At 39.8% G+C, this 72,089-nt stretch overlaps 2 protein-coding genes across 2 annotated transcripts; both read right to left on the reverse strand.

Moving 5' to 3' along the window:
• Positions 1–22,303: 22,303 nt before the first annotated feature.
• Positions 22,304–22,690, reverse strand: LOC145394763 (protein FAM200C-like). Its single transcript, XM_080268540.1, has one exon. The coding sequence runs from the start codon at positions 22,688–22,690 to the stop codon at positions 22,304–22,306; it is 387 nt and encodes a 128-aa protein (XP_080124666.1).
• A 71-nt stretch (positions 22,691–22,761) lies between these two features.
• LOC145394764 (protein FAM200C-like) lies at positions 22,762–23,520 on the reverse strand. The gene has a single exon (XM_080268542.1). The coding sequence runs from the start codon at positions 23,518–23,520 to the stop codon at positions 22,762–22,764; it is 759 nt and encodes a 252-aa protein (XP_080124668.1).
• Positions 23,521–72,089: the final 48,569 nt, after the last annotated feature.

A 72,089-nucleotide genomic window follows, 5' to 3' on the forward strand; every position in this document is an offset into this window, starting at 1 on the left:
TTACAACTCATCTTACTCACTCGTCTTCACTCAAGTTACTCATCGCTACTCATTCACTCACCACAGCTACCAGTGTGGGAAGTTGAGGTCATCATGCGTGCTTGCTGAACAGACGCCACGTCAGTCAACACACCACCTGCACCACCACTCACACCATTCCCACCACGGTAAAATTAGTGAGTTACATAGTTACTTCATTTATACAATACACAGTGATAGACAATAAGCTTCTGCACAAACATATAAAACGTGCTGTATAGTTACAGCTTAAATACACATACTTACTTCAGTTATCTGCATAACTCAATCACTAAATAATCACCAACAATAAATATTCTACACTGTATATATTCATTCATTTATTATAACATTTATTTACTACCAACGAGTGTTACCATTTATACCTACGTAAAATACGTGTTTCATACATACAACTATACATTAATTATATCTACAAAGTAATAAAGAAAATATACAATCACAGTTACTCAGTGAGCAATTAAAAGAACTGTATTAAACATTTATTAATTAAAGCTACCTAGTGGAAACAGACAAATTAAGTTACAAGGTAACCTAGAGAAGAAAAAAAAAATGGCCAACACAAATGCCGTTAGCAAGAGTGAACATCTTCAACACAATCGTGAAGACAATGATTTCCACACAGTGCTGACACACATATTACTCACGATAGGTACAGGTGAACAACAAGTCAGTGTGTATAGTTAATACTGTATATAGTGTATATATATATATTTTATATAAAATAACAAAATATGGGACTATATAATATCATTTTATAGTATCTGTGCAATATAAACTAAACTTTAAAAAAGTATCCCTAGGAAATTAGCCAGTAATTATGTAACCATGAACAACATGGAAAAAAGTGTACACAAGCAAAGAAAAACAAACTATAGAAAATCAATACATACAAAAAAAGAAAGAAAGAAAAGTAAGATAGAAAAAAGAGAAATAAAGTAAGATCACATAACAAACAAATGTAAATAAGTGTAAGTGTTACTATATATGCCAAAATACCACATAAACTACAAACAAAAAAGCAAATTGTGTCTCCACAAACAAGTGGCATGACACATCATCACTATCATCGACCGCAGCATATGTTAGGACTGCAGTTATTACAATTATGTTACTCCATATTATAATTTTGTAACTACAAACGATATGTAACAATTATGTAACGACAAACGATTCCATTATGTTACACTAACTACAAATATGTACCTACAAACGATATGTAACAATTATGTAACGACAAACGATTGCATTATGTTACACTAACTACAATTATGTACCTACAAACGATATGTAACAATTATGTAACGACAAACGATTGCATTATGTTACACTTTGCCAATTATGTAACAGTTGCATTAACAAGATGTAACTTTTAGGTAACTTTAACTACAATTATGTACCTACAAACGATATGTAACAATTATGTAACGACAAAACAGTTGCATTAACAAGATGTAACTTTTATGTAACTTTAACTACAATTATAAGGCCAAGACACTTATGTAATAGTTGCATTAACAAAATGTAACTACAATTATAAGGCCAACACAATTATGTAGTACCACAATGTTAGTACAATATTATAAGTCATACAATTATAGCACAATTCTGTATTACCAGTATCATCATACAAGTTAGGTGAAATATTAGACATTACTAAAGTGATAACTCAAATATGTAATGTATAACCTAGCAGTATTACCATTGCACAATTATATGCGTACGTCTGTTGTACATGCACGTCTTACAAAGTGTTATACAACAAACATTGCATTTATTCCAATATGTATACAACTTATTTAAAATGTAGTATTACTGAATAATCACTATTTACTATGAATAATATATGTATACAATATTCATACAATTATGTTACTTTACAATATTATGTATTTCACTTAATTAGCTTATAAGTTCATTATAATGTGTATGTAGTATGTATTAATATATTATGACTATTAAATGTCGATGGTACGCCATTTTCGCGCGGCCGAGCAATGTGGTAGGTCTCCATATTATAATTGCAAATCATAATAGATAGATAGATAAATAGATAGATAGAGAGACAGATAGAAGCAGGAAGTCAAATGATGAGAAGGTGTTGTGTCTGCGAGAATCGAGCAATGCTAAACATGCTTACACTGAGGAAAGCTGACGACAGCGGCCAGTAAGGAGATGATGCAGTTAGCTGTCAGCAGTCCTCTCGTGAACAAAGACCATGAGGAACCCCTGCTACACCAGATTTTAGGAAAGAGAGTTTAGAAGGAGACAAGCGACCCTAGAGAGAGGTCGAGACCTAGATTAGCCACCGAACAGGCTAGACAGAAGGAGACAAGCGACCCTAGAGAGAGGTCGAGACGGAGATTAGCCTTAGAACAGAGAGAGAGAGATAGCGAGACAGGGAGGTAGCTACCCAGGACTTATACTATTATACCTGTTTAATATTTCCAAGACAAATAAAAATAGTCCCATACTATTCTTTACCTCTCCCGTCACTACATGACATCTGGTGGGGAAACTACTACAAGATATAAAAGCCGCTCGACCACAAGTCTAAAATATACTTCTCTACAAGTAACTACAAAGTCTTTATGACAGTTGGACTTACTTGCATTAGGGCAGTAACCTGTTTCAGGGCCATGAGATGTTTCAAGGTCCCACCAATTCCTCACATCCTTCAACCTGCCAGTACCTGTGAGATCATCTGCACAGGCTACTTGTTTTACATTGGTGGCCTCGTATTTGATCTGTTGTTGCAGCACTGTCATAGCCAGGGCGTACATAGCCATGGCAACAGGGTCCCCCTGGGTAGTTCCTTCTGTGGATTGGATTACACCGACATCGTGAGCAGCTGTCTTACCCACAATGTAGAGGTCTGCTGGTTCTTTGTAGGTGTTTTCCACATATTGGGCAAATGCTGGGCATTTAACCTTGATATTGTGCAGCATTGCCTCCCGGTTGATGGAATTAAATGCATTTGATGCATAAACTAATAATACTGCCTGACAGTCCTCTTCCTCATATATTTTCCTCATGTAGTGAACTGCTGCCTCATCTCCAGCCTGCTGGCCTGCACACACTTGGAGGTTACCAATTGCCTGCTTCACATCATCTTTCACCACCTCCATGATACATTTTCCTATAGTCCATCTTAAGACTTCACCCACCCAAATGGGCCTACATCCAGGATTCTTATCAAGGGGGTTTAGTCTGCAAGCCGTCAGTGCTTCGATGTTATTGCACTGACTTGAACCCAGCTTCCTCGCCAGTGAGGCAATGGTGTTACACAGGTCTGTTGCTGCCTCCCCGAACTTGATGTTACTGAGGATTACTCGCCAAGATTTTGCATCCAGGCCTGACGGTCCTGCCCCTCCCTGTGTGTGCATTGCCTTCCACCACACCATATCTCCAATTATCCTGTCATATATTATGGGATTGGGAGGAGTGTAGTTCCCGTCAAGCTTTGACTGGGCACTTGTTGTCATGCAGTTGGGTGTTTTTCTTTTAGTTGTTGCATTGTTTCTTCTGTCAGGCCAAGTACTCTGTTTGGTGATTCAGCTGACAGGGATCTTGTCGCCAACGAGACCTTCCCCTGTCTCATCTGGCTGCCAAAAATCCTTGCCACATCGTTGGTATTCTGATTTCTTCTGCCTCGGTTGTTTATTCTCATTTGCAAGGCCCTTGCTTCCTCAAGTAGGTTGTCGATTTCACCTCTTTTCCATGTTTCAACCCGCCTTTGGATGGTCTTAATTTTTTCTGCAATGTTAGCTCTTGGGCGGGACTTGTTGAGGAAGAGATGTGGTATCAGTGCAAGGAGCTTAAGAGAGAATGAGGCAATAGGTGAGTTATTATTGTAATTGGCTATTAGGTGAGTGATTTCGTTGATCATGTCAGTTGTAGAATTGCATTTGGGAGGTTCAAAAAGGTTACTTGAGGACCATCCAACAATCTCATTATACGTGTTGTTTACCCAGATTACTGCATTTTCTCTGAATTTGCCCATCCAGTATGTGGGGTGACTTTCTCGCATAGACCAATGAGGCTGTTCTGCATCCTCGTTGTTTGTGTCACTACCGTTCTGGGGACATATAATACCCGGTTGGTTCCCTGTTTCATGCACTCCTCTATGGTGGTTTTCATCCTGAGTTTCATTTCTGTCATAAACTTCCTGTTGTTCCTCACCCCCAACTTCACTACTATTCACTTCCCCATGATGATTTAACCCACCCAACACTTCCATATCCCTCACATCATGGCGTCTATCCCTATCCCTCACTTCACAGCGGGGTCTTTCAACACCATGCAAGTCCGTGTGATCGTGTATATTGTCATTGACCGCCTCATCAATTTCTATGCCACCATTCTGTCGCCTGCCATGTTGGAAGTGATCAAGTGCCGCTTCTACTACTACTACTACAACTACTACTACTGTTACTACTACTACTATCCTACTACTACTACTATTACTACTACTACTACTACTATTACTACTACTACTACCCTGCTACTACTACTACTACTACCCTGCTACTACTACTACTACTACTACCCTGCTACTACTACTACTACCCAGCTACTACTACTACTACTACAGCAACAACAACAACAACAACAACAACAACAACTACTACTACTACTACTACAGCAACAACAACAACAACAATTACTACTACTGCTAGTACTACTACTACTACTACTACATAAAACCTATATAATAATATGAACAACATATCTTCTTCATTAATATGGGTTTCCTTCAGTCATAATAAAAGCGTCAGGTGGTAACGAGAATTAATTTTAAATAGATGTCATGTGGATTCAGTGGGTTAACCACTTCAGTACAATGACATATTTTTCCTTAACTCTTGCTGCCTTCAAACGAGTTTATTTAGCTTTGGGGAAACTTTTCGAACTCAAGGAATTACATATTATCGTCAATAACCACTTCAAACAAATGCCTTATATAATATAAAACTAGATCGGAAGTAGTAATAATATAATGGAAATAACGTCTTGTGACTCAGGGAGTTAACTGACTGGTTTTAGGAAAAAAGGCAAACAAACATACAACTCTTTGTGCTGCTTGATATCTCCAGCCTGAAGTTATTTTCTCATTATTCTAGCCATCTTTGTGCATCATACATGGGTCATCTTGTCTCTCTACCTTACTTCTTTTGTTTTACTAACTTAATCATCCAAATACTTAAACCACTATTCTTGATTTTTCTCTCACTCTCACCCACCATGACCCGCCCTCCTCCCTTTCTCAAGCGTCTGGTATCCACACCACAAAAGTTTTGATGCAACTGCCACACGCCATGGTCCCCTAACCTCAGCTTGTCTCATCAGTCTTCATTTTCTTCCCACACTTTTTCTCATCTTATGCCAGCACTGTCACGCTTTGTTGTTTGTATTGACCATATCTTCATATTAAGCTAGTTTTAAACAAATTTCTTGCATACTAGCCTACGACATTTTAATTTATAGTTTGGATGCTTGCAGTATCTCACGATAAAATTATAAGAAAGAGGAAAACTTTGTGGCTCAAAACGTAAAGCCAAATTCAAGAACGACAAAACCCTATTCCACCATCCGATTCTCATGATGGTCTATTACGGCACATTGATTTATCTTGCTTAGTTCGCATTTCCCTGACTTTGGCGTGTTTCTCTTAGATGAATGTAGCACTCATTCGTTTTTGTATCATAATAGAAATATCTTCATTCTCGGTCAGAACTTTATCTGAGAGAATTACTAACCCTCTGAATCCGTAGGTTTCTGTTACCTGAATAAATTTGTTTGGCGTTAACACGATAGCAGGAAAAAAAAATATTATTTTCTCAGCCACTGGAGTTAAAGTTTTGTTAAGCGCTTTCCGTGTGTGTGTGTGTGTGTGTGTGTGTGTGTGTGTGTGTGTGTGTGTGTGTGTGTGTGTGTAGATCTTTTTCCTAAATTAATTGTCAAATTGCAAATTGTCTGCACCAATTACACAGCGATCAAATTTTATCGTCTACTAAACATATACCTCTAGTTCTGAGACTTCTTGAACTGCATCTGGTCATGCCAGTGTGATTTGGTATTTAAAAAAATCTAAACTACATCGGCAAAAAGCTTATATGTAAATCATTTTGGACCACCTGGTGAGTATAGGCTAATTCACTTTAAGATTCTGAGTGTATATCTGTATATGAGAACTGTTTGCTAATTAGAAGGCGAAATGCCACGAAACTTAGCACAGAAACATCACTGAGTTTGTGTGTCCTATAGTTTTTCTGCTCTAGCTTCATGAATGCCTATCTTCTTACGAAAATACCATACAAAATATATATTTTTATTAGAACAAAAATATTGTGGTGAAGATATAGATGATGATTATGGTGGCGGTCAGGATGGTGGTAATGGCGACACTTGTATCATGTTAGGAAGTGGAAGTTTTAGAAGTTTTAGTATTCTAGCTAATGATATCAGTGGAGGCAATGACGCTTACAATGGTGGTAGACACAGTTAAAAGCTGGAGGCATATCTGGTTACAACACATCTCTGCGTACATTCGATAGTGATGAATATATCTTGAGATTGTGGTACAAGTCTAATTAGTCATTATCGTTCTAGTGTCTACCGTTATTGGGGAACTAATCAGGTGATTTCTTTCAGAGCAGATCAGATGCCAATGACCGATATTCATTGACAGTAACGACCGTCAATTCACAAAATGGTAATTTCAAGAACAGAGTGTCAGCTTTAATTCATGGAGTCTGATTCCTCTCCTTGTCCCTCTTGATCCTGCTCGGCCATCCAGTTAACACACTGAGAAATTGTGACTGAGATCGTGATACACGGAGGAGCTAACATGGTGACAAGTGGATAAAGTTTTCATAATACACATTCGCTTGGTTTGTACCGTAACTAAATTAGTCTGGCTAAAAAAAAAAAAAAAAAACATAAAAATACAAAAGACGTCTTGAGAATGAAGGATTTATGTTTGCTTCCCCTCTGAAATTTAACCCGCCCCATCCCGACCACTTTTCCACCACTGACTCCCCCCAATCCCGACCATTTTAGGAATTTTTTTTTTTTGGCTCAAACCTTCGCTTTTGGTGAGAAACATCGAAAATTCATAGAGAAATTGCTCACCTGAGGTTTAAAATACTCATTACAGGTAGGAGTACCTCCTTACTAAGTTTTCTATCAGGCTGGCACCAAAGAAAACGAGTTCTATGGGAGGATAACTATTTCACACCACTCATAAACGGTATTTATTTATTTACTTGGTACGAATCTATATGTAGTACAAGAGTATATTGGTTTTCAAGCAGTAATATAGGCATTATAAGCATTGTTTCACTCACTAATACCTGACTTTTTTTTGCCACATTACCTGATCATCATTTCTAACTGTTTCTTCCTCTAATGCTATGTAAAGTTTGTTCTCCACATTGTCATTGATTGGGGAATCACTCTGGCCCTGAATTTCGTCCTGCGGCATGACATGGCTATACTGGCCAGGTCACTGATAACAGGTGAATTGCTGATACAATGGCATGCAGGGGGGGGGAGGAGGTCATGCTGGGTAAGGCATTGTCCCTGCCTGGCATCTTGTTGAGGAAGGTGTCACGTGTATACGTACCAAAAATGACTCGCAAAAATTGAAAATTGTGCAAATTAGGAACCTTGCAATTTTTTCGCATTTATGTACGTCGATGGGATTGGCAGTGACAAAACGTGTGGACGTTAAAGAACGTCGACGGGACGCAGCGGGTTAAGAAATACTTATATTCCCTATGCTCTCCTGCAGTAAGATGGGGAACTTAGTTATTTCTGTTTCTGTCCAACGAAGTGTGTCAGCTTCAGAGTGACGTATGAAAACTGAAGGTGACAAGATTGTGTCCAAAAAATATTGACCTGGACTATACAGATGGTCAGACAGCAGGTGTGTGGTCCCCTTTGGCCTCAGTAATGGGAACGATTAAACTAATTAGGCATAACGTCTGGATCCAGTTCTACTTGCTCTATGCAATGGATCTAATTTTCCTGGGGTGGTGTATAAATATCTTGTGCAGATGTATCCAAATTACAACATTGTGCTGCGGTGGGATGTACTGGTGTAACTGAGTTTTGTTGTTACCTCGCCCGGATGGAGTCCGGCAAGGTATTGTTTTTTGGTTGAGTTTGTTTATTTGTTTGTTAGCAACATTACGGAAAAATCGGCTGAATGAAATTACAGGATTCTTTCCGAATATGTGGACACTGGTCCCAAAAGAAAGTTAAGAAATTTCCGAAGCAACCGAGTGACTCTGAAAGGTCAAAATCAAGGTCACGGATTTTCAGAGGGCTATAACTTGAAACCGGCCCTAGATAGAGATATTTACCATTATCAGCATAAGGGAGCTCCCATATTGGCTTCCATATGGCACCAAGACCTTTGATCTTAAGTGACCCTGAAAGGTGAAGCTCAAGATCATTGATAATCAGGGGGCTGTAACTAGAAATTAGTTGCAGGTAGATATTTATTATTGTCAACATATAGGAAGATGGGCATTTAATTGATACTATGACCTTTGACCTTAAGTGACCTTTGATGGTCAAACTCAAGGTCACGGTTATTTAGGAGGCTACATCTCAAAATAGGGTGAAGATTGAGAGATATTTACAATTATCGAGATATAGGAAGTCCCATATGGGTTTTTAATTGGTGCCATGACATTTGACCTTAAGTGACCTTGAAATGTCAAATTCAAGGTCACGGATATTCAGGGGGCTATAACTCGGGAGCAGGGGGGTGGTTGCTTTCTCAGGCAGAGGAACTCCTTGAGAGTGAAATGGCTGGGAAGCATGCCGGCACGTGACTGGCTACAGCATAGCTGGGTCTTTCGGGTGTGGGCAATCAGGCAAGTTAGCTGCCTACTGCGACTGCAACACAATGGCGAGGTGTTCAGGAAGTTAGCCAAAGAAACCCTGATGGACTCTGAAAGAACAATAATGGCCCCCAGTCCCGTGCAGCCCTTAAATGGGCAGGGGGTGCTAAGAATCTCACGGTTGCCTCAGTTACAATCTAATTCCTTTGTCAATGCAAAAAATACAATTAAAATTGGTAACTGGAATGTGAGAACGCTAAATCATGACGGTAAAATCGATGAGTTAGTGAAGGTTTTTCAAAATTATGGACTTGATATTTGTGCTCTGACAGAAACTAGATTGACTGGAGTCGATAAGTTGGATTTGGAGGATGGTATACGTTTATTGATATCTGGTCGACAGGACGGAATGCATTATCAGGGAGTAGGATTGTTGCTGGGTTGTAAGGCAAATAAGGCTTTATGTGAGTGGGATCCTATAGATGAGCGATTGTTATACGCACGGTTTAAATCAAATCATGGCAACATCAGTCTGTTTGTGTGTTATGCACCTACTAATGATGCACTCGATGAAAGGAAAGACACATTTTATGAAAAGTTGCAAGAAGGAGTAGGAAGGGTACCTAGACATGATGTTTTGATCTGCGTTGGAGACTTTAATGCAGTAAAGGGCTGTTCAAATGAGGGATTTGAGGCATGTATGGGTAAGATGGGAGTTGGTAGTAGGATGAGTGAAAACGGAGTGAGGTTTGGAAGCTTCTGTCTAGCAAATGACTTAGTCATCGGGGGCACACTCTTTCAGCATTGCAATATACACAAGACAACTTGGGTGTCGCCATGTGGAAAATATAAAAATCAGATTGATCACATTGCTATCAGTAGGAGGCATAGAAGTTCTCTGCTGGATGTTCATGTTAAACGGGGAGCGGATATTGGTAGTGACCATCAACTCAGCATTGCAAAAATAAGGTTTAAACTTAAAAATCAGAAGAAGGAAAAATCTGGTGTTGGTAGATACGATATTGTTAAGCTTAGAAGGGAAGGAGAAGAAAAGGAGGAATTCAGATTAGAATGCAGAAATAGGTTTTTGGTGTTGGAAACATTGGAAGAGGGGGAGAGAAGTGTAGATGAGATGTGGGAGGATGTGAACAAAGTTTTGCATGAGACTGCTGAATGTACGATTGGAAGGAGACATAGATTCAGGAGAAAGAAATGGATATCAGAGGAAACGTGGGATATGATAAAAAAGAGAGGTGAGGCTAAATTGAGGAGTGAGATGCAATGCGTTGATGAACGAGAGATTGAATTAGCAAGAGCTGCGTACTGGAGTTTGAATTCAGAAGTAAGAAGGTTAGCTAGGAGAGATAAAAGATGTGTTGATGAAAAGGTTGCAGAGACTGAAATCTTAATAAACAAAAATGATAGACAGAGTCAAAGAATAGCATATGAATCGATTAGAGAACTGAGTGGTAATGCAGGTAAACGCAAGGAAATACCAGTTAGAGACAGGGAAGGAAATTTATTGACCAAAGATGGAGATATTAAAAATAGATGGAAAGAGCATTTTGAGACAGTCCTTAATAGACCAATACCACCAGAAGAGGATATACCGTCTGCTCAGGAAGATTTAAATATAGAAACAGGAGAGTTGAGGCTTGCAGAAGTGGAGAAAGCAGTAAAACAGTTAAAGAATAATAAGGCACCAGGGGAGGATGGTTTATTTCCGGAAATGTTTAAAGTGGAGGGATAGATTAATAATGATCTTGACCAAGCTATTCAATAAGATATGGGTGACGGGGTTACTACCATCAGTTTGGAAGAATGGTGTAATTGTTAAAGTTCCGAAGAAGGGAGACCTGAGTGAATGTGGTAATTGGAGGGGAATCTCTTTGTCACCGATAGCTTTGAAAGTTTTCAGTAGAGTGTTGTTAAATAGGTTGGAGCCGGTGGTTGAGGGTATTCTGAGGGATGAACAGGCTGGTTTTAGAAAGGGACGTGGTTGCAATGATCAGATCTTTATAGTTAGGCATTTGATGCAGCAAGTTAATGAAATGAGAGTACCGTTAAGTCTTTGTTTTGTTGATTTTGAAAAGGCTTTTGATAGTGTTTCGAGAGAGACTATGGGAAAGATCATGAGACATTATGGAATACCAGAGGAGTTTGTGAGGGTCATTTTGAACATGCATGAGGACACATTTTGTAAAGTGATGGTTGATGGTTGTCTGAGTGATTCGTTTGAAGTCAAGTCCGGAGTAATTCAAGGTGGTGTTCTATCGCCTTTACTATTTATATTGGTCATTGATTACATTATGAAACGCGTTGGAACAGAAACCGGTGCAGGTATACTTTGGGGAGAGAACAGGAAACTTTTGGATTTAGATTATGCAGATGATATAGTTTTGATTTGTGATGGGCCAGAAGAGATGCAGAGAGTGTTGGACTGTTTGGTGAGTGAAGGTCGCAAGGTGGGTTTGGTTATTAATTGTGGAAAAACTGAAATAATCAATATGAATATGGAAAATGCACAGGAATGTGTAATTGGAGGTATGGTTGTAAAGCAAGTTGATAGGTTTAAATATTTAGGTACTTATTTAGCCAAGGATGGTTCTTTGAACTTTGAATTCGAGGAAAGGTTAAAGAAGGCTAATCAGGCAATGGGAATGCTTAAAAATATTTGGAATAATAACAATTTCTCTGTGCATACAAAAATCAAACTTTATAAGGTAATGGTTAGGAGTATCTTAATTTATGGACACCAGTCTTGGTACAGCACAGTGACTATGGAAAATAAATTCTTGGTGTTTGAAAATAAAGCACTTAGAAGAATATTAGGAGTTAAGTGGTGGGAAAGGATACCAAATAGTAGAATTAGAGAAATAACGGGAGTGCAGCCGATCGATGAATATGTTAGATTCTCACGATGGAAGTGGCTAGGACATGTGTACAGGAGACAGGGAATAGTACGAGGTACACCAGGGTGGGTGGCACTTGGTAGGAGAGGTAGAGGAAGGCCAAAATAGACGTGGGTGAGGACAATGAGACGGGAAGCTGGAGATGAGTGTTGGGGAGATCTTGAGGAGTTAGCACAAGATAGGATGTGGTGGTGTGAGTTCATCGAGGCCCTATGCATCCCCGAGGGTGCCACAGGAAATGATTGATTGATTGATAACTCGAAACTGACTGAAGATAGAGATTTTTACTGTTAAGATATGAGAAGTCTCATACAGGCTTTCATTTGGCACTATGACTCTTGACCTTCAGTGACCTAGAAAGGTCAAATGCAAGAGCACAGATTTTCAGAGGTCTGTAATTTGAAAACGGTTGAAAATAAAATAACTGCTTTCAGGCGAGATTTGTTGTGCCTGGCACAACTTGTTTAGGTATATGAGTTGTCAGTGGGTGTGCTCTAGTGGTCTGTATGTGTGTGTGTGTGTGTGTGTGTGTGTGTGTGTGTGTGTGTGTGTGTGTGTGTGTAATGAGTTGTAATAGCATACGTACTGTACAAGCTGTTGCACGTATAGTATTCTGTTGTATTGTTATGTAACGGACTGTTTATGGCGTGGTGCATATTGTGCTGATGGTTACACTGTGTTGTGCTATGACTTCTAAGTATGTGTATGTGTGAGTGTTTGTGCTTGTGTCTTTCTGAGTGTGTGCTTGAATTTGTGTTTGTTTGTTCCATTATGTCGCTGTGTAATGCATGGGTTTTACAATAATAATGCTACCGCCATTGCTTGATTTAGCTATGTTGAGGACAAATGATTAGTCCCGAGTTGCTTTACGAACCACATTTTATGACAAAGATAGAGATCGGGAAGATGCAAGTAGCATATGAAAAGGAATGTCATAATGTAAACATGGGTCTCATTAGAGTGTTCGGTTGATTAATTTCCTGAGTAGATTATGTATTAACTACGAACGGTAAATGGTCAAGTGTTCACTCCATTATGCCTTATTCCGTGCATTTACCTATTAATGAAGGACACCTATTAATTTACCAATTAATCTTAGCAATGTACTGTAAGTGAAAGTGTAAATAAGGGAGGCACGGAAGCTGAAGAAGCAAATGATCTGGCCAGGGACAGAAGTGGATGGATAAAGAATGTAGGGAGTTGCAATTATGAAAACGGTATCACTTACTTTTTCGCTGTCGACGGAACGATTCTATCTCACAAACATTATGATGTGTAATTTTGTGTAAATCTCCTGGTCTGTGAGATGATCCAAGAATTTTGGAGCTGGAATGACGAGCGGACGTGTATGTGGCTCGCTATTTTTTTGGTGCTCTGTTGATAATCCTCATAATATCTTCCCTCTGTCCTTGTTTCTGGGTCGTTCGCTTTACATGTAAATGGGAAAGAGAGTTACACGGAGGAATAGAAGGATGACCTTGATAAACTGTAGATATTATCTTGGTGGATTGGAGTCGGGGGCTGCACTCCCTCCAAACATCTACTTCGATGACTTTGATGCCCATGCCCTACTTGAACATGCATCTGCTCACATTCAACTGAACATTTTTTAAACATATATTAGGGGGTCAAGTACAGTTCCTGCGGTGGCTAGAACATAACTGAGGCTGAAAATTATCTATTCAGCATCCAGTTCCTTAATTTTGAAAACTGAGTATATTCTCTAGCTGTTTCGGGCCTGGGGTTCGGAGGTTGTGGCTTCTACCACAAATCCCCAGTCATGCTTTTTCTGCTGCAGGCTGTTTAATTTAGCCTATACTTAAAGCCATCGAAAACTGAATCTTGTTATCCTGAGAACTAAGGATTTTTTTTTTCTTTAACTAGGCTAGGAGGGGCAACCCTTCCCCCGAACCCTGCGAACTATCCATACGGGTAACCGTGACCTTTCCCTGTGCAAAAAATCATCATTACTTTGAAAACTTCCCTTGCACAACGTACAAACAAGTGAATGGGTAATTTGATGTACTGTATAACTCAGTAGATTATAGCTATTTTGCATCTTAAAAATGGTTTTGTAATCATTCATAAACTTTTCACCAGTTATTCATGAGTGGCATTTACTGACATTGTTACATTCCGTTACCAACTGACGGCGATGTCTATGGGCGATTTTCTCACTAGAATAAGAGTTCCCCGATGGGCAGATTTCTATATATGCTACGTTAGTATCCATTTACATTATTAACAAGATCATGTTAACATCAAATATCTATAAACTTCGTAAATGCTATTAATAAGTTGTAATACAGAAAGCATATGAGTAAGGGATAAGGGGATATCTTCCTAGCCAACGAGAATAAGGTTCCAAGCCAGTGCCTGGCGTCTGGTTCTAATTATATACTGATCTGGATAATTTGTCAGGAAGAGATCCAAGAGATGGGCAGTATGGTCAGGATTATCTGTTATTCTGGTTGGTTGCTATATCAACTGTGTGAGATGAAACGATTCTGCAAACAGCTCACACACTAGACCAGGTTTCAGTCCTGGCAGAATGCGATAACCATTTCACATTATGTATGTTAAAATCACCCAAAATGGTAATTTCGGTGCTAAGGGTAAGGTTAAGGTTACTCAACTGTGTGGATATGGAGTCAGATACACTGGATTCTGAAGTGAAGTTTAAAACTATCCCTTATATGCTAGTTGCTGCTCTAACCTTGCATTTGGCGTGTTAGGGATTGTTTTAAACATTTCCTCGTGGCTTTCGCTATACTGATCTTTAATTTATTGTTGTAGTAGCCATTCTATTACCATGCCTCCACCACTTGTTAGCCCTCCACTACGAATACAACTTTATATTCTTATCCTCATATCCCCGGACGATTCTATACTGGACGGAAGGGAATTGATATTGCTTCATTAATCCCTTTCGCGACGATGGCGATGGTTCTGTTTAATCCTGGCTGCAATCAGATGATTTTCTTTAACTTGGGTTAAACTTTTTAGGATAAAGTGGCTATATTAAGCTAAGGTGGGAATACAGTAACAACTTCTCGGATCATTTTGATGCCCCCCATGTAATACTTAATGGCCATCTCATGGTTGGAACAACTCCAGTTTTCTATTCCAGCTAATTCAACTGAGAGTGGGCACATTGAAGCCCGAGTGTTAATACAACTGCAGTTAAGCTTCTCCTGGTAGAAAACAGTCTTTGTATATACCTCCAGCTATGACCAGATGATTTTATTAAACTGTCAGTGAGTCATAGGTGCCTGAGAATGTTGATGTTTCCACCAACAAGAGTGTCGGTGACAACAGGCGTGGCTGGCAACACATATGTGGTTGTCTTCGGTCTCAGTGCTATGGTAAACTTCTCTTGCCTGTAAGTTAACCACCGTTGAGCTCTAAACTCCGGGGAGAGATAAGATCTTTAGCTTATATCCTACATGTTTCTGATAAAGCCTGGGTTTATAATGCATGTGTGAGTGGTCTTACAGACTACACAGCCATTAAAAGACTTACCTTTACCATTACGTTTGATGATACTAGGGCTAATGGAGGTCTCCATGTTTTTCGGTACATCTAATAATTTTGAGGCTCAAAAAATTCAGAGTGGTGTTAACTATAAATTACTGCAGCATTGTAAAAAATATAAAATATAACATTATACACACAAGTGTTAAAAACTTTATCCTTTTGTTTTTCACAATGTTATTTATGAGAAAGTGAAGCTTTCATGTTTGATGACTGTGCTTCACATGAGATGGTGGTCAGGAATTTTCAATCATTTAAACATTTAAGCATTTAAAATGGTTCTTCGGAAAGTTTTCTTGACTGGAAAATGATTAAAATGGTAAAGCGAAAAAGTTTTATTAAACTGGTATTCGATTGTGGAAGTTTGAAATTTATGTAAGTTTTTAACCCACCGACTCCCATTGACATAATTATGTCCACATGTTTTGTCACTGTGACTCCCATTGATGTATACAAATGCGCAGCAATTGCAAAGTCCCTAATTTGCACAATTTTCAAATTTCCCGTGTGATTTTTGATATGTATACATGGGACATCTTCCTCTACAAGATGCCAGGCAGGGTCAATGCCTTACCCCACATGACCTCCTCCCCTCCCGCACGCCATTGTCTCGGCAATTCACGTGTTACCATTGTCCTGGCCAGTAAAGACATGTCATACCACGGTATGAAATTCAGGGCCAGAGTGATTCCCCAATCGATGACAATGTGGAGGACAAAGTTTATGTAGCATTAGAGGAAGAAACAGTCAGAAATGATGATCAGATAATGAAGCCAAAAGAGGTCAGGTATGTTGATGTGTTTGGTGAGTGAAACAATGCTTACATTGCCTATATTACTGTGTGAAACCAATATACTCTCATACTACATATAAGTTCGTACCAAATAAATAAATACCGTTTATGAGTGGTGTGGAATAGTTACCCTCCCATAGAACTCGATTTCTTTGGAGCCAGCCTGATAGAAAACACAGTAAAGTTAGGGGTACTGCTACCTGTATCCAGTATTTCAAACCTCCGGTGAGCTATTTCTCTATGAATTTTCAATGTTTCTTACCAAAAGCGGAGGTTTGAGGCAAAATTTGTTTTTCCAAAATTGGTCGGGATTTGGGGAGGTGGTCAGTGGTGGAAAATCGGTTGGGACAGGGCAGGTTAAACTTTTTTGCTGTGTGTATGTGGAAAATGTGAGTATGTTTAACTACTTGGGTAGTGTGATGAGTAAAGATGGAGGTTTGGAGGGTGAAGTGCTTGAAAAGGTACAGCAGGGAAGAAAGGTTGCTGGTTCTTTGAAAGCAGTGATAAGAAACAGGGAAGTGAGCATGGAAGTGAAAAAGTTACTACATGACAGTATTGTGATACCAACTCTAACGTACGGAAGTGAAGCTTGGACGTTGTTGGAAGGACACAAGTCAAGAGTGAGAGCCGTGGAAATGAGTTATTTAAGAGGAGCCTGTGGAGTCACATGGAGAGACAGGCTGACGAATGAGGATATAAAGGAGCGTCATGGTGTTGATGTGGATGTGATAGGCAGCGTTATGAGGAACACATTGAGGTGGTTTGGCCATGTGGAGAGGATGGAGGGTGAAAGACTGACGAAGAGAGTGTATGTGAGTGAGGTGGAGGGGGAAAGATGGAGGGGGAGGCCAAGGATGAGATGGAGAGATGGGGAGGAGAGGTATATGAGAGAGGGGGGTGTGAGTTGGGAGCAGGGCAGTGAAATGGCGGGGGACAGGGCGACTTGGAGGCGATTTGTTTGTGGCCACATCAAACGGGATTGAGGCATCTGGCAATAGATAGATAGATAGATAGTATGTGTGCCATGGCCGTGCATGTGCGTCTATGTGTGCATGCATTTTCAATGAAACATGTGAATATCATGGTATATAATAGAGGTTGTTGTCCTCCTTTTATAACTACAAAGAGAGACTGACTGTGATTTTCTTAAAATATTTTGCCAAAAAAATGACAAAAATATTATGAATAGATGCTAAATACGTAATGAAGCACCTGACAACCCTGCTTCGATACCACCTCATGTCACAGGAACAACGAGCGCAGGGTTGCAACTCCACGGTACTTCCACGGAATTGCGCTGGTTTCCATGCCCTGCTGCAGGTAAATTTATGCAGTCATGGGTTTGTGGTTTTGGGGCTGTTTCTAGTGTGCTTCCATCACTTCCTAAATCACTTTCAATTATTACTAAAAATGAACGTCAGAAATATAAATCAGAACATTAACTGAGTCGATATAACTGATTATAAATCAGATCATCAGTTGAGTCGATATAACTGATTAAATGATTGAATCTGGCGTGCCCAGTGCAGGCATGACAGTACATATACATGAGTAGGTTGGTCGATGGTTTCACAAAACTCTCTGACCATCTGTTGCCAGACGCCTTAATCCCATAAGAAGTGGCCACAAACAAATCGCCTCCATGTTGCCCTGTCCCCCGCCATGTCATTGCTCTGCTCCCAGCTCACCCCCCTCTCTCATATACTTCTCCACTCCATCCCTTCATCTCATCCTTGGCCTCCCCCTCCCTCTCCCCCCCTCCACCTCACTTTCTTCTCATCAGTCTTTCGCTCTCCATCATCTCCACATGGCCAAACCACCTCAGTGTGTTTCTCCTAACGCTTCCTATCTCATCCACATCCACACCACAATGCTCCTTCACTTCCTCATTTGTCAGTCTGTCTCTCCATGTGACTCCACATGCTCCTCTCAAATAACTTATTTCCACTGCTCTCACTCTTTTGTCTTCTGTCCCTCCAGCAAGGTCCAACCTTCACTTCCATACATTAGAGTTGGTATCACAATACTGTCATGTAGCAACATTTTCACTTCCATGCTCACTTCCCTGTTCCTTATCATTGCTTTCAAGGAACCAGCAACTTTCTTCCCTGCTGTACCCTTTCAAGCACTTGATCCTCTAACCTTCCATCCTTACTCATCACACTACCCAAGTACTTAAATGCACTCACATTTTCCATTTCCTCCTCATCCAGCCTCACTGTACATTCACTGACTTCATTGCCCTCGAAGACCATAACTTTACTCTTCCCTACATTCACCTTTAGAGTCTGTTTCTTACAAACTCTCTCAGACTCATGCACCAAACCTTATAGCTCCCCTTCGTCTTCACTTAACAACACACTATCATCTTCAAACAACAGTACATGTAATTTTCAAACACTGCACTCTCTCACTAGGTCCACTCCAACATCCACTGCCTTACCTTGAATCTTTTTTTATAACCTCACCCGTATACAGATTGAACAACCATGGAGACATGACACATCCTTGTTTCAATCCAACCTTCAAATAGAAAAATTCACTCAGTTCACTACCGACACGCGCTGCAGCCTTAGCCCTCTCATACATACTCTTCATGGCCTTCAACAACTTGCCATCTACTCCATATATTCGTAATACTTTCCACAATCCTTGTCTATCCACCCTGTCATATACTTTCTCCAAATCCATGAAGGCTGCAAACAACTTCTTTCCCTCCTCTAGAAACTTTTCCACTAAATATGTAAGAATGAATATCTGATCGACACAACTTCTTCCCCTCCTAACACCCTCCTGTTCTTCTTCAACTAATTCCTCTGTTATTTCCCTAACTCTGTCAATACATTTCCTATTACACTAAGAAGACAAAAGCCCTTATGATTACCACACACTGCTTTTTCCCCTTTTTCTTTGTACAGGGGAATAATTATATCTGACTTCCAATCCTCCGGGATTTACCTTCCTCCAAGGCCAATCTGTACATTTTCCACAGACATTCTACTACTATCTCTCCCCCATGCTTCAGCATTTCACCACACACTCCATCAGTTCCTGGGGCTTTCCCCATTTTAACTTTCTGCATTGCTTCCACAACTTTTATCCTACTGATTTCTTCCTCTCATTTCACATCCCTCCTTCTCCTTGCCCTTCCCCAGCCACTTATGCTTGCATTACTTTCATTCTCTACGTTCAACAATCCCTTAAAGTGTTCTCTCCATCTGCTCGCTTTTCCTCCCTTCTCCACTAGTAATCTACCATTTTTATCTTTCACTCCCCAGCTAACTTCTTTGACACCCTGCCTAACTTTATTTACCTCTTTCCAGGATTTTTTCTTACATTCCCTCCAGTTTACACTCAAGTTCCCTCTAAATTCCTCATCCACTCTCTTCTTACTCTCTCTTACTAATCTTTCCACCTCTATCTCTTCCTAACTAGATATAACTCTCTCTTCCATCTCACAACTTCTTCCACGCCTCTGTTTCTCATTGATTCACTATATGCTTTCTTCTTTTGTGCCACAGCCTCTCTCACCTCTTCAGTCCACCATGCTGTTCCCTGCATCCCCTTTCATCTTGTCTTCACCCCACACACCACCTCACATGCTGCACAGATTTCTTCTGTAAATATCTTGCACACACCTTCCACATCCCTCGTCTGCTCCAGTCTCAATTTTCCCAATCACTCCTCCACTTCCCTCTTATATTCTGCCTTTTTTCCATCCTCTTGTAACTTTCCCATCCTCCTTGTATGTACTACTTCCTCCTGTCGTTCTCTTCTACTATTTCTCTATTTCATTTGGCCTTTAATTCTGACCGCCACCAAGTGGTGGTCCGAAAATCCACTCTCCCAACCTCTATATACTCTTGCATCCATTACACACCTTCTCGTCCTTTCATCCACACACACATAATCAATCATTGCCTTCCGTTCATTCAGTTAACCACCCACCCTGCTCATCACTTGCCATGTATACCTGTGCATCATTTTGTGTCTGAAGGGGGTATTAGCTATCACCAATCCCCTCCCGGCACAAATGTCCACTAAAGCACTACGATTCTCATCCATCTCTGCAGGCACACCCCACTCACCAACTACTCCATCCACCTTCACATTCTCTACTTTTCCATTCATATCTCCAATGAAAATACGCTCTCTTATTCCTTTCAAAATTTTCCATGCACGCTTCCACATTTGCTCATAATTCTTTTCTCATTCTGCTTGCAGGATCTTGCATTGGCGCATGCATGCACACAGTCACCCACATTTGTAGTCCAGCTTTCACTCTTACACACACAATCCTCAAGCCAACTGATCTATACTCTCTTATATTCTCCCTCCATGTGTTACAACAATACACACTCTTTCTTTTGCCCTCTCATTCTCACCTACTCCTGCGCATATACTCCCATCCATAATCCCCTTCTCTCACACTCTCACCTTATCATTTAGTTTAAGTTAAACCACATACATCCACTTTTGCACCCTCAAGCACCTGGACAATTTCTCTTTCTTTCACCTCATCATTTATACCTCTTATATTTCGTCACATTTACACCCCTTACATTCCAAGTCGCCATCCATAGCACGTCCTTTGTTCGGCTCTTAGTTGTCACCTTTTGGTCAGTCCCGATCCGAGACTTCTTGTTCTTATTTTTAGTTAGTTGTTTTCTGGGGATGGGCACTAACCCTCCGCCAACCCACTTGTTATCACGTAGGGTACACGTGTTGTCACAGAACGTATAGGCTAAATCTTTTTTCACAATTTCTCAGTAAAATTAACTGGAGGCTGGATGCGATCAAACAGGAGCGTAAAATTGACGACATTTTGGAACTGTTTTGGGACTGGTTTCTACGGGAAATGTCCCTGAGAAGTTGACAACCCTGAACGAGCATCTTGCAGTTCAGGGGAGGCTACTGAACTGGGATGTGGAGATGTTTCACACTCCACGTAACTGTACTGTACATAAGTATAATTAAAACTTATAAGTATATTTTTGGTTAATGGTTACAGTGAGGACTTGTGTGTTAGTGTAGCTTAGGACTCTTTGAGTAACCCTATTATTGTAGAAGGCGGCATAACTGAAAATTGTGAAGCTCTTAGGCCTAGGACTAGGCCTACTAGCTTTCAGGGTGCTACCTGTCAGGGCCAGTGAATATGTATATGATATATATAGCCTAAGTAGCTTATGCAGTTTACTAAGCTATGCATTGTTAGGTTATTCAAAGTAGGTTAGGTATTTATGAAGAAAATGTGTCAACTGGTAATGACGATCTTCTTCAACAGTACCCTTCATAAATCACCAAAACAAGCAACTTTTACTCTACACTTTTGTGACAAATGACTTCTTTTTAGGGTAGGTTAGGTTAGGTTAGGCTAGGTTAGTATAAGAGTTTTTTTTTTCACTTGTGAAAGAAGTATATAGAGTAAATGTTGCTTGTGTTGATGATTTATGATTGAAGGTTACTGTTGAAGGAAATAGTAATTACCAGTTGACACCTTTTCTTCATTATTACTGTAGGCTAGGACTATGCATACTTCAAAACCTAGTCGGCCTACTGTGATGCTGACTAGTCTATGGTAAATGCATGACTGTTAGCCCTAGACAACTTTAAAAAATAAAAAAATTGTCCCAGGCATAATCCTTGTAGGATATGGCAATATGTCAGATATTAACATAGCCTAGGGCAGTGGTTCTTAACCTTTCTTGAGTCACGGACCCCTTCGAGAATCTGGTGAAGGCTATGGGCCCCTTTCCTAGAAAAATGCACACAAGCACATAAACACAACATTTTGCATACAATGAATATACTTTATTTTACTGAAAACTACTTCACACAGTGTATGACATATACAAAGTATAAAACAATCTTTACAAAGAATTATGTTTCTCACCCTTTTTCATGAGTGTCCACTCGATGAAAAAAAGCGAAATACATCCAACTTGTGCAATATAAACAAAACAAAACTTTAATTCTGTTCAAAAGTTGATTTCAGTGAGAAGGTTGTTGTTTGGCTTGAATAAGATAAAATTGCGGGGTGGTTTTTGACAAGGGAACACGCATGTCATCTATGACATCCAACTGATTTCGACTTTTCATTTAGATAGAAAGAAGCGCTGAAAACCCAAACTCAGAGCACCCATAGCTTGCATTGCGAGACGAGGGTAGGCTTATTTCAACGAACACCAGAATTCTTCAAGACTCATCGAGTTGAATTCATTTCGTATCATTTCCTTTGTCCTCAGGTCGATGAGGTCATCTTTGGCAAGGTCTTCATCACTGATACAGTCTATGTCAGCAAGGAAAGGATTACAAATCCATGTTTCAACTTTAAGGTCGTCTGAGCAGAAGCGACCTTTGAAAGAATTCTGGAGTGTTTCCAGATGTCTGCAGATTTCTACCTGCAGAGAAATTGACAGGGCTTTGTCACTCTCGGATCCATCCTGCAGAAGCACTTCCTCTAACACTGGGAAGTTTGCACAATTGTCTGCCTCCAATCCCCTCTTCCACAGTGGCAGCTTGGCCAGAGGAGCTTGCAGTCTTTCACCAGCATTCATAATGGTGACTGCAGGGCCTTGAATGAAATGATTCACCCCATTCATATGGCCAAAAATATATGCCAAGTAAGCTAAGCCATGAATGAACTCCTCCTTGTCAAACTATTCTGAGAGTGGGCATTCTTTTCTCCCCCCAGAAATGAAACTTCTGCCTGAAGTTCAGTCAAGCGCTTCAAGATTTGTCCTCTGGAAAGCCAGCGAACTTCTGTGTGATAGAGAAGAACTTCATCTTCTGCTCCCATTTCTAGACAAAACCTCTTGAAAACACGGTGGTTTGAAGTCCTGGTTCTGACGAAGTTGACGACTTTCACCTCAGTCAACAAGACTTCTTTCAGGATTGTTAGCAGAGTCTTTGATGTCAATGCATACTGATGTAAAAAAAAACAGTGGGTCACAATGACCTGAGGAGCTTTTTTCACCAAAGCAGCAAAACCAGATGTGTTGCCAAGCATTGCAGGTGCTCTGTCTGTGTGCAGTGTACCAAGATTTTTCTTCCAGTCAAAGTTTTGCTTGGCAAAGAAACTATTCACCATTTCTAAGATGTCGATGGCCTTTGTAGTTTCCAAAAGGGGCTCACAAAATAGGAATTCTTCATTGATGACATCAGCATGCATACAGCGGATGAAAACCAGGAGCTGGCTGCACTGAGAGACATCAGTAGTTTCATCCAGTTGCATGCTGAACGGAAATGGCGTAGCTGCCAATTCCTCCATTACTTGCTTCAAAATATTACAAAAAATGTCAACAGTTCTGGAGAGGATGACGTCACTTGACAAAGGCACTGCTTCAATTTTCTTCCTCTGCTCAAAGCCACAAAACAGCTCAACCATTTTAAAGGGCACATGGCTTTACCAAGGTTTCTCCAATCGTATGTGGCATCTTTTGCTCGGAAGTGCAATAAGCAGCCTTGTAGGATGCTTCAGGGCAAGGCTTTTGTGTTGGGGCAAATCCAAGTTTTGGTAAAGTTCCAGCTTTCTCAAGCAGAGCTTTCTTCGCACGAAAAAGATCAACACTGCCCGATGTATTTTCAGGATGGACAGACATGAGGTGCTCCTTTCAATGGTAAACATGGGCCACCAGAAACACGTAGCTGCCAGCGCTATAAGCAGTGGCAGGATACATATTCTTTAATTCCTTTCAATGGGAAACCATTATAGAAGTCAAAACCTGACGATGATGACGATTGTGTTACCTGACCAGGCGCTTTTTCGGTAGTTCTCAGGCAAATATTTAGCTTGGTTGAAAGCCAGTGCTGCCAAACGGCATCCCGCAATATCACTAAATTATTTTCAATTGTTCTGACCTTCATGGACCCCCTGAAGCCCATCCATGGACCCCAGGTTAAAAACCCCTGGCTATTTAGGATTTCGTATTACAGGTTAGTCTGTGGGTTATAATTGTCAGTTTTTACTTTATCCTGCACAGTCTATATATCTATACAATATCTATATCGAAAGCTATCTATCTATATGATCTATGTATGTATGTATCTATCTATCAGTAAAATTTCAGAAAAGGTCCCAGATGGACTTTTTCATTCAACCTTGGTGTTTCCAATGGTTTTTAATGTGATTCGTTCGAATTTGACCTTCATTTCTATCGCAAATCACTGGTTTTGGACTTAGACCCTAGCTGACTATCTTGACCCCCCCAGTAGTTGGGAGGGCTATGAAGATCAGGGAAAACGTGGGGTTAAAAAATAAATAAAACAGGCAAACCCAACCTAACTAAACTAATCTAACCTAATATAACCTAACCTAAGGTCAAATGCAAATGAATCATTAAGTCCATTACACAGCACCATCTTGAACTAATTTGGTATTTTATATCCTCTATTCCATACAACTTAAAAGTTTGATTAAGTTTTTAAAAAGTTTAAAATGATTCAAGAAAATAGTTTGAAAATACGATTAAACTTTGATTAAAATGGTGCTTGAAAATGTTTGATTGAAAAATATTAAAATGGATCAGAAAAAACGATTGAACATTAATGATGGTGGTATGGCAGGTAAGTTGGGTGTCAGAATGTAAGTGAAACGTGATGCGTAATGTTGGTGAGGCGTAAAGATGTAGGACGACTGTCTGAGTGTAAGGTGTGGTGTGTATTTAGCTGGTGAAATTAACGGAGATAATCCCCTTTAAGTCTACCAGTCCTCCTGAGCTGCATTGTTGCACGTCATCCTGGGATGCTGATCTATGTTCACACATCTCTGCCTTGTCACCCATATCTAATGGGAATTTGGCAGGAATTATAGTGAAGCAGACATTTACACAGCTTTTTGGGCTGCTGAATTATATGATTATCCCGTTCATTTTTAAAAATCCATTAGTAGTAGAGGTCTTCCCTCCTTGTGTTTAAAGTCTGAAGACCAGCGATTTCCTACCCATCCCCCCCCATCCCACATCTTCACTCCTACCCCTCCCTCGTCCCTCCTTCCAACTGCCACACTTCAATTAACCTGGCGAGAGAGTCAGTTTGTCAGTATAATGTGTTTGCCAAGATGAACACAATCATATTGATGTTGGCTGTAGCCAGAGAAGGCACAGAGAAGTGAGGGGCTCACTGACTCATGCAAATATAAATAAATCCTATACTTACAGTAACTGTATTATACAACTACGCAACCTGGAATGAATCATTCCTGTGCGGTTGCGACCAGGGAAAATAAACAAAAGGAAACCGTTGAGATAAAGAAAATGGAAATAAGGGTACTGACTAAACAAGAAAATGGCCTTCTCCAGTGCAAGACTAGGTAAATATGTCCAAAAGTGTGTGTGTCTTCTGTGTTGTGATAAGTTTATAATATTGTCATTAGTGAGTGAAGAAGGATGGTTTTCTCAGTGAAGGCTTTTGTGAAAGTGAAGAGATGGAATAAATCTAGGAACGTCTGCATGGCGTTCCTGTATGATAATGATGATGAATTTAATAATGGCAACATCACTCGCGTCATGGCCACAGTTTCGTTCGGTATACAACGTCGTTTTCCTTGGCCAGGAGGAACACCACTGTCAGCAGCCTAATCATAACTTAGTGCTTATCTCTGCCGTCGCTGCCATATTTTTTTTCGTTATACTGGCATTGTGCCTGGTCGGTGAGCCAAGCGGTGGCGGAACTTGCCTCTTCGTCATTACCATGGTCAGAGACTGCGTCAGGGTCAGGACAAGGTTAGGGTGGTTGGAGAGAGTGTATTTGGCTGTAATAAGAGGGGCAAGATTGTCAGTTTGCACCTTCCATTCCACCGTTACAGTCCCCCAATGAAAATCTAGTAAGTGACCTACATGGAAAAGCCAACCTTCTTGTTGTTATTTTTTCAACAAACTCAACCCAAAATACTGAAGATCACAATATTCCTGTACTTGATTTTGATTCCCTTCAAATACCCCCTTTCAAGATTCACACAAGATACGTACAAGCTGTATTGCAGAATCTCTCAGAAGACAAAGCTATTGGTTCAGAAGAAATTCTTTAAATTGTACTTAAAGATTGCTCCCCAGTGTTGGATCCTGTGCTGGCAAAATTTGTCCACTTATGCATCTGTACCTCATGTTTTTCAGCCTCATGGAAGGAAGCAAATATCCATTCTGTTCTTGAAAAAGGACTTCTGATCCATCAAACTATAGACCAATCACTATAACTCCCGTTCTTGGTAAAGTTTCTGAAACACTAATAAACAAACACATGGTCAAGCACCTAGAAATCATTAGATTAATCAATGATCGGTTGTATGGATTTAGACAAGAACGTTCAACTGTAGACATTCTTTGCCTTCTTACCCATCAGATTAACAAAACAATAGACCAACACGGTGAAACACACACAATTGCACTTCATATTTCAAAAGCATTTGGTTAGTATGGCATTGGGCCATATTGTCTAAGATGTCACACTATGGCCTTGCATCACTGGTTCCTCTAATTTCTTCTTACCTTTATAATAGAAAAATATGGGTCAAGATATATGGAATATATAAATATATTATGAATGGACGATGCCTTTGGGCACATGGACTTTTTTTTTTTTTTTTTTAATATATATATATATCCTTTGTTTTTCCTTCCTCAATCCATTGCCTTTAAAAAATATACATAAATACCCACGAGCTACAGAAGAATGTCTGTTTCCCAGCTGACAGTTAACATAATATCTAAGCAGCGAATGTGTTACTTCGGTAGCTGTAAATGTATTTACAATCCTCACCATTCGTGCCGAACACCTTCCAAATTATCATACTTCTCTGTTAATTCTGTCAAATGCTATTCATATCTTGGATTTTTTGCTACATACATTTTTCATTGTCTGTTTCCTTGAAAATATCAATACATCCTATTTAACTTTAAACCACTCTGTTCATCACTCACCATGTGCTCTGAACCTCCCTTTCTAATTCCATTGCCGTTATTCCCTTTAGCTTGCCCATAGCACTTTACAACATATACCACGGCACTTTTTTCTGTTAAGTCGGTTATTTTTACTAAAGCACCATCAGAATTGTTCCACTCGTCTGGTACAACTTACTGTCTTCGGTACTACTTCGCGTATTTCCCATAACCAGCTCATTACACTGTCTTCTACATATTTTATCATTTTCAGATACCACAAGAGCACCTGCGATACTGCCACAATTTTTTAACCTTCACAGCATTCTTCATTCATACCACTGTGGCATTCACACCATCACTATTTCCAATCCTGTTTATCACTTCCTTGTCCTACGTTAAGTATTATTTCCCCTGTGTGCCTCGGTTTCCATTTATATGGTTGTTTGTTTGTTTTACTTTTTCTTATTTTAATGTTGTTCAGACTAAAAAAAAACAACATTTACATAATCGCTCTGTTATATTAAGGGTTGTTCTCAATGAATAAAATACATGTCGCCATTCTTTTTCTTAAGTAATACGTTAGCGCATATATATATATATATATATATATATATATATATATATATATATATATATATATATATATATATATATATATATATATATATATATATATATATATATATATATATATATATATATATATATATATATATATATATATGTATATATATATATATATATATATATACACATACATATATATATATATATATATATATATATATATATATATATATATATATATATATATATATATATATATACATATATATATATATATATATATATATATATATATATATATATATATATATATACACACACATATATATATATATATATATATATATATATATATATATATATATATATATATATATATGTATATATATATATATATATATATATATATGTATATATATATATATATATATATATATATATATATATATATATATATATATATATATATATACACACACACGTATATATATATATATATATATATATATATATATATATATATATATATATATATATATATATATATACATTCCCAGACGCCTCAATCCCGTTCGGGGTGGCCACAAACAAATAGCCTCCACGTCGCCCTTTTCCCCGCCATTTCACTGCCCTGCTCCCAACTCACACCCAACTCTCTCATATACCTCTATACCCCATCCCTCCATCTCATCCTCGGCCTCCCCCTCCCTCTTCCCCCCTCAACCTCACTTACATATGCTCTCTTCGTCAGTCTTTCACCCTCCATCCTCTCCACATGGCCAAACCACCTCAGTGTATTCCTCCTAACGCTTCCTATCACATCCACATCCACACCACAACGCTCCTTTATATCCTCATTTGTCAGCCTGTCTCTCCATGTGACTCCACAGGCTCCTCTTAAATAACTCATTTCCACTGTTCTCACTCTTGACTTGTGTCCTTCCAGCAACGTCCAAGCTTCACTTCCATACGTTAGAATTGGTATCACAATACTGTCATGTAACTTTTTCACTTCCATGCTCACTTCCCTGCTTCTTATCACTGCTTTCAAAGAACCAGCATCCTTTCTTCCCTGCTGTACCCTTTCAAGCACTTCACCCTCCAAATCTCCATCCTTAATCATCACACTACACAAGTACTTACACGTACTCACATTTTCCGATTCCTCACCATCCAATCTCGCTGTACATTCACTGACTTCACCTCTCTCAAAGACCATCACTTAAATCTTCCCTACATTCACCTTTAGATTCCGTTTCTTACACACTCTCTCAAACTCATCCACCAAGCCTTGCAGCTCTCCTTCGTCTTCACTCAACAACACAGTATCATCTGCAAACAACAGTACAGGGAGAGTTCAAACACTACCCTCTCTCACAAGGGCCACTCCAACATCCACTACCTTACCTTGTACCTCTTTTATTACCCCATCCATGTACGGATTGAACAACCATGGAGACATGACACATCCCTGTTTCAACCCAACCTTCAAAGATAAAAATTCACTCAGTTCACCATCCACACGCACTGCAGCCTTAGCACCATCATACATACACTTCACAGCATTCAACAATTTCCCATCTACTCCATATATTCTTAAGGAATTTCACAAGAAAGTAAGGTCACTGGAATTAAAGGTCTCTTGGGCCAAGACCAAGGTCCAGGCATTCGGTGGCATGTTGGATGAAGCAGTTCAGTCTGCCCAAGCATGTGGTGAGGATGCAAAAGTCTTGGAAAGATTAACTTCTCTTGGTTGTGCATCCCACAACAATGGTAGGTCAGACAATGAGACCTTTCGTCGCATTGGTCTGGCCCACGAGGTTATGGATTCACCCATTTCGGGTATTTGGCACTGTCATTATTTGTGTAAAACGACGAAAGTTCGCATCTTCAAGGTGCTGGTACTTCCTGTCTTACTTTATGGCACACTAAACAGTGACCTGAAGCAGCATATTGATTCCTTTGGTGCTAAGTGTCTTCGCAGGATTATGGGATATTGCTGATACAACCTTGCGTGTAACGAGCAACTACTTGAAACTGAATCGAGGCCTATTACCCACATAATATGTCAATGCCAACTCCAGCTATATGGCCACCTGGCCCGCTTTCCTGAGGCTGATCCCGCTCACAGGGTGATCTCTGAACGAGTTAACCCAGGGTGAAGGAAGTCAAGAAGAGGGCCACGTAACTCGGGAGATACTTGCAGGAGCAAGAGTCGCTGCCTGGAGGGTTGCAGAAAGGGACCCACGTGGGTGGAGTCGGAGTGTGAGTAAGGCGTGTGCCCCTTCTTGATTGATTGTCAATAACACTACTGAAAACAAACACTATATTGGAAGGTTCATTCAGTGACTTCTCATCGCAAGTACTCTATACCTCATTCTTCTCAACACCTTTGCTACAAGAGATATCCCCCAAGCGGAGTACTGTACCTGGTATTTAAATTGTAAGCCTACACCCTTTACAAGAGAATCCAGCAAATATGTAATGGTAGCAAAGCTTGTACCCAGCTAATTCAGATGATTTAGCATGATGGAAGAGCTTTACCAGATAGAAATTAAGTATAAAAAAATCCGTGAGATTTGAAGAGTTTCCAGTGCCCAAGCCAAGGATTATCTGAAATAACAGTTTGCATGTCAGTGTAATAAAAGATTTATGCTGAGTTATGAAAAGCAAACAAAATTATATATCATGTAATGAATAATGAATAAAACGTAACGTTCATAAGAAAAGATAATATTGTGGTGTCAAGACTTACTTCAGTCTGCGAATAAATCAAGTAACAAATTCTTGCATATTAGTAACGGCAGTAAATAGAATTTGGGACTGCTTGCCAATTTCACTTACCATGTACTGAACATAATAAATGGACAAAAAGCACACAACTATACTATTCCTATCAAAGCTAAGTTTAGGTCTGCATCCCTAACCCCTTTACTACAAGATTCCTTCCCTGCTGTAATTAAAATTGTCAGTCGGTAGCAGGAACAAGACGAAATAAACGTTATCGCAAATAATAAAATAATGAAGACTGACTGTAGAACCTTGACCACGAAAGGTTTTCCCAAACCATAATATATTAGTGTGGAGATGGGAAGGAACTGAATGATTACACTGTGTTTTTAATATACTATAGTGTAGCAGGTGGCGTGCTTAAAAAAACCTGACCATCTTTAGCCATCTTATTCCCACTATCGAGTGTTACCGTTTTGGATGACTTTATGTAACAGATCACGTCAATAATTTTTATCTATTCGCTACGAGAGTTACTACAGTAATAGGAAAAATGAGATATAAATGATGTCACTGACCTCAAAGAGTTTGGGGTGTCTTTTTAAAGCTGGGTGTTCCAGGGGAGAATATCCAAGGCACTTGTTCATGAATGAGATCATACAAACATTCAGACAAGATGTCTGGATAAAGACCGTGTGCTTTGGACCATTTTTTCACCTTTTCTGCATGCAGTGTTCATATATATATATATATATATATATATATATATATATATATATATATATATATATATATATATATATATATATATATATAATACTTTACTATAGTACGTCAACACACTTGACATACTTGACCGCACTGACAGCACTCGTCCTGACTTGCTCGGCTTTGGTTCTTAGGTCAGTATTAAGTAAACTGGAAATGGAGGACGAAACACTCTGAATGATCCTCGCTATAAATGTGTGTTCCTAGGGTTTGTTGCAAACATAATCTCCATTAACAAAGAAAAGGCTGGTAACTGCATAAAGATATTATTTGTATTAATGATTATCCCGAGATTCTAAGAAGTTCTTGCTCTACCTATTTCTTCACAATACCTATCACATAAACGTTGGTAAAAGGTTTCTGTGCAATAAAACTCACAGAGAACCTCGTCCTGCCATGACCCTTAGTCTCTCTCTCTCTCTCTCTCTCTCTCTCTCACACACACACACACACACACACACACACACACACACACACACACACACACACACACACACACACACACCTAGAACGCACGATACACTAAAGGTTCATATTTTTCATCTCACATGACTGCATCACACATCAGCACAGTCATAGCATGATTACGTTACCTTCTTTGCAATATTTGCTTCCAGTAGACCAATATGTGCTAAGACGACCCCATACTCACTTTAACATTCGCACGGGCGTCATGTTTGGTCCTGTGTGAAGTGCAACTCTCATCTGTGGATGTGCATACTCCATACAGCTCTTCTAAACAGGGTGGAGTGAAAGATTTGTTTGTGTTATCATCATCCCTCCTATTACTGATTCCTGTCAACCTCTCTCTCTCTCTCTCTCTCTCTCTCTCTCTCTCTCTCTCTCTGTTGTAGTGTTGCATCTTTATATTACTAAGACCACCATTTCAGTGGTCACTGCTATTCTGAGCATTCTGTTTTTTCCCTGTTTCATTACGATGAGTGCGTTGCACCCGTGTCCCAACAAACTCTCACTCATTTCGTTCAAGTGTCAAAGGCAAATGTTAGTCGATAATTTAATTCCTTCACATATACAACAGTCCAGCTGTTTGCTTTAGTCTGTAATTCCCCCTGCTGCATGCTTTCCAGTTACTTAAAAGCAATGTGTCCAGGCATTTCTAGATAAGTGGATCTTTTATTTTTCTTCAACTTTTTCTGGAACAATCAACTTGAAGTCTTTGCTTCTTTCTTCCTTTCAAAATTAAACACCTTAATAGCGTGTGAATTAATGACTGTTTTATCTGGCCCACGTATTTCTGATATTCTACCATAAATTGAAACAATGGTATCTGGTTAGCAGGAATGCAATATGATTGTAAATGGCTTCCTCTGGCTGGAGGGGTTAGTGCAAAAGTGGAAGGTACATAAAACTGAAAACGTGCGAAGTTTGTCTTGTTCAAAGAGAGGTGAACAATTGATAGCCAGAATGAAGAGAATTTTAGTTCGAGGTACGAGGGCACACTAAGCTGACAAGACTGACGGTCGGAAACAGAAGCAAACTCTCACTGATGAAGAGTACAATTTTAGACATTGTTTCCACGAAGAATTGTGACTATCAGTTATTTCTCATAATTTAAAGTTTAACAGAAAGAAAAGAGATTTCGTGAAGGTTATTTCCAGTGTTAAATAACATTGTCTGACAGCAGCAAGAATAAAATCTTTTGAAATAAAGATTATAATCTATGGCAGCCTTAACAGCAAAACCGTCAGGTGTAACACTGCTTTAATTCAGAAGCCGTTCTTGTAGTGTGTGAATAACTGAAGACTTTTTCTAAATCCTTCACTGTGACAGATTTCCCCTGTACCGAAGTGAACTGTCGGGTTGTAGCAAGAATAAAATAAAGCTGTCATCATACTGAGGAGGTTATTGTAGTCAGTGGCTGAAGTCCCAAGCTGATCTGAACGTAAACCTGGCGGACTGCTGGTCATACCTACCCTTCTTCCCTACTCAACCGTCTTCCTTTCGGGAACTAATAGTCATTCGTATGATTGGGTAGCTCCACCGCCTGGTTATATCGGTATATCCACTGGAAGGCGCTCGTCTCCAGCACCAGCTGAAGAGGTAATCCTAACTGAGAAGCAAGGCAATTAGGCATTCTCGCACACTACTTGTCGAATTGTACTCGGAAGTGGTTTTGAAAATGTAACTTTTCTGCCTCAGCGATTTAGTATTCACATTACATCTCAATATCGTCCTATGATTTATTTATTCTGACTATGGCAATACTAAAACGGCATTAATAACATACAAAAGAATGCTAAATTTTGAAATGCAGATAGATCACTAAGGAAGAGGTGCTACAAAGCCTTCAGTGTCACCTAGAATACGGCATTGTTAGCAAACAAGATATATATTTACGTTTTTATTAATGACTCAGTAGGCCTGCCAGCAGTGAGGAAGGACCTTTTTTAAGACCAAACACAAATGTGTACAGAACTTTGAGTAAACATGAAATGGCAAGTACATTTAGAACACTTTTTTTTTTTATTTACCCTCTTTATTCAGTCATCACCACAACCACCACCATCATCATTATCATCAGCTTCATCATCATCATCATCATCATCATCATCATCATCATCATTCCATATCTTTATATCTTGATATAAAGTGTTACAATAATATTCCCCATCCAAGTCATATTTTTCATTACCTCTCCTCTGCCAGCACCACCTCCCACAGAGTTATCTCCCTTCATATACTTATCTCCCATTACTTCTTCCTTTCCTTTTTTTTTTTTTTTTCCCCTCCATTGCCGTAACCATCAAACCGGTAAACAGTTTCTCCTTTCGCACCCACATTAGATAGGAACAAGTCCCACACCATTACAGTCTTCCTGTTGCTGTTTCACGATTACCATTGCGTTTTGAAACCACTGACCCTTTCATTAAAAAGAAATGAAACTTTTCTCCAAATTAAATTGTGATTATTCCCACACCTCAGATCGAGGTGGGCATAAACAGTGTACACGATATATTGCGTGTGGTGCAGGAGAGGGACGCCTTCACGTACTGGCACCGATAGGACTAAGTGAAGCCTCAGACATGCAAAGATCCCTCATATCCATATCCCTCCCTTTCCCCCCAAAAGAGGATGGCGGACTAAGGAATGAGTGCAACTTCAGTCTGCAGTCAATCGAGATCACGTTCCACGTGAACCTGGACTACAACAGCAGCAACAACAACAGTAACAACAATAGTTAAAGCTATTACTACTACTAGACGCTAGGTGACTTAGTGGTTAGAACGCCATGGAAGACTGACTTCTTTGCTTTGCACGCTTGGGTTTCATCCCTAACAGAAGACTGGAGGTCAGACATCATGTACTGTTATCTGTAATTCTCAAATGTGTGACTTGAAACTGGCTGTTTATTTTGTCCTTCGACTTAGAATGTTCTTACTACCCTAATCTTTTTGTAGGTATCATTTCTATAAACTACTTTAATTGAATAGCGATATTAAAGCAAGTATGAAGGAGAGGACAAGCTTTAATTATATATATATCTGCAGCGTGCTGATATACAGTTTTAAAGTTTCCCTCAATATTACTTTGGAAAATAGCTTATGATGATGAATCTGACACCTTTCTATATACAGTTTCTCTTGCCTTTTCTCTGTAGTTTATGAAAATGTTTTCTTTGTCTGGCATTGTATATAATATGGTGTGTGTCAATAAATGCCCTTTCACCCAGCTTGCGCTGGGCTGGTGGTGCCTAGGGGCTTATTGGCAGTGAGGCCACACTGGCAGATAAGGGGAGAGAGGCAATACGAGTGGGCAGATAGAGGAGAGGGAGGAAAGAAATGGGGAGAAAAAGTAAAAGGAGGGAAAGTGTTGGAAAATTAAAGGAGAATGAGGTAAGAAATGGGAAGATATGTGCAATGGAATAGGAGTGGTAAAAAGAGGGGTGAGGCAAGGGGTGAGAACGATTTGGAGAGAGAGAGAGAGAGAGAGAGAGAGAGAGAGAGAGAGAGAGAGAGAGAGAGAGAGAGAGAGAGAGAGAGAATATGATATAGTGGAGAATACAAGATAATAACCATATGGCAACATCTTATCCCTTCCCGTTAAAGGACGTATTCAGGCAGTGAGTTGTATTCCCGGAGTACGGTCGGATCACCAAGAAACTTTGTTAAGGAAAGTTGTGGATCAAAGCCTGCCAGAGTTGTCCTCCTACACGGCTGTTCACAGACAGATGCACCTTACCCCAACCGTCCTCCCTGTCTTCTCCCGTCTGTCCCTTCCTTGGTTCATTCCCTCTTTGTTATTGGTGTCTGGCTTTCCATTCCCTCTTTAAACATAATTTTCTCTACCTCCTTCTCCTGAACACGTTCTCTGTTCTTTTTTCTATTGTCGAAGTTTTGAACCTTAAACCTGTAGCTGGAGTACGTAATAATTAGTAATAAAGCATTTATCTCAGATTACATCCAAATTCACTCATAAGTTAGCCCTCCCATTACGGTGGAAGCACTGATATATTTAATGCAGTATAATTACAGGTGGTTCGTGTTAAACTAATATGCATCTTGGCACTTCACGGGTTAGTAGTACACGTAATCAAGTAGGAAAGTGCTAACAACCAGTAAAGTGAGCTTTGTGAGAGTGTGACGAGCAAGCGAACGTTTGTACATACGCCAGTCATCAAAATTTCATCATAAGTTTTCAACGTTTCTGGTGAAGTAGCTGAACAATAACAGGGATAATTGAGCAAAAATATTTACTCTCTGTCTCTGTCTCTGTCTCTCTCTCTCTCTCTCACACACACACACACACACACACACACACACACACACACACACACACGCACGCAAGCACGCACTCACGCACGCACGCTCGAACGCGTTCAGTTAACATAAGAAAGTGAAAAACAATCCAAACCTCGCATGTGCCACTTTCGTAGTGTTTTAAATCGATTTCACAGTGTTTTCAGAGAAGAAACTAATGTATGCATTGCCATCCCACACTTTGGTTTTATCAGTCAACGAAGTGACAAGGGGTGATGTATTAAATTTTCTTCATTTAAGCGACTGAAATAAATAAACTGACTCAGACCAGATATCACACAGCATACTGCGTGAATGTTACAGACAGTTAGTTTTCTCCCATAACTAAAATATTCAATGAATTATTAACTGAATGTAGAGTACCTAATCAATGGAAAGTTGCTGATATATCACCGATCTTCAAGAAGGTCGATAAAAAAAATAAATCACCACAAATTACCGCCAAATAAGCCAATCGCAATTATTAAGCAAAATTTTGCAAAACATTATTAGAGATTAAATTACCGTATTCCTTAATAAGGACAATCTTGTAACTTAAAACACGGGTTTCGTGATAATAGATCATGCCTCACAAATATGCTTGATTTTTTTTTGTTTTTCAAACATATACGATTAATGGAACGCAATAATACCGGCGGATGTCATCTACCTTGCTTTCGAGAATGTGTTTGATAAGGTCTCCCATCTAACACTACTAGATGAATGGAAAAACCGAAATCACCCAGTCTCTCTAACATGTTATTTTCACGGTTTGAGGATTGCTTATCGCAGGCAATATGCAGCGATGAATGGCGAATCATCACACTGACTACAAGTAACAAGCAGAGTTCCTCAAGGGTAAGTTCTATGACCAGTTTATTTCACTATTTTTAACAACGATCGCGATAATGGAATCTTTCCTGAGGTATCAAAACTGCAGATCATACAAAGATTGGAGACAAAGTAATTACGAAATCGGACTGTGAATCTATACGAAACGACCTGGATAAGTTAATAAGTTGTAGTGAAATATGGTAGATGAAATGTAATGTAGGTCAATGTAATGCGAAAAAACATTAGATATGAGTACCGCATTGTCTGTAACCTATTGACGGAAGCAAAGGTTGAGAAACATTTAGGAATTATTATAAAGTAACTATCTTAAAAGCTCAAATCAGTGTGTAGCAGCCAATAACAACTTAATCATAAAACAATCGATGTAATATCTAAGCTGCACTGATCATTAGTTAGATCATACCTAAAATACTGTGTGCAGCAGTGTTCCTGAACCTTATTATGGACGAAGAAAAGCTGTGGAAAATGCAGCGAATGGCCACAGAAAATATTCCATTGCTGAGAAGTTTACCATACTAAGAGCGACCAAAGAAACTAAAACTGTATTCGCTAATAAGTGTCTATTCAGAATAGATCTATTACAATTTCGTTTTTATTCTTAACAAATTCGACGATGTTATATTATGATAATCTGTTCGAAGTACAGAATGATACTATTGCTAGATGTTATGGAATGAAACAAATTAGCAAGGGGTGTAATACGACTATAGGGAAAATCTACTTTAATATTCGCGTAGTTGGACAATGGAATAAGTTACAATCATTAGTAGTTACGCAAAAACAAATGATTCGTCTAAAATCGGTTAGACAAATATTTTGTAACCATAAGCTATAGCTAACTGTCGTTTATAATATGGGAGAAACTTCTTTAATATTCGCGAATTAGATCAGCGGAATAAACTACCAGTAATTGTAATTAGTACAAAAACTACTGATACATGCAAAGTTCGGCTGACAAATATTTCGATATTACAAGCTATAACTTAAAAAACTGTTGTTTATTTCCTGGTTGAAGTGTATGATGACTACTGTCAGAAGTTTGGTTAATAATGAGAACATCCGTCTATTGTATATATGCGCCATCTTTTACAGATCTTTATATTAGAGATTTCACAGTGTATGGTTGCTTCTGATCTACCTCTCCTGGAAAAATTTCCTTGCATGTCCTGTCTAACAAACGTTCGTTCGTTTAAAGATTCCCTGCAGCTATAGTGCAGGCCGGGCCATACATTAGCCCGGTCAGTGGGGTATGGGCTGGTTAAAAACCAGTAAGGAGGGAGGACAGGACCTGGGGATTGCCCAGCACACACGTCCTGTCTCGTGGCTGGCTTTGTGGTGTCAGGTGTGTGTCTAACAAACATGGTCTTTTTCTTCTTATTCTTCCTGTGGGTTGTACTTGATGGTGTAGTGGGCGGGGAAGAGCCTTCCTTTTTTCCTATCATTTTCTCTCCCACGTTGATTATATCTTAGTGGAATAAGTTTTGTGTTTCCAGAGATAACCTCGCCATGAGCCAACAGGCCTCATGTTATCTGGACTTCCTAAGAACTCCTATGTATCTACGTCATTTGCTGCTCTTCAGAAGCTTCTCATTCATCTCTGTGTTTACCCCCTTTTATCTCTTAATATACTCATCTGACCACGGTATATCAACTTGGTATTTTATTCCTGCTAACGTGGGATTATACTATGAATCACTGGGAACCGTAACCATAGTAGTTATGTTAAAACCTATCTTGATTTGCATTTGGCCTATAAATTAGAACACTGTTTTAATCCAGCTAACTCCAGTCGACTATAACTTCTATCATGGAGAAACATCATGATGCCATTACTTTATTTTTTTTTTCGGGTACTATACTGTACACTGTTCATTTAAACTAGGAGTAAAATTGTAATCTCTCCACTTGAAAGCGTATGTGTAACACCGGATTAACATTAGAATATGGTGCTGGTCACGGAGAAGTTTTATGGGATGAATGCAAGGACGTAGTATTTTCTTATTCAGCCACTGACCTAACGTCTGACCTATACAAAGACAAACCAGAACCTATTTAATATGAAAGAACTCCATAAGTACCCAAATAGTGAAGCTAGTTAATGAATGGTGTCTCATACACCTCTCGTTCAAAAGTCTCTCCAAAGTTAAATAAAATAGCTTGGTTAGAGCAAGAGTAATAATGACAATGATGTCATTGGACAAAAGGGGTTAGTAATTTTGTTCCCCTCTGACATCTAACAGTATTGTAGATTTAATATATACCGAATGCTTTTTTGCAAGTAGATCTCGATTTTAATGTCAATATGTGGAACAGCGAGATGCACTTGCTTGACGGAATGAGAGCATGTACCAATAGCACTTCAGTCTAACAGCTCTACAGTACGCTTCGGGTATCTAAGTTCACTGACTAAAATATAATGTTGGCCCTTATACGTGTTTCGGGAGAAGGTGTAAGAAAAATGTTGACGAAAGATGGCAGAGGCAAGGAAAAAAAAAATAGAGAAACTAGGAAAGGACAATGTGTGTGGCATTCTTTGAAGGGTGTCTGAAGAAGCTGAACTACGCTTCACATCCATTTGACTGAATATCTACAATCATTTCCTTCCCCCTCCATTCACAGAATTCAAGTATATTTTTTGTCCGTGTTAAATAATCGTGATGTCCCATCTATAGTATGCTTTAAATGTTTAAACTAACCATTTATTCCACTCTTTTTTTTTTTTTTTTTTTTTTTTTGTATACTAGATACGTATTTCCTACCCTTTGGCTTTTAACTGTTCCCTTTTGCTGGCATTTTTTTTAGTGTTATAGCCTATATAGTGGGCGGTCCTGCAGTTCGCCCACATACTATACACCTTCACATGTCATCCCTTCGGCGATAATCGCCAGTTTAGGGCGCTTTGTGAGCACGCGACGAGCGAGCAAGAGCCATTTTATCACCATTTCCCTCTGATTAAAATATTTTTTCACGATGGTAACTGAAATGAGAAAAATATACTGAAACGAAAGACATTATCTAGTATACCTGTACACCAAACACACACACACACACACACACGTCAAAGTGAAAGCGATATTATAGTTCAGGGCTTGACTGAGCAACGTAGGTTCCAACAGTATGAAAGTGCTGGTGTAAAGCGAGGCGTTATATCATTCATCACACGCTTAATGCTAAATTCTTCAGTGTCCGCTGGCAACATGCCGTCTTTACGAAAGTGAAACTACAAAGACCTGGTTAGTGATGAAATCATTAAAGTCAGAAATGGGGTGTTTTCCCTTCGTGATTCATCATCAAAACATAACAATAACGTTAATGTAAAATTATAGGCGCATTCTCCAATATTTAATTATTAGAGTTGATGCAAAGAACACAGTACAACGATGGAAAATCTTTTAAAATTTGATTTCGGAATTGAGGCATTCGCCGATTAATGCCGAACACTCCCTTGGAAAACTTGAGATTCCAAGGGGTTCCTACGCCTCTATGGGTGAGTTTTTAGTTGATAACAGAATTTGTTGAATGAACGAATCACACGATGAAAGCATTCCAACTGCACTTCACGTAAGTGTAAAGTTATTAGTTTTTGCTTAGCCTGACGGTCGGGCCTAGGCGGGTTGGGTCGTTCTGCTTATTTCCAAACGTAACAGTGTAAACATCGCTCGCTCGCTAATAATCACCGCCTCTAGTGAATAAGTGTCAGGATGTCTGTCTCATTTGGGACTAATATGATCGTATTATAGAGGAAAATTTTATGGTATATCGATGGGTCATGAGGATGTCCGGTAAAGATTATGTTAATTTAAAAAACATTTTCCTGCCACAGATTGAAATCGATCCTGTGTCCTTTTAAATGGCAGACAATTGTTCTACTCACTTCACCACCTCCACCAGATGTTCGCTGAATCTTCTTCTCCCCTGTTCGCTTCCTGGATATCAGATTTCTTCTCTCTGCCCTTCCCCCATCGTTCATTAACACCTCCACGGCCCCTCTGACCGCTTCTTAACCCTTTGCTTCCTGTTGATTTACATATTTTCTCATATTTTACTAGGCACATCTACTTCATTTTCATGTTTAAGGAGTATTCGGTGGAACATTTCGCTCCACTGTTCTTTCAGCGTTAATCACCTTCATCGGAGTTTGCATGATAAGCTCTTCAGCCAGTTGTATTTTGTTTTGTTCTTTTATAATCGTCTGAGAGTTTCTAGAACATATACGGTAGGAAGTGTTACTTGATCAGCCACTGCAGCTCCTGTCGACTCAGATATTGAAGTTATCCTTGAGATTTTTATTTTTCATATCTTTCCGAACTATTGGGCAGACGACTGGCAGACTCTAATGATCGTAGATGAAAACACTGTGATGGTGGTGGTGCTGGCGGTGGTGAGGGAAACACCACTTATCTTCGTGGAAGTATGATTTTTTAAAAACAAAATATATGGAGTTATAGATACACTCACATAGTCAGTCCACACGAAGACTAGACCTCTGCAGGCAATTGCACAAAAAGACTGGATAACTTGACACCTGAATGTCAGATGAACACCAATAGTACATCACTGAGTCACTGTTAATATCTAGGGCCATAGTTACTTCAGAGGGTTCACAGCTTCAATTTATAACCTTCCTCACCCCCTTGATTTATCTCTCCATATTTTTCAAATAAATATATTCATCTTTCTCCCGTCAAACTTATATCTCTCCTTCACCCTCCCACACCTTACCAATTTGTTGAATTTAACTGTACCCACACACTAGGATGGCGAATTTCTAAATATATTTTTTTCTGTCGCCAAAGAGTATTATTCATTTTGGAAGAGAATTTTCAAACTTGAGGGACTGGATGTAACCTATAACTCTTTCATTAATATGAGACTCTTTCAGTTATAATAAAACAGTCAGGTGGCAACGAGAATAAATCAAATGTGATGTTAAGCGGATTCATTGAGGTCACCATTTCAGTACAATAAAATTATACCGTAATTCTTGCTGTATTCAGACGATTTTATTCAGCTTTGGGGTGACTTTTCGAAATGAGGAAGTTTGGTATTCTCATTAGCAAACAGTGTAATATGAAAGGTCAACGTAATAAAAAGTGGTTTGGATGTAGCAATAATCTGATAAAAATTAGGCCCACTGACTCAAAGAATCAGTTACTCAATTCGTTGTAGTTTTTGGAAAAAAAAAAAAAAAAAAAATATATATATATATATATATATATATATATATATATATATATATATATATATATATATATATATATATATATATATATATATATATATATATATATATATATATATATATATATATATATATATGTTTGTGTGGTAGGTGGGGGCGCTCACCATCCACTCACTCAATGTAGTGCTGCTGTTGGGTGTCTGCACTTTCCTCTCCTCCATCTTTCTTTCCTTCCGTCCTCCTCTGTCTTTCTTTCCTTCATTTTTTCCTTGTCCTTCTGCCTACGGGTAACTTTACACTCCCTCTTCTGTCTTTCTTTCCTTCATTCTTTCCTTTTCCTTCTGCCTGTGGGTGACTCTACACTGAGTGACAAGCCAAATGGTTTCCTGTACACTAGGAAACCATTTACTACGCTGGGTGGTTGTTATGAGTCCATATTATAATTACAAATCATAATAGATAGATAGATAAATAGATAGATAGACAGCTCCATGCGGCCTGGGAAAGGGAAATGATCTTGCAAGTTAACTGAGGAAATGTTGACCATTACACAGGAAGCAGCAGAGTCAGGGGATGATGTAGGTAGTGTGTCAGCGAGATAGCAGGAGAACAAAGCCTAGTGACATACACACATACTCACACACAGGTTTCTGGAACTTTCCAACCACAGTGTAACACACGTGACACGACCCCTGTTTCACCAGAATTTAGGAAGCAGAGGGGCAGAAGGAGGCAGAAGGAGGCTAGCATTAGAACCGACAGGTAGTGGAGAGAGTGAACAAGAAAGAGGGGCTCAACTAGACTTACTTATTATAATGTCTCTGTAAGACATACCCTGCTCAACTTAGATTTGTCTGAAGATAATAAATTAAGATCAACTCACTGTATTCATCTTTAATTCCTACTACAAGAAATCAAGAGTGACAACTAAACAACAGAACTTCTCTACAAGTTACTACAAAGTCTTTTATGACATTATTTGGTGGCCAGCGAAACTACGGACATCGTCTCTGAATCAAAAGCGAATTTCTACAAAAGCAGGAAAGACTCTTCAAGATTAGCTTCAGTTCTACAGTGAATTCCTACAAAATACAGCCTACAGTGCAAATAGCCTACAAGTCTACAAAACAATTCTATAATCTTCACGTAACTTCAAGAACCAGCAAGAAGAATAAAAAACAAAGCAAGTAAAGAAGAGGAAAGACCAAAGCAACAAGCATACAAACCCCCACCATTCTCTCCCGCCTACCTCCATTGCTGACGCAGAGGTCAAGACACGCAGCAAAACACCAAAGCCACATTTATAACGCGACTTACTCACCTTTCTTCACCCAGGTTACGCATCGCTACTCAGTATTCACCACAGCTACCAGTGTGGGAAGCCGACGTCACCATGTGCTGAGATGACATCACAATGCGAGTTTGCTGACTTAGGGCCATGCCAAGCAACGTGTGACTGACACCAGGCACTTCTCACCCACTGCTCATTACTCATTATTCACATAGCTCCTACTCATACTCATTTATTTCCACAGTATTGAGTTGGAAATTCGACGTTCTATGCTGAGGTTTGCCTGTGACAGCTGTTAACCACCACAAGCACCAGGCCATGGAATTTCCTGAGTAATATCGTCCATCAACACAGCACTAGAATTATCAAGAGATCTTCAATCAACCCTGCATTTTTCTTCCGAAATCGACAGTTTCATCTACACGCCTCTACGATCTGTATCAAGTGGGTGAAATTATACTTACTCATTTCTTCTCAGTGCTGAAATGAGGTATATTCAACTCCTTTACTTATTTCCATATATACACTTATGCACTCACTATCTATCATTTATTACAACTCATTTACTCATCTATTTAGTTAGGACATAAATAAACAAAAGGCGTGTTTCATTACACCACATCTTAATGACAGGGATAATTTCGCCACCACCCACGTTAATACCAGATGAAACACAATTAGCCTCAACAAAAGATTCACAATTAGGAGAGCACCAAGACAACACACCCATTGTACAAACCTCACTACAAATTAAAGACCAAGAAACAAATGTCAGTTCCAGATGATGAGTGGGAAACCCCCACTGACGTAGCAAGTGAGGACTTTGTCATTGACTTGCACACATATGCCAATACACTTAACAGGGTTCACCGTTCCGGCCGAATATATTCCACCATTCCCTCACACAACGATAAACAAGTCCAAGTTAAATTAACAGAGCAAACAGTGAAAATGAATCACGAAACAAATACGGCGGATCTAACATCCCCACCTCATGTGTACGTTTACCATGAAGATAAAACTGCCCCTAAATTCTCTGGCACAGAAAAAGATCGCATTGATGTAATTTCATTAGTCAGTCAGTGCAAACAAATGTTCATTAAGCACCACATACTCGATGAACAAGAGAAAATTGCCATTTTTTCATCTTGCATAAGCCAGGAAAGATGTCCAGCAAGCAATTTATTGAGATCTGACAAGCTCCTGAAGGCTAGGACATATGATGAATTTAAAACTGAATTTTTGAAGAAATTTTCTGGAAGTATGAACTTGCCAGGTATAATTCCAGAATTACATAAGATTGTAGATCTTGTAAGGGAGCACACTACAAATCATGTGCTCAGTGAAATAACTGCTGATGTCTCCACAATCAAAAGAACATCGTTAGTTACTTTGGAAAACTCAAATTGGATAACAGATGATGGAAAGATGTCCCCAGACCTCGTCATGGACATCATTGGTTATGTAGCTGCCTTGTGTAAATTACCTGATAGGACCCTTAAGATCGCCAAGATGATCGCGTACACCCCAGGCATGTGCTTACTAGACTTAATGAACGAGGTAGAGATGCAGTGCAGTAAAGCAGGTATGGTCGACACACCCGCACATTCTAGTAGAATGAGAGTACCTGAGACAGTATCAGCTGTGAAAACATCTACACCGACCTAAAACAGAGAACGAAATCGATCGCGACCCGAAAGCAGGCAGGGCAAACAACCAAACGTGACGAGGGTTCGATCACAAACACCAGGCTACAGGCAGTTTCATAAGTTTTCACGCAGCCTGAGCAGGTCTCGCGCCATAAACAACACTACTTATGGGAAGTCACCTCGTAGGTCACGGTCAAGAGATAGGTCCATTCTATGTCATTATTGTGCAAAACCAGGACACACAAGGTATGAATGCTTTATCAAAGCAAAAGAGGATGGACAAAAGACACAAGGATTTGGTTCTTACTGTAGGCATCATAGATACCAAGGGCACTGGACCAGTGACTGCAAAACAGTAGAAAAAATTGTGTCTATGTTCAAATCGGGGGAAGACCAAGTCATGACAAAAAACGAACAAACGTAAAGAAAAACAAGTCTAAAATTCACATAGGAGGCATGTTGGGAAATGAGTGTATCTTGATACCAGCTGTAGGCTATGTGAGGATCAAAACGTTTCCTTATTTTTAGATACAGGCTCTCCAGTGAACTTAATAACACATGAAGAAATAAATAGAATTCTTAAAATTAAGAAGAAAATAACTTTTCTGGAAGAAGCTGGTTTAGATTTATATACGGTAGATGGAAAACAAATTACAGTGAAAGGTATGATAAGATTAAATATCAGTTTCACAGAGACTACAAGACCATTCTCTGCATTTTTCTATATCGTTGAAAACTTAGCAATTAAAGCTCATATGTTACTGGGCTTAAGATCCATGAGAGCAGAGAATATAACTATACTCCAACAAATGAATGGAATAGACTTTGACAATGAATTCATAGAGGAAATACCATCAGAACCCTCACCGATTAGTAAAAGAGAACCAAAAAGAATTTGTAATATTAAAGGCTTAAACAAACATACACAAACAGATGAGTGTATAGATCCACTCCCACCACCAGCACCATCCTCCAGAATTAGTGTCCCAGATAACAGTACTGATTTATCAGTTTTTCCAGCCCATCTCACCAATGATTTAGTTATACCACCTAATTCCTACATGAAAGTTACCATAAAGAGCAAATTACGGAATAGTACTAGTCTTGTCGTAGAAGAATTATGTAAAGGGATTTTCAGTAGAAAACGCATTATGTCAGATGAACGACGAAGGGCAAACTCAGATATTCATAATTAATCACATGAATGAGGAAGTTCAGTTGAAAAAGGGGACTTGCATAGTTAATATTGAAAAATGTCCGGCCCCTGTGAAGGAAATAGTTATAGCTGGAGTGACAAGTGAGATAAAATATACGGATAGAGAAAGCATAAAAGAGAATTTAATTCACTCAGGTGAATTTGATGAAGAAAATGATTTGTTAACCCTGCTGGAAACACACAGGGACACTGTAGCATTACCCGGAGAACAATTAGGGTGTACTAACCTTATTAATCACATGATTAATGTGCACCCAGAAACACCACCAATTTTTGTACCAGCTTACCGCATCCTTCACTCCCAACGTACACTTGCAAATCAGTATGTCGATGAAATGTTAAAACTTGGAATTATTGAGCCTTCAATCTTAGAGCCTTCAGACTTAGAGGCACTTGCAGTGGTTTTTGCATTACAAAAGTTTCGAGATTTGGTATATGGTTACGAAATCCACTTGTTCACCGACCATAAACCACTAGTGGGTATGTTTAAAGAAAAACTCCCTTCGGGGAGGAGAGCAAGATGGAAATGTACAGTTGAAAACTACAATGTACAAATTCATTATATACAAGGTAAAATGAACATAGTAGCTGACGCATTATCTAGGAACCCGAACACAATTCGTCGCGGCATTAGATCTCAAAGGAAATATCCCAAACCACGATGATATCGCAAAAGCACAAAGGCTTGACCCAATATGGTCTAAAGTTATATACAAACTGCACGTACCACTCGAACAATTCACAATGGTCAATAATACATTATACAAGATTAACTCTAAACAACCAAAACGCCAAAGAAATACTAACCAGTTGGTAGTACCTAATGACATGATACCCCAAGTATTACGAACGATACACAATAGCCCTCAGGCAGGACATCCTGGAAAGGATAAGACATTCAAACAAGCCCAGCTGTTATATTACTGGCCTTCATTACGAAAAGATATAAACAATCATATAGACAGATGCGAATCATGTGCAAAACACAAAGGATACCCAATCACACCTGCACCGATGGGTAATTACCCTGTACCACATCAACCATGGGACGTTGTCGCTGTTGGTTTACTCAAGATGCCATTATCATACAATAATAACCTGTACCTATTCGTAGCAACGGATCATTTTTCCCGTTATGTCATTTTAGCTCCAATTAAAGATAAGACAGCAGAGACAGTAGCAAAGGCAATAAGAGATAATGTAATATGTCGCTTTACTACCCCAAAGGTACTAATAAGTGATAATGGAGGAGAATTTAATTCTGAGATCTTACAAGAAATATGTAAACAATACAACATCAAAAAGGTTAACGTTTTAGCCTATCACTCAGCATTGAATAGGTTAGTAGAGAGACAAAACAAAAAAGTATTAGATGTGCTACGACACATTCTCAGTGATAATTATGCAAGCTGGGATGATTGGATTTCCAGAGTAGAAGCCTCAATTAATGGATCTATAAAAAAAATCCATAGGTGACACACCACATTTCATTATATATGGGACAGATAAAAAACTACCATATGAGCTCCTAGAAGGTGACAGTCTGCCCATATACAATTACGATGATTACTCTAAACTCCGTTTACGTGAATTCCAGGACATACACAAAAGAGTCAAAAAACAATTAACGATGTCCAAGGAAGAAATGACAGAGGCATTTAACAAGAACGCAAGAGATTCACCTATCGGCTTAGGAGACATTGTTTATGGTATTATTCATACGAGAGACAATAAATTATTCCCAAAATTTGAGGGCCCATCCGGAGTAATTACCATAAAAGTAAACAAAGTTTTAATTAAGTCACTATCAACTGGCGAAGAGAAACAAGTTCATATTGACCATTTAAAACGAGTTTCAAGGGAATTATCCAATACTTATTCAGCATCAGATACAACCGAACAGGCGAACGTACCTCAAGAAATCAAGCAAGAAAACGACAATGATTACAAAAAGAAATTAAGGTCATATACCAAACAATCAAACACAGGTGCAACTGTTCCAATAAAACCTACAGTACATCATTTACGAGGATTAAATATCGATTTAAACTCCTTCTATAAATGGAATAACAATCAACCGTGACGCACATCATCACTATCATCGACCACAGCATGACCACATTAGGAAATTAATAGATTTTTTTTCGGTAGGTTACGATGAAAGAACTTATGCTATGGATTCTCCTCTACATAGCAAGAGGATATACGCACTTAGACCCCCAACACATAGTACGACAAGGATACCTCATAGCTCCAACGGCCACGACATCAATCGTAAAGGACGTCTTGGGTACGGAAATAAGTCTGGATTACTTGTATGAATTACCTTCTTATCTAGAAAATCTTGCGAAGCCTATGCGAACCCTGGACTTCATGATAGGAAGCTATGTTTCACAAGCACATAACACAAAGGAAGTGAATGAAATAGTGAAGTTAGCGAAATGGAAACTAGAACAGGCAAAGTCAACTATGCTCATCATGATCCAAGATCTCCCATCTTATGGAACGGAGGTATTGAGCGACAGGAACAACATCACACGTACTCGCCAAAAGCGCGGTTTGTTCGACCTGGGTGGCGCAGTTCTTGGGAACATCTTTGGATTGGCTACAGAGGATGACCTTAAAGAAATAAACAACAAATTTAATAAAATAGCTCAGATACTACCATACCAAGATAAATTCATCACAGGACAGAACTCAGCAATGAAGACAATTGTGAAAAATCTGAAAAAGGCAGAATACATAGCTCTTGAAAGTGTAGATAAAATAAATGAAATGGGAGGAAACATTACACTTTTCCAACACTTCTCCATCATCAAAGAACATATTGACACGATTCTACTACAATTAGACAACACTAGAGATCGTTACAGGGCATTTATGCAAGGAATTTCGAATGCTGGTGATGGCAAGATCACAATTGACTTACTCCCAGTTCATGGGCTACGTCAGATAATTAGTCAAGGCATACATAAACATAAATTGAAGCCGTTGTTCCGCAGTAGAGAATTCATGCAATATTATCCATATTTAGAAGTAACACTAACGCCAACATCAGTAGTAGTTCATGTACCATTTATAACTGAAGACCTGTTCACAGTATACCAAATACACCCCTTCCCCTATAAAAATAACAACACTTTGGTCATCATCAACATCAACACAGACACCTAACTCATCATGGTCTCCAAGAGACGGGACACTGTCACTTTCGCAAGTGAATCAACGATTAAATGAAAGTGCCGCACGTCCATACATGCTGTTCATCTTTGTCCTGCGTACATTTTCACGTTTCAGCCTACTGATACAGTCCCTTGTGAAATGGCTATCATCAGAAATGACAATATTCATAATCATTGCAACTTCACTTTTGCTCCAGATAAACTTGTACATCATCAATGCATCGGACACTCACAGTTTTTTTATTTCACTCATAACACATCAGTTTACATAGTCTGTCCAGATATACCACCAACTCATACTTCAGCCTCAGGATTATACATAGCACCAGACTACTGTGCGGTATTTACACCATCCATGTCTACTTTATCCACCATCAGTCACTACGCCATTCTCAATCATACACACAAACATTTCCACCCACTGCCTGATATGGACTTAAACATGAGCACAAGTATTAAGTTGACTTCACCTAAGTTTGAAACTATGCAGCTGATCAATGAAACAATGAAGCCCTGGGAAGATTTGAGTTTGAGTATGTTCAACCCATATTATGTGTATAGCCCAGCACCTACTGTCTTTATAATCTGCATTGTATTTGCAGTACTGCTGTTCACAATGCACCGAATGCATGCAAGAATTGCAAATTTGGAGTAAGTATTTAGTGGGGGGAGAGTTAACATCCAAGTTAACCCCCCTGAATGAAGAGTACATATTTTGTATATAGTATTAATTATCTATCTATCTATCTATCTATCTATCTATATATATATATATATATATATATATATATATATATATATATATATATATATATATATATATATATATATATATTAAATACAAAGAAGAATGACCCATGATATAAAAGTATGGCATACCAGTACCATTAACTTTAAATGAAATATTAATAACTCTTACCATAATCTTATTTTTAAACTTTTTTTTTTTCTTGCATGTATGCATTTCACTACAAAAAACCACGTACATACTGTAGTACAATTAAATAGTTTACCTTTAGTGCATTTATTCAAATAAGTATACAACTGGTTTAAAATGTAATATTACTGAATCATTGCAATTTACTATGAATATTATATGTATACAATATTGTAATCAATATTATGTACTAATAGATTAGCGTATGTCAATGATGATTGCTGTCGGAGGACCTTCAGCGGCGTGGCTGAGCAATGTTATCAGTCCATATTATAATTACAAATCATAATAGATAGATAGATAAATAGATAGATAGACAGCTCCATGCAAGCCTGGGAAAGGGAAATGATCTCGTAAGTTAACTGAGGAAATGTTGACCATTACACAGGAAGTAGCAGAGTCAGGGGATGATGTAGGTAGTGTGTCAGCGAGATAGCAGGCGAACAAAGCCTAGTGACATACACACATACTCACACACAGGTTTCTGGAACTTTCCAACCACAGTGTAACTCACGTGACACGACCCCTGTTTCACCAGAATTTAGGAAGCAGAGAGGCAGAAGGAGGCTAGCATTTGAACCGACAGGTAGTGGAGAGAGTGAACAAGAAAGAGGGGGTCAACTAGACTTACTTATTTTACTGTCTCTGTAAGACATACCCTGCTCAAATTAGATTTCTCTGAAGATAATAAATTAAGATCAATTCACTGTATTCATCTTTAATTCCTACTACAAGAAATCGAGAGTGATAACTAAACAACAGAACTTCTCTACAAGTTACTACAAAGTCTTTAATGACATGGTAACCTTACAACCAAATTTTGGCACGTGGTGGTTTTGTGGGTAATTATTGCGCCCCAATCGGATTGAGCCGGTGAAGGTTTATATCCAAGGGATGGTTGGGGTTTATTACTCATGTAATGCCACTCAGGGATGAGCGAGGTTGGTCACTCTCATCTTAAATATCGGGACCAACCGCCTAGTCCCGGACTCCTACGCTCCCCATGGGGCAATGTAGGATTGGATGATGGATATATATATATATATATATATATATATATATATATATATATATATATATATATATATATCTATCTATCTATCTATCTATCTATCTATATATATATATATATATATATATATATATATATATATAGCCTCAGTGCTACAGTGGTAAAGTGTGCATTTTCATACACTGGATAGTGAGGGTTCGTGCCCCGCCAGGATATTGAACTTTGGAAGAGTTCTCCAGGCCATGTACTGCATTGGCGGACACCAGCGGTGCTGTGGTTGAACCAGTGTCGCATACTGTAAACTATGTTTGCACCCAGACGGCTTGCTCGGGACGATTACACTTGGTTCACAGACTACACACACATCCAAGGTCACTACAACACTACAATCACACATACAAGCACTTCTCACCCTACATACAATCTCTACCAGACAGCCTAAGACACTTGGTAGAGATACATTGGCTGTATCGTCCCTATTTCGGTCGGGATAGGCCGGTCTTGCAGTGGATACTCAAACGGCTGATGATATATATATATATATATATATATATATATATATATATATATATATATATATATATATATATATATATATATATATATATATATATATATATATATATGGTGCCTCTGTGGAAAATGTGCATTAACGTTCATGGGGGAAGGGTTCGCCCCCCGCCAGGGTAATAAACTTTGGGAGCGTTCTTCCGGCCACGTGCTGCTTTGGCGGACATAAGGGGTGCTGTGATTGAACCAGTATCGCATTTATAGTCTGCTTACACCCAGTCGGCTTGCGTGGGCCGATTACACTTCGTTCACAGATTACACACATATCCAAAGCCATTCTAACACTACAATTACACTTACAAGCACTCTGCACGGTACATACTATCATTACCAGACAGCCTAAGCTACTTGGTAGAGCTACATAGGCTGTATCGTCCCCACTTTGGTCGCGATAGGTCGGTCCTGCTGTGGACACTCAAACGGCTGATGATGATGACGATATATATATATATATATATATATATATATATATATATATATATATATATATATATATATATATATATATATATATACTCTCCGCTACATAATGTCCCTAGCCTGAGCTTATTTTCTCCTTTTTGCCATTTTTGCTCTTCGTACATATTTAATCTTTTCCCCCTACCTTGCTTTTTCTGTTGTATTAACTCCATAGTTCTTTAATCTTTACTTTTCTTTCATTTTTACCCACCATGACCGGCCTGCCGGCCCTTCAAAACTGAATGGTATCCATACCACAAAAGTATTAATGCAATTACCGGAGGCTAGGGTTCCCTAACCTTAGGCTGTCCTCTCTGTCTTCATTTTCTTTCCACCTTTTTCTCCGTCTTACGCCACCACCGTCACTTTATGCTGGCTGTACTTACTATCTCTTCGTTTTTTTTTTTCCTTGCATACTAGCCAACGATATGTTAATGAATTTTATGGATGACGGAAATATCTTGTTCTTATGAGAAAATTATACGAAAAGGGAAACCTCTGTGACAAAACACCTAAAGAGAAATTCAAGAATGATAAAACTCATGATGATGTTATGGCACATACTGTAGATTAACCTTGCGTAGTTTTTTTTTTTTTTTTTTTTAACTTCAGTGAGTTTCTTTCGGATGAATGGAGAAGTCCTTCGTTTATTGCAGTGTAGTAAAAATTTCTTACTTCTTGCTCAAAACGTTGTCAGAGGCAAATACTATCCCCCCCGCCGGCCGTATGTTTGTATTACCTCAACAAAATTGTCTGACGTTAACACAGATGAAGGAAAAACGCAGAATTACCATTTCACAGCCAGTGGGGTTGTGTGTGTGTGTGTGTGTGTGTGTGTGTGTGTGTGTGTGTGTGTGTGTGTGTGTGTGTGTGTGTGTGTGTGTGTGTGTGTGTGTGTGTGTGTGTGCGTGCGTGCGTGCGTGCGTGTGCGCACGCGCGCGCGCAAAATTACTTCCTAAAGTACTGTCAAATTGCTAATTGTTTTCAACGATTACGCAGCCATCAAATTTTGTCGTCTACCAAACATGGACTTCTGGCTTTCGTCTTCTTGATGTGCACTAGAGTATAACCACGTCCCTCTTGTTCCTGCTTCGCCGTTTTATCGACAGTATGAGGCTCTGATACAAATCGGGATACAGGGAGGAGATGGCCAGGTAGAATTGGCCTGCAGTTGACATTAAACTTATTCACTACGTTTGTCCTTAACTCCAGTGTTATGATTAACATAAAACGAATTTTATTCAACTTGGGTAATTAACATTAGAAAACAAGGGACGCCCTGAGACTGAAATGATTAATCTTGCTACCCATCATAAATGAAAGCGTTACAGCCATTCCCTGTTATCTACTATGGTACGATGGTGAACTGATATATCAGTTTCTGCTTCTGTCCAACGATGTGGGTCAGTTTTGGTGAGAAACTTTTTTGAGCTGATGGTGATGAAGACTATGTACAGTATATATATATATATATATATATATATATATATATATATATATATATATATATATATATATATATATATATATATATATATATATATATATATATATATATATATATATATGGTTAGTATATCATCATCATCATCATCCAGACCTCCTTTCCCACCCTAGGGAAGGGTAAGGAGAAACAATGTCCAAATTTGCCTAATCCATTGGACCACGTTTCCATTCGCTCACCATTCAAGCCCCTGGAATCCTGGCTCTACCTGATACGCCAAAAACATTCAACACGTTCTGCAGCTTCATATAAATGTATCCGGTAGAGTCAATCCGGACGCTGTCACGATAAAAAAGGGTGCTATATCCCTGATCATGCACTTCTCCTCACAATACTCATCCGGCCAACTCGATCTCTTGTCAGTTCCCTAGCCTCACCGACTTCCAAACCTCTCTTCCTTACACACTCGTACACCATATCCCTCCACCTACTCCTTGGCCTACCTCGCTTCCTCCCTCCTTCAAGTTCTCTCAGATATACCTTTTTCACCACTATATTGTTATCCATTCTCTCCACATGACTATACCATCTCAGTAAAATCTCTTCGACTCTGGTGTCCACAGACTTCCTCACTCCACAGCTTTCACGAATCACATTATTTCGTATCCCATCACCTCTCGGTACTCCACATACATTCCTCAGCAGTCCCATCGCCACTGCTTTTTCTCTTGACTTTTCATTTTCATGCCACATCCATAATGTTAAAGTTGGCACTAACAATCTTTCATGTAAGCCTCGTGCAGCTGCAGCACTCAAGCCTCTGTTTCTTATAAAGACCTTCATTCCACCAGCTACTTTCCTTCCTTGTGTCACTTTACTGTCCACTTCTTTTGTACATTTTCCTCTCTTGCCTATCACTGTACTCAGTTATTTGAACTCTCTCACCAGTTCCAGTCTCTCCATTTACTCTAACATCACACTGGGAGTCATCTGCTCTCTCAATACCCATTACTTTACTCTTTTCTACATTTACCTGCAAGGCACGACGCTCACAGACATCACCAAACGTTGCACTAGCATATCAAGTTTTTATCCGGTATTTACAAGTAGTACTGCATCATCAGCATACAACAAATTTGAGATATTCCATCCATCACCATTCATTACCAACGCCATCCCCCTCTCCATTACTCGTATTTTTACTTCTCTTGTCACCTCACACACACACACACACACACACACACAAAAACACACACACACATATATATATATATATATATATATATATATATATATATATATATATATATATATATATAATTATATATATGATATATATCTGTCTATCTATATATTTATATATATTGTTACGGAACAGAGAAAGATAATGTACACTTTAAGTGAGAATACTAAAAATCACTACTGTCCCGTAAAGTTCCAGGTTCAAAACAAAAGAGTTAGGTAAAATTACAAGTTAAAGTTTAATGCTCAAACTAACAACAAAACATTCAGGACTCATAAGAATAATGTAATGGCAAAAAAAACAAGTTAAATATATGGTTAACTGCAATAGCCTCTATTAACACGAAATTAGCAAGAGTAAATTTATCTAAGTCAGCCCTGATAAAATGAAAATACACTGGGTAATGCTCAGTTAATGCAAGATAAATTATTACAGATACAAAATAATATTAAAACTGACTGACAAAAAGAACCTTTACATAAATCACAAAAAAACCTCACTAGGCCTAAGAATTAACCCTATGCTACACAGCACAAGAAAAAATGCAACAACAGTTATACTCAAAGTACACAGCTGCTAGATGGTTGGAGACTTCCGCAGCTCTCACAACAATAACTGTGCAGAGGAGGACAGAGATGTGAACAAAATGAGGAGCAGATCTAAGTGGCTATGACGCAGAGAATGAGCTCATTATATAGGGGCCGGCAGAGCTTGATACAACTTGTAAGAAGGACGTGCAAATGAAGCCTAGGGGACAAAGAGCTGACAATCCTGCTCTGAACAACAGAAAGGACGACTTACTCTACTTCTGCTTACTCTGTTAATCTTTTCTCTCCGTTGGGCTCCTCCGATCACAACCTTATTACCTTAACCTGTCCTATCACTCCGGTACGGCCTGTGGACCCTCCAGGGAAACGTCGTCTATGGCATTTTGGAGCCGCGGACTGGGAGTCCCTCAGGCAGTACTTCTTTGATTTTCCCTGGAATGATTATTGCTTCCATGGCCGGGAGCCATCTGAGTGTGCCTTGCGCATTACAGAGGTTATTCTCTCGGGCATGGAAGCATACATTCCTTTCTCATATCCTTTGACTAATACAAGAAAGCCTTGGTTTAATCACGCTTGTTCTAATGCTGTCCACAACAAGGAGAGGGCCTACAAAAGGTACCGGAGCCAACCCACCCCTGAATCACATAATCTTTACGTTTCTGCCCGGAATCGTGCTAAGTCTGTTCTTCGCTCTACTAAAAATAATTTCATCCATACTAAATGCTCACAACTCTCCAACTCGAATTCTTCCCACTCCTTCTGGCACCTTGCCAAAAATCTTTCTAACAACTTTACCTCATCATCCTTCCCTCCTCTTTTCTACGCTGATGGCTCTGTAGCTATTTCTTCTACTGATAAAGCAGATCTCTTCGCACAGACTTTCTCCTCCAATTCCACCTTAGACGATTCCGGTGCTGTTCCTCCATCTCTTCCCCCCTCTGACTTCCTCATGGCTGACATTAAAATTTCTTCAGTTGATGTATTTTCTGCCATCACTGGCCTCAGTACTAACAAGGCATATGGGCCTGATGGGGTCCCTCCTGTTGTTCTCAAGAACTGTGCTTCTGTGCTTACACCCTGCCTAGGCAAACTCTTTCGCCTTTGTCTGTCAACTTGTACCTTTCCTTCTTGCTGGAAGTTTGCTCTCATTCAGCCAGTCCCAAAGAAGGGTGACCACTCCCAACCCTCCAACTATCGTCCAATTCCTTTAACGTCCTGTATTTCAAAAGTTTTCGAGTCAATTCTTAATAGAGAAATTTTAAGGCATCTTTCCTATCACAACCTTCTTTCCGATCGTCAGTACGGATTCCGTCAGGGACGCTCCACTGGCGATCTTCTCACCTACCTTTCAGACTCCTGGTCATCCTCCTTTCGGGACTTTGGCGAAAGCTTTGCCATTGCTCTTGACATCTCAAAGGCTTTCGATCGAGTCTGGCATAAATCTTTAATTTCCAAACTGCCCTCCTACGGTTTCTATCCTTCTATCTGTGCCTTCATCGCTAGCTTCCTTTCTGGTTGTTCTATAGCCGCTGTTGTAGACGGCCATCGTTCTTCTCCTAGATCTATCAACAGTGGTGTTCCTCAAGGCTCTGTCCTATCACCAACTCTCTTTCTTTTATTCATCAATGATCTTCTAAGCTGTACATCTAACCCTATCCACTCATACACTGATGACTCCACCCTTCACCTTTCCATTCGGTTCCCGCAACGCCCATCTCAACAGTTACTTCAACAAACAAGGGATGAGGCTATGACACACCTAATGTCTGACTTGGCTCGTATCTCTGACTGGGGTAAAAATAATATGGTTGTTTTTAATGCATCTATGACTCAGTTCCTACACCTATCAACCCGACAAAATCTTCCACAGGTATACCCACTAATGTTTAATAATATTTAGCTTAATCCTGCATCATCCTTGAACATGCTTGGGGTTTCATTTACTCGGGACTTATCTTGGAAAGATCATATTACATCTCTTGTAAAATCTGCTTCCAAGAGATTGGGTGTGCTAAGCCGACTCAGCTCTTTCTTTACCCCTGCACAATTGTTGACTCTATACAGGGGTTTTATCCGCCCCTGTGTGGAGTACAACTCTCATGTGTGGGGAGGCTCCCCACATACAGCTCTTCTCAATAGGGTGGAGTCAAAGGCTTTTCGTCTCATTAACTCTCCTCCTCTTACTGACTCCCTTCAACCTCTGTCTCTTCGCCGCACTGTCGCATCTTTATCTCTTTTCTATCGCTACTTTAATGGTCACTGCTCCTCTGAACTGTCTGCTTGCATTCCTCCGCCTCTACGACGGGCGCATAGCACCCGTCTGGCAGCAAACTCTCATCCCTTTTCTGTCCAACTCTCTAATGGAAGAGTTAACCGTTACTCCCAGTCTTTCATTTATGCAACAGGTCAGATCTGGAACTGTCTTCCTCTGTCTGTATTTCCTGCTGCCTATGATCTCCAGTCTTTCAAACGCAGTGTGTCCAGGCATCTCAAAATGATCGGATCTTGAATTTGGCTCTCTGTTGCATTTTGTTTTTCTCTTGGAGGGAACTGTTACTGGGGGCCCATGGCCTTTGGTTCCTTCTTCCTCGCATAAGAAAAAAAAAATATAACGGTAGAAGGGGGGGACTGAGGCAGAACACGCTCGTGATCAAACATGCAGCATACTGTGCGTTAAAATTACACAAAGGATGATGAAATCATAGGCTATGTAACACCTCCCCACAAAGAAAAAGAAATTTACAAAGGAAATTTCTTATTACTCTAAAACAATCTGTCTAAAGTCTAGATAAGCAATCTGCAATAACATTTTCTTTCCTAGTGTTACAAAACATGAGATCTCCCTAGCACGTTCAGTCATAGGTACTTGCCAGTATCCCTTTAACAAATCAAACTTACTTATGTACCTAGCCTTTCCGATCTTGTCTATGCAATCTTCCACGCGAGGGAGAGGGTAAGTGTCTGTTCTGGTTATCTGATTAACACGTCTGTAGTTGATGCAAAGCCGCTGTGACCCACCTGGCTTAGGGACTAGAGTGACAGGAGAACTCCACTCGCTCTGACAGGGCTCAATCATCTTGTGGTCCAACAGGTAGCTAAGCTCCTTCTGGATGAGAGGAACTTTCACTGGGTTCACACGGTAAGGAGGCAATTTAATTGGCTTTGCGTCTCCAACATCGACATCATGCATCAACACAGTGGTTCTTCCTGGAGTGGCACGGAACACTTGCGGGTACTCCTGCAGTAATGCCGAAAACTCCTGCCTTTCCTCGGGAGGTAGATGAGAAAGCTTAGTCTGGAGATCATTCATGATATCAGGATTCTTCCCCAAACTATCACTCAGGCTCATACTGCATGGGAGAGCTTCACTTGCAGACTCGGGTGGAACAGCTACAGTGCAGACTGGATTATTTTTGTCCCGCCTGTGATATAACTTTAGCATGTTGATGTGACATAGTTGCTTGTTCTTTCTACGATCTGGTGTGGCGATGACATAGTTGACATCACTGAGTTTCTTCTCCACGAAATAAGGACCACTAAACTTGGCTTGAAGAGGTTGCCCATGAACCGGTAGCAGAATCAAAACCTGATCTCCTGGCTGAAAGTGGCGTAACCTGGACTTCTTATCATACCAAGTCTTCAGCTTCTCCTGAGCAGCTCCTAAATTCTCTCTCGCCAACTGTAAAGCAGTGGACAGCCGTTCTTTGAACTTCATCACATACTCCAGCAGGTTGACGTCATCTTCCTCCAACAGCCAGCATTTTTTCAGTAGCTTAAGGGGTCCTCTTACTTCATGGCCAAACAGTAGTTCAAAAGGTGAGAAGCCCAGTGATTCATTTGGAGATTCTCTTGCGGCAAACACAACGAATGGAAGACCTTTATCCCAGTCTTTCTGATGTTCCAAACAGTATTTCTTGAGCATCGATATGAGTGTTTGATGATATCTCTCCAACGCTCCTTGAGTCTGGGGATGGTAAGCTGAAGACGTGATCTGGGTGATGCCCAACTCTTTCAGAGACTGCTTGAAAACATTTGACATGAAATTACTTCCTCGGTCTGACTGTACCTCCTTGGGCAGACCAAACTTTGTGAAGAACCCTAGCATTTCCTTAACCACGTTCTTTGCCGAGATATTTCTAAGTGGAATGGCTTCAGGATAACGAGTAGCCATATCAATCAGGGTCAACACATAAGAAAATCCTGAAGAAGTCTTAGGAAGAGGGCCCACAATATCCACCAACACACGGGTGAAAGGCGCCTCAAAAGGAGGAATGGGAACTAGAGGTGCAACCTTTTCGGTCTGATCACACTTCCCCACAACTTGACAGGTGTGACAAGACTTACAATACCAGGAAACATCCCTGAAGATACCTGGCCAGTAGAAGTGTTTCAAATTGCGTGCCACAGTCTTCCTCACTCCAAGGTGTCCTGCCAAACTGGAATCATGAGCCACTCTAATGATATCCTGCCTACAAACACGAGGGATGACAGCTTGATGTACAACCTCCCATTCACAGTCGGCTGATGCTGTTGGGGGTCTCCACTTCCTCATAAGTACTCCTGACTTTATATAATAACAAGTAGAAGCACCGGCTGACTCTTCTTCACTGCAAGCAGAGTTAGCTAGACCTTTCAACTCAGGGTCAGCAACCTGCAACTCAATCAACTCTTGACGAGACAAATTATCAACACTACGGGGTACTGCCTCATCTGGTGAGTGGTCCAAATTAGCAAGAAAAGTGTCAGCTAGGATAACATCATCATCATCATTATCCTCTAAGTCACCAGTACCTTTAGACTTAGCCCTAGTGACAGCACATGCAGGGAACACATCAGGGACATCACAATCCTGGGCTGCAGCCACTGGCTCACTAGACAACTGAGGAGCTGGACAAAGTTGACTTCCACCAATATCATTTCCAAGTAAGAAAGTTACACCTGACATTGGGAGTGTCTCAACCAACCCAACCATAACGGAACCATTAACAAAACCAGACTCTAAATTCACTCTGCACAGAGGGACAGAGAAGTAATTATTCCCTACACCTTGTAAGATTACAGTTTCATCAGAGGAATTAACATTAGAGCCTAGAACACTGGTCAGCATAAGGGATTGGCAAGCACCTGTATCACGATATATTTGAACTGATTTCCTGTCATTACTGTCCAGAGGACTGACAAAACCATCAGACAGGAAATTAGCACATGAACTCTTGAGAGTGTCACCCACGTTACTGCTCAAAAGAGGAGCTCCATCATGAGAATTTAAGTCACCCCTCAAAGCAGGTTCAGTTAACTCAGTTAAAGCATTCTGGGAACTCTCAAGAGTGGACACTAGACCAATTGACTGAATATTTAAAGACTCCTTTTAGTTCACATCATGCTGTCTCCTGAAACATTTCTCCGTAGTATGACCAAGTTTACTACAATAAGTACATTTACTTTTCTGAAATCTAGAGGTGCAGCTGGTATTTACTTCCTGAGAAACATCATCTTTATTCTCTTTCCTGTTACCTGTACTCTGAGTAGAGGCAACGTACTTACTCTCAGCTTTCCCTTTTTCTTTACGTAGAATATCTCTTGTGAGTGAGAACATATTCATCAGCTAAAACTGCAGCATCAGACAAATTATCTATTCTTTTCTCATCAAGATATAGGCTTACATCTTTATAAATACACCTCTTGAAGTCCTCCAGCAAAATCATCTGCTTAAATTTACCAAAATCAGAATCCACATTCTTAGAATTTAACCACTGCTCTAACAGATCTTCTTTGATTTTTGCATACTCAACATGGGATTGCTTATCTTGCTTGTAAGTTGTCCTAAATTTTACTCTATAAGCTTCAGGAACAAGCTCATAGGCCTTAAGAATCAAGCTCTTAACTACATCATAATTATCAGATTGATCCTGAGGCAAAGATGCATAAGTTACTTGAGCTTTACCGGTGAGAACAGTTTGAAGGAGTACTGGCCAATACTCCTTGGGCCAATTAAAACCTGTAGCTACCCTCTCAAACAACTGAAAATACTTTGTTAAATCAGATTCATTAAAAGGAGGGGCAAGTTTAACATTTTTAGCCACATCAAAATCATCAGAGCTAGATGATCCAGTTCCACCTTGTTTCATGCGATACTCATGGTCTGCCTGAATCCTGGCAAGTTCAATTTGTGCCTGAGCCTGTACCTGTGCCTCTTGAATACGAGCATTTGCCCGAAATTCAGCCTCCTTAAGACAAGCCTCCTTAGCCTGAGACTCAGCCTCCTTAGCACGTGCTTGAAATTCAGCTTTCTTCACACGAGCCCCTTGCAGGGCTAGCTGTAACTTAGCTATTTCAATCTGCGTTTGCTCATTTGGAGGAGTTATTACATTAAACAAGCTTTCATTAATCATGTCAACAATTTGATCTTTAGAATGATGAGAGCGAACAGCAATTCCCAATTGTTGAGCAACAAGCTTAAGTTCATTCTTTGTTCTGTTTTCTACATCACACACTGTTTGCACATTTGACAAAAAATCTTTGGCTTCATCAAGTGTAGTAATAGTAGACATCATGAATAAGTAACAGTCACAAAATATTAAGCAATATCCTTGTGATAATATCCTGAATATCCTGATAAGAGGTCGCCAAATTTATGTTACGGAACAGAGAAAGATAATGTACACTTTAAGTGAGAATACTAAAAATCACTACTGTCCCGTAAAGTTCCAGGTTCAAAACAAAAGAGTTAGGTAAAATTACAAGTTAAAGTTTAATGCTCAAACTAACAACAAAACATTCAGGACTCATAAGGATAATGTAATGGCAAAAAAAACAGGTTAAATATATGGTTAACTGCAATAGCCTCTATTAACACGAAATTAGCAAGAGTAAATTTATCTAAGTCAGCCCTGATAAAATGAAAATACACTGGGTAATGCTCAGTTAATGAAAGATAAATATTACAGATACAAAATAATATTAAAACTGACTGACAAAAAGAACCTTTACATAAATCACAAAAAAACCTTACTAGGCCTAAGAATTAACCCTATGCTACACAGCACAAGAAAAAATGCAACAACAGTTATACTCAAAGTACACAGCTGCTAGATGGTTGGAGACTTCCGGAGCACTCACAACAATAAGTGTACAGAGGAGGACAGAGATGTGAACAAAATGAGGAGCAGATCTAAGTGGCAATGATGCAGAGACTGAGCTCATTATATAGGGGCCGGCAGAGCTTGATACAACTTGTAAGAAGGACGCGCAAATGAAGCCTAGGGGACAAAGAGCTGACAATCCTGCTCTGAACAACAGAAAGGACGACTTACTCTACTATAACGGTAGAAGGGGGGGACTGAGGCAGAACACGCTCGTGATCAAACATGCAGCATACTGTGCGTTAAAATTACACAAAGGATGATGAAATCATAGGCTATGTAACAATATATATACTGAACAACCATGGGAACATTAGACAACCTTGTCACGCACCCACACCGATCGTGAACCTTTCACTTAGATGCCCAGTAATCCTTACACATGCTTCACTACCGTCATAAAAACTCCTGACGGCACCAAGCAGATTACCATCTACACCGTACATGGGCAAAATGTTTCATAATCCTTCTCTGTCTATTTTGCCATATGCTTTTTCCAGATCCGCGAATGCCATAAACACCTTATAGTTCTTCTAGCAAGCCTTCTTCACTGTCTGTCTCACTGCAAATATTTGATCCACACGTCCTCTGCCACTCGTAAAGCCATCCTGTTCACCACTTATTAGGACTTATGATATATCTCTTACTTTCTCTATAATAATTATTCCATATTCCTTCCGTACGACACTCAATAAATTTATGCAACGATAATTTGTGCACTGGCTTCGGTCACCTTTATTTTTATACAGGGGTACAATCACAGCCTTTTTCTAATTGGCTGGCACAGTCTCACTCATCCATGCCTTCTTACATATTTCCAGCAAGCACTTTATTCCGCTCTCTCCGCTACACTTAATCATCTCTGCACACATCTCTTCAACCACAGCTACTTTTCCATTTTTCAGCCGCTTCACAACACTCTTCGCCTGTGCGAGCGTCACATCTCCTGGAACTGAATGCCTTCTCTGCACGCCCCCTAAACCAATCATGTTTACAGCCGCTCTGCTGTCTTTATTCCCATTCATCAGGCTTTGAAAATATTCTTTCCATCTGGTCCCCACTTCATCCCCATGGGTTAGTTATCTACCACCTACATCCTTCACACCATCACAATTCTTTCTGCTTTCACTTCTACATTTCCGCACCTCTTTCCAGAATAACTTCCTATTTTCAGAGTAGTTTGCACTCATTTTTCTTCCTTGATCATCATTTGCCTCCTTTTTCCTCTTCAGTAGTCTCCTTACGTGCTTCTTGCTCTCAGTATTCTCAGTTCTTATTTCAACTTAACCCATGTCCTGTAACCACTCTAGCCACTTCTTCCTCTTTTCTTCCACCGCTCTCTTAACCTCATTATCCCACCATGCCGTACCCTTCTTCTTTGTTGTTACTCTTGCAACAGCACACACTGCTTTAGCATTGCTAACTAAACAATCCCTATATGCATTGCACAAGCTGTCCTGATCCATTTCATTCCAGTTCACTGATTCTAACTCCTGCTCTACTTTGGTCCTGTAATCATCTGCCATTTCTTTGATCCTCAGCTTCTCAACTTTCAGTCTTTCTCCCTGACTGCTCCTCTCTCTCCTGATCCACCTCGCTCCTCTCAGCTTGATCTTGCATACCATAATCATATGATCTGACAGAGCACAGCGTTCTCTTACGGCCCTGGTGTCATATATATAAGGTACATCTATATGTTCGTGGTAGGTGGGGACGTTCACCATCCACTCACTCGACGTAGTGCTGCTTAGAGTGTCTGCATTTCTCTCTCTTCCTTTCTTCCTCTTCTATCTTTCTTTCCTTCAATCTTTTCCCTTCTTTCTGAAAACTGTTGACTTTACACTCCCTCTTTTGTCTTTCTTTCCTTCATTCTTTTCTCTCCCTTCTGCCTATGGGCGACTCTACACTGACTGACAAGCCAAATAGTTTCATGTACACCAGGAAGCCATTTACTATACTGAATGGTAACCAAATAACCAAATTATGGCGACTGGTGCTTTAGTGGGTAAATAAGGCACTCCAATTGGATTGAGCCTGTGTAGGTTTATACCCAAGGGATGGTTGAGTTTTACTGCTCACGTAATGCCACTCAGGGATGAGTGAGGCTGGTCACTGTCATCTTAAATGCCAGGACCAACTTGGCTAGCCCCGGGCTCCTACGCTTCTCAGGGGACAAAAAAGGATTGGATGATGGATGGATGAATATCTATATGTGTGTGTGTGTGTGTGTGTGTATATATATATATATATATATATATATATATATATATATATATATATATATAGATAGATAGATAGATAGATAGATAGATAGATGTGTGTGTGTGTGAGTGTGTACAGGTATGTACGAGGTGCATTCCAGAAGTTTCGAGACTCGTCTGGGAGAGCCACTTCTAACTGTCCTAGATTATTGTCACTTTAATATATTATTACTATACATCTAAAAGCAAACATGCCAAATTTTGTTTTTCCAGGTTGAAGGAGACGGCTGTTACAGTACTTTAAACACACCCTACTATCCACCGCTTGTCACAGCTGACTAGTTCGCAGAATGCAGTCGGGATGTGAAGACAGTTTGGAAGCTCGCTATGCAATAAAGTTTTGTGTTAAACTGGGCAAAAACGCTACAGAAACTTATGAAATGATCCAGACTCTTATGGATTAACTTGTATAAGCAGAGCATCTGTTTTTCGCTGGCACAAGAGGTTCCAGGACGGCAGAGAGGAGGTGAGAGACGATGAGAGGTGCGGGACGGAGAGGGACGTCAGAACGCCAGAGTCGGTTGAGAAAATTCGCAATTTTCTGGACTAGGACCTTCGTGTATCTATTCTGACAATAAGTACAGAGTGTGGAGTCGGTGTGGCAACTGTACACAGAATTCTTCATGAAGATCTGAACATGAGCAAAAAATGTGCAAAGTTTGTTCCCAGGGTGCTTAGTGAAGAACGGAAGGAAAGACGTTTTGGTGACAGCAGGGAGATGGTTGAGCTCATTACCTCGAATCCGAGTGCTCTTGGGTCTCTGGTGACCTGTGACGAAAACTGGATCTACTGTTATGATCCAGAGACCAAGAGACAGAGTTCCCAATGCAAGCATTTTGACTCCTCCAGACCCAAGAAGGCCAGGCAGAGCAAGTCCACTGGGAAGCTCATGATGATCCCCTTCTTCGACATCAAGGGCATCATCTACATCCACTGGGTTCCCTCCAGCCAGACGGTCAACAAAGAATACTATGTGGAGGTTTTGCGGAAGTTCAGGAAGAGATTTCGTTGCAACAGGCCAGAGCTCTTCAAAGCAGGTCGATGGTACCTGCACCAGGACGATGCACCAGTCCACAGTTCCATCCTGGTGACCAACTACTTGACAGAGATGGGCGTCAAGACTGTCCTTCACCCTCCCTACAGTCCACACCATGCCCCCTGCGACTTCTGGTTATTCCCCAAGCTGAAGGAGAACCTCAGGAGGAGTCGTTTTGAAGACGTTGAGGAGATGAAGGAGGCTGTGACAAGGGTCCTAGACACCTTCATTTTGGAGGACTATGAGGGGTCCTTCAAGAAGTGGCTGGAGTGCTACAACAAGTGCACTGAAGTTGGAGGGTCCTACTTTGAGGGAGATTAGAGTTTTGTACTTTCTTAAGTAAATAAATGTCTCTCCTAAAAAAGTCTCAAAACTTCTGGAATGCACCTCGTATTATACTGACCTGGGCTCTACAGAAGGGGAGACAGCACTTTTCTGGTCCCCTTTGTCCCCACTATTGGAAACACACTGATTAGGCATAACGTCTGAATCCTGTTCTACTTGCTATACAGTCGGGATCTAATTCTCTTGTGATGATATGTATCATGTGTAGATGGAACCATATGACGTCAGTACTTCTGCTGTGGTGGAATGTACTGTTGTATGTGAGTTGTGTTGTCTACATACAGGTGAATGTATTATAGCAGCAGGTACAGTATGTAGTACTGGCCAGCTCCATGCTGCCCTTATTGTTAGACGCGTTATCTTTCTTGTATTCCTTTTTTTTTTTTTCATGTTTAATTGTGGCAGGTAATTCCAGCCTTCAGAATTAACCGATTCCTACCAAACCTGGACACAATATCCAGCCTATGACGTAGTTGTGTCCGCTAGATTTTGGTTGCTAGGCTACTACCCGTTGCCAAGCAAAGGCCAAGAAATCGCTATATTCATACTTTTCTCATTTTGAGCTATTGAAAGCTGACTTGTGAAGGCGTAATCTTAAGGTCATTCCCAATCAGAAGTGTGCCATCCATTTTCCCATTTCTCCTCTAGTTTTTGAGTGGCAACCCTGCGAAAGTTCGCCTCAGTGTCCGTAGCAACATGTATCAGTTTTTAAAAAATGCTGTCCTAGTTCCCCAGTGGCTTAATGGACTTGAATGAAAGTTTTCATGTTTATAGACATTCACTAGTACAACAACTTTCTACTGTACACCTATGCACTACATTGGCCAGGTCAGGGGTCAAAGGTCATCAAATGCAAAAATTTTGAAAATAGTTAAAATTATTACTATGCTCATGGAAAATGGTATGGTTCCAAAGATTATTAAGCAACGACCATGATGCTTGGGTGGAATGCTGGACAGGTACCTTCATATAAAAATGACATTTAGTGTCGAAACTCACTTCCAGTTACTGGCAGCACCACCTAGAAATTCTACCTCTGGTGGGCCAGTCTGCGAATTTCAAGTTCGCTATCTCCACAGTGGGTGGGTGGAATCATATGAAACTCTGCATGCTTATAGAAGTTAATGAGTACTACAATTGTGCTTCGTACATGCATAACCCATATCCGCCAGGTCAGGGGACAGAGTTCATCAAGTGCAGAAAATATGAAAAGCACTAAAAATACGGCCTTGCTCCTGTGAAATGCTAAGGCTCCGAAGATTATTAAGTCAGGGCCATGATTTTTGAGTGGAATGTTGCATTGGAATACCTCCATGTAGATATGACTTTAGTGTCAAAACTCACTTTCAGTCGTTGACAAAGCTTGGTCCGCTTAAAGCTGGCCATCGTCGCCCACTGGCTTGTTTATAGGAGTGTTTTATTGGTTTGTGTGCATGTCTGGCGAGCCAAGTTACGGACAAATGAATTGTCCTGAGTTTTTTGAGAGACACATATTATGACTGATATATATTTGAGATATAAAACATATTGCCGCAACGTAATTATGTTTTTTATTTAAATATTTTGTTTATTGTGCACTAACAATATACAGTACCAACCTTCCACTCACTCCACCACTCAGCTATCAACAGTATGTTTCTGTTACAAAAGAATTATGATATGCAATTTTGTGGGAGATGATTAGCCTGTAAGATGGAGCACAGAATTTCCGAGACTATAATGGTGAGCGGATGTTTGTGTTGCTGTTTTTTTTTTTTTTACAATCGGAAAATAATTATCTTACTTGTTTTCCCGTTTCCCATTTCTGGATCCTTTCTGCTTTATGTATATTAGAAAGTTAAGATTATGATGCTGATGCTGATGATGATGATGACAGGGAAAACTTTGGATATTTTCTGGGGGGATTGGAGTTGGGAGGTGCACACTCCTCAGCATATTTGTTTGCTTTCCTTTGGTGCTCGTGACCTACTTGAACGTACAGTACATCTGTGCACAGGCGATTAAAAATAATTGGCACACGTATTAATTTTGACTGTCGAGGATGGCGGCTACTCTCCTTTAACAGGAAAACTAATATAGTTCCTATGGTGGTTGCCACATAACTAAGTCTTCAAGTGTACTCATAAAAAACTCGATTTCTTAATGTTGAAAACTTCCGAATATATTCTTGCCATTTGGGATCTGAAGATCTAAGACTGAGCCTTCTTCCACGAAACCCCAAATGTGTTTTCTCTGCTGTAAGCTAATTCGTTTAGCCTTTATTTACGGCCAGGCAAAATTCCGCACTATTATCCAGACTACTGTGTATAATTTTCTGGTGGTGAGTCTAGGCCAGGAACTGTGGCCCCTCCCAGTAACTTTGCAAACTATGTATACCGAACCCCTAGCTTTCTTTTTTCTATCTATTGCCAGACGGCTTAATTCCGTAAGGGGTGGCCACAAACAAATTGCCTCCATGTCGCCCTGTCTCCCGCCATTTCACTGTCCTGCTTCCAGCTCACACCCCCATCTCTCATATACCTCTCCACTCCATCCCTCCATGTCATCCTTCGCCTCCCCCTCCCTCTCCCCCCTTCCACCTCAGTCACATACACCGTACTCGTCACTCTCTCGCTCTCTATCCTCTCCACATGGCCAAACCACCTAAATGTGTTTCTCCTGACGAATCCTATCACATCCACAGCCACACCACAAAGCTTCTTCACTTCCTCATTTGTCAGTCTGTCTCTCCATGTGACTCCACATGCTTCTCTCAAATAACTCATTTCCAATGCTTTCACCCTTGACTTATGTCCATCCAACAAGGAGGAAGCTTCACTTTCTATACGTTACAGTTGGTATCACAATACTGCCATGCAGTAACTTTTTCACTTCCATGCTCACTTCCCTGTTTCTTATCATTGCTTTCAAAGAACCTAACTTTCTTCTGCGCAAATAATCGACACTAACCTGGAAACTGTGCCCATGCGTGGTGTACAAACAAGTAGACTGACATTTAGAAATAATATGCCGTGGCACTGTAATCATACACAAACCTCCGGACCCATTGTCTCTGAGTGACGTTTAATATCATTGTTATGTTCGGTTAACGACTAACAGATTCTTTCAGCCATACTGTCACTGGCATATTAGTTCCCCGATAAGTTAACCTCTAATATATCCGCCACGTTCGTATATTTGTAAATACTTTAAAAATAAAATGTATGTTAACATCATATATATATATAAATAAATGTAAGGTGTTAATGAGCTCTAATATGGGAAGCTTTAACTAAAGGTGAAGGAATATGGAGGCTTCTTAACCAGCGAGAATAAAGCACCCTGTCTGCACCTACCTTCTGGTTTCCCCATCCAACGATATCTTCTGGTTCCTTTATATGCTGGTTGCCACTCTGATCGAGCATTTGGTTTGACAGGACATTTTCTGAACTTTCTGCTTGGGTTCAGTTATCCTAACCATGAGTTAATGCTGCAGTTACCATTCTGTTACCTTCTATTTTTTATAACTCTCCATCAGACAGCACTCAAAATAAACAGTTGATGATACTGGATTTATGCGCGGCTGGTAATTTTGGAGTACTTAAAAATCAGAGTAGTGAAATAAGACAATATGATTCATTGCAGCATAACAGAAAACTATCTTTAAACTAGTACGGTAGAAAGAATAGTGTTGAAAAACTTTCTTGTGTTTCTGAATGTTGATATTGTCACTAGATCTCAGTTTTTATGACGGCCCTCTACATGAACTGGTCATATGACATGTGTAGTAGGAAGGGTCCTAGAACGTAAGTGGTGTGCAATGTGTAATGTTTGCGGTGGGTAAAGGTGTAGGAAGGGTGTTAGAGATTAAAGAAAGCTTGGTGGTCAGAGATGGTGAGAGGCAAAGATGTCAATCGCGTGATATTCTGGGAATCCTTCTGTGTTCCTGTGTCTCATACTTTTACCCTGGAAGACTAACCTACGGCACATTCACCCATCTTTGTTTTGACGTACACAGTGATTGGGAGGTAGGTTAAGGAAGTGAGGCAGACAGGGACACAACATTTCTGTGCTATTATAGGTTTATCATGTATACTACTCAGAATTCCTTCATTACTAGCGACATTCCCCAAGCACAAGAAAGTTACCTGGCTGTTAAATTATCAAGAGTAGCGACCTCCTCTCTCCCTTCACTCATCTCTCTCCCCTCTCTCCTTCCAAATGCCAGACCTCTATTACTCTGACGGGAGGGCCATCGCATTATGATAATATGTATGCCAGAGGATCAACTAAGTCGTGGTATAGTTGGTCGTGGCAAGAAATGATAAAGAAAATAGAGAGGGTCTTTGGTCCGTTGTAGAAAATATCCACCTGAAACTTCCGGCCTGAAATTTAGGTGAGTTACTATAAGATTTGGGAACAGGGAGAGAAACAAAGAAAAATTATGCCCTCCCCCACCCCCCACCCCACGGAAAAAACAAAATGAAGAGGAAAACAATGGAACAGGCTAAGTGAAGATGTGACACATGACAGGCAGGAAAATGCAAGTGTTCAGGATTGACATGTTTACTAGTTGTAGAGGGCGGTTTTATGATGTGATTATTAGATTATATTCTCGTAACGATTATATAATACTTTTTTGTGTCATTTATCAATTAATAATAACATATACTTTGAGTGAAGGCTCTGAGAGCGGTGAAGGGATGGAAAAACACTAGTAATGTTGTTTGCATGGCGTTTCTATGATATTATTGATAGACCTGGTCATGGCCATTCACATCATTCACGACACTGCCACATTTTACTTTTTATATGACGTCATTTTTCTGGGCTTGGAGTGGCACCACCGTCACCAGCCGCTTCATAACTTAGTGTTTATCTTTGCCGTCAGTGCCATATTTTCTCGTTATCTTGGCGTGATGGTGGGACGGTGAACCAGTTGATGGCAGGACTTACCTCTTCACCACTAGCATGGAACGAGTCTGAGTTCAGAAGACAGCTGGGGCTGTATGAGAGGATGAATTTGACTGTAACAACAGGGGTCAGATGTTTTTTATTTGCATCACATAAACACCTAGTAGCTACTGAAGATTATTTAGCCTTAACTCATAATTAACCCCTAAAGTCCAATGTAAACTCTGACACTATGCTTACTGTACCCAGGGATATTTTCATTTTGTTTTCAAAGTACCTAAAACATTTAATAAAACACACAACGTGGAGGTAAAAAAAAGGAGGTCACTTTGGAGCAGCAGCGAGGCTGGGTGCCACTTAACACGCGAGTCTGTGCCTAGGACTGGATGTCTGCATAGGCTGGGGAAGCCCAAACACGATGAGGTAACCCTACTTATCCCCATACCTCGCTTCAATTCCCCACTCATCCTACTTACGTATAGTGCACTTATTTTATTTATATTCATATCTCACTACAGGGGTTCCACTCATTACTATATGGTTATTTTGGTCATAACACTTGTTCTCTGCACCATAGTTCTGCTTATCTTCTAAAATTTGCATATATTATTGCTCTTATTTCTCAAAAATCTTTATTCACCAATGGATGTTTGTCCTACCTTTCTAAATAACACATATTTTCTATACTGACCTTATATTTCTATTTAACCTTTTCTATTTTGATATACAAATGTACATTTCATACACTACTCCCGACACCAGTACCTACTGCCACACATACCATGTGATACTGGAAAAAGCAGAATGGAGAGAAATTCCTTGCAAAGTACCATGTGAGCGGTGATGAAACAGTGGTGAGGGGTGGTTGTCACGAAACAGGCTGAACTGCAATGATGCGGCGTTTGTGTTGCACATGACCCTGGCGACCCAACCTTAATCCCCAGAGTCCGATGCCTCAAAGGACTCTCCCAAAGCACCAACATGGTACGGGA

This window comes from Coenobita brevimanus, chromosome 28 (assembly GCF_032717465.1).
Source record: "Coenobita brevimanus isolate Jiangsu-jjx chromosome 28, ASM3271746v2, whole genome shotgun sequence".
NCBI classification, from domain to species: Eukaryota; Metazoa; Arthropoda; class Malacostraca; order Decapoda; family Coenobitidae; genus Coenobita; species Coenobita brevimanus.

Bases quoted from the DNA above. Each gene is read 5' to 3' on its own strand.
- LOC145394763 (XM_080268540.1), bottom strand. From the start codon at position 22,690: ATGAATGCTGGTGAAAGACTGCAAGCTCCTCTGGCCAAGCTGCCACTG.
- LOC145394764 (XM_080268542.1), bottom strand. From the start codon at position 23,520: ATGGTTGAGCTGTTTTGTGGCTTTGAGCAGAGGAAGAAAATTGAAGCA.